We start from the raw sequence: 72089 nt of genomic DNA on the forward strand, positions 1-72089 counted from the left end.
GCGAGATCTAGTTCTTCCCGCTGTTCCTACGAACCAAACAACGTAGAGAGTCAACAACAACACTCCCATAGGCGAAGTTGGCTCCGACGAGGCTGGGGGAGAAAATTTGGACTCAACAGTGACAACCACCCATTCAAGGAAGAACTTTTGCGGTTCATGAAGGAAGTTAATGCCCACATGGATCAGATCCCGGGCGCACCGCCGATATTGAAGGGCCCGAACTCGAAGAAGTATATTCAATTACCGTACAAGCCGAGTGCGGCCCCGAAACTAATCTTTAAGCGGTTTAGAATACCTGAAGTGCCGAAATACGACAGAACTTCAGATCTACAGGAACACATCCCCACCTACACAAACGGTGATGAAAGGAAACGAACTGGCTCCTCACGAAATTGAGTCTGTATTATTAAAGAAATTTGGTGAGACTCTCACGAAGGAAGCCTTGACGTGGTACTCATTACTACCCGAGCACTCCATAGATTCCTTCGAGATGCTCGTAGATTCATTCATCAAGGCACATGCCGGTGCCAGAAATGTACAAGACCGAAAGGCCAACATATTCAGGATCGCGAGGGAGAGTCCGAATTGTTACGAAGGTTCGTTAGCCGGTTTTAGAAGGAAAGGATGTTGTTACCGGTTGTTCCGGACGAATGGGCTACCGAAGCGTTCGCTAAGGGTTTAAACCTGAGGAGTTCGGATGCTTCCCAGAAACTGAAGGAAAGTCTGCTCAAGTTTCAAGCGACAATTTGGGAGGATGTCCACAACCGGTACGAGTCAAAGATAAGGATCGAAGACGATCAGGTTAACTTCCCGCCATCAGCAAAGGGATGGGAAAAGAACAAAGATAAAGTGAAATACGATGCCGACTCATATAGACGAATTTCAAGGGGTCGATTTCTACCCTACGAACGGACGAAAGGTCGTGGCAGGAGCTTCCAGTCGGTTGACAAGTTTATTAATGACAGGAGAACTGATCGCGGGCGGAATAGCAGGCCACTGCTGGATAGGGAGATCCCGGGGCCACGAGGCCCTTCCTATCCAAAGTTATCAGAATATAATTTCAACATCAGTGCGGTGGAATTAGTGTCGGCCATGAGAGATATCAAAGAGGCCCGATTCCCGAGACCGATGAGATCTGATCCCAGATAAATGGACACAAATTTATGGTACGAATACCATGGAACTAATGGATATCAGACTGAGGACTGTCGGCACCTCCGTGAAGAAGTGGAAATGCTATTAAAGAACGGTCACCTCAGAGAATTATTGAGTGACCGGGCCAAGAACAACTATGGCCGGGACAGGGAAGACACGTAAACCTCGAAAGAAGGAGAGAAATCTCAGCGCCAAATGATCAACATGATCTTAGGAGGGAACAAAATTAATGGGATCACTTTCTCGGCCGCAAAAAAGACAAAAGTATCGATGACCTATAGCAAGAGGTTCCGGGAAGATGATATCATGTTCACGGATGAAGACGCGGACGGATTACTACTGCCGCATAATGACGCACTGGTAATTTCTTTAAATGTGTTAAATTTCAAAATTAAACGTGCTTTAGTTGATACAGGAAGTTCCGCCAATATCATACAATGGAGAGCTATGGATCAAGCTAAACTTACCGGGAGCATTGTCCCGACAACAAAGCTCCTTGATGGATTCAACCTCGCAAGCGTGACAACCCGAGGGGAAATTTTACTGCTTACGAATGTCGAGGGCGTAACAAAGACAACTATCTTTGAAGTAGTAGATGGATATATGGGCTATAATATCATCCTGGGGAGGCCATGGCTGCACGAGATAAAAGTTATTCCTTTGACATACCACCAATTGCTGAAATTCCCAACACCCGAGGGGATCAAGCAGATAAGAGGTGATCAATCGGCAGCAAGAGAGATGAATGCGATCTCAGTTTCCCATAGTAAGGGAAAGGAACCTGCGACATAGCAGTTGCCGGAACCGGCTTCCGCCCCCAACCAAAGGGAATTCCCCATGACACATCAGGTACTAAGGTATTTCTAAGTACCGGAAGAAATGGACGTAACATAGTCCACGACAGAAGAAGTGGAGCAAGTTGCACTGTTTGAAAAATTCCCAGAAAGGAAGTTCCATTTGGGAACAGGACTGCACCTAGAGCTCAGGTAAGATTTTATTGAATTCCTTAAAATTAACGTTGATTGTTTTGCATGGTCGCACAAGAATATGACAGGAATCCCAACAGATATAACCATGCACAAGTTAAGCTTGGACCCGAGAATACCTCCGGTAAGGCAAAAGAAGCGCCCTATCGCAGAAGCAAGGAATAAATTCGTCAGAGAGAAGGTAACCCGTCTACAAAAGATTGGTTCAATCTGAGAGGTAAGATACCCGGACTAGCTAGCTAATATGGTAGTAGTTCATAAGAAAAATAATAAATTTTGCATATGCGTAGATTATAAAGATCTAAATAAGTTATGCCTGAAGAACTTGTTCCCATTGCCAAATATCGATCAAATGATCGATGCTACAGTCGGGCACGAGTTAATGAGTTTTCTCGATACCTATTTCGGGTACAATCAGATTAAGATGAACCCAGAAGACCAGAAAAAGTCTTCGTGTATAACAAATTTTGGTACGTATTGTTACAATGTAATGCCCTTCAGACTAAAAAATGCCGGAGCAACTTACCAACGACTCGTAAATAAGATGTTCGAAAAATAAATAGGAAAAACTATGGAAGTATATATAGACGATATGCTCGTTAAGTCTATGGATGAAGGTAACCACCAGAGGCATCTACAAGAAACGTTTAACACATCGAGGGAACATAATATGAAGCTTAACCTCGATAAGTGTGCATTCGGAGTCGGATTAGGTAAATTCTTAGTATTCCTGGTCTCACAGAAAAGAATTGAGGTAAATCCCGATAAAATCAAGGCCATAGAGGACATCTCGGATCAACTATCCAACGTAAAGGAAGTACAGAGACTCACAGATAGATAAGCGGCTTCGAGTAGGTTCATTTCTCGATTATTAGAAAAGTGTCACCGCTTCTTCGCACTGCTCAAAAAGAAAAATAATTTCAAATGGACGGTGTCAACAAGCCTTAAAGGAATACTTGTCAAGCCCTCTATTGCTCTCAAAGCCAAAAGAAAGAGAAATATTGCTGGTCTACCTGGCGGTCTCGGAAGTTGTGGTAAGCACAGTCTTAGTCCGGGGGGATAAAGTTACGCAATCCCCTCACTTATTACGTCAGCAAAATTTTAACGAGAGCAGAAACTCGCTACCCATATTTGGAAAACTTGGCCTTAGATCTCGTGGTTGCCGCTCGAAAGCTGAGGCCCTACTTCTAATGCCACCCGATAGCAGTGGTAATTACATTTCCTTTGAGGAATATACTCCATAAACCTGAGCTCTTGGGTAGATTGGCCAAATGGGCTGTTCAAATGAGCGAATTCGGCATAGAGTATAATCCAAGGAAAACGATTAAATCACAAGTCCTGCCTGACTTCGTGGCCGATTTCAGCTTGGGACTATTACCCCTGGTTGCCAAAGAGGCAATAATGGTGTCGGAACAGACACCGGGAGTCTGGACCTTGTTCACGGATAGAGCTTCAAACGTGAAAGTGTCCGGGCTCGGGATAGTCTTGATCATATCTTCGGGGGAAACCTTAAGGTAAGCTATCGGAACGATTCCTTTAACTAACAATGAAGCAGAGTACGAAGCTTTGATTACAGGGTTCGAATTGGCCTGGGGGCTCGACTCCAAAGCCGTCAAAATCAAATGTGATTCGCAGTTGGTAGTAAATCAGGTCTACAAAATTTTTAACACCAAAGATGAGTGAATGCAACAATACGTGGTGAAGGTTCAAGACTTATTATCACGATTTCGAGAATGGTTAATAACCCACATTCTGAGGGAAGAAAAAGCGGAAGCAGATGCATTAGCAAATCTGGGCTTATCAACAGAATTCCGAGGACCGGAATCAGGTACGGTAATGCAACTGATGAACTCAGCCTTGGACGCAGATGGTTACTATGAGGTGAATTCAGCCAATTTGGTCTGGAACTGGAGAAACGAGATAATTGATTACCTCGAGCACGGAAAGGGCCCAAAGAACCCAAAGCATCAAGAGCGTTGCGCACCAAAGTCGCGCGATACACCTTTGACAAAGGACAATTATACAGAAAATCATTCCAAGGCCCGATGGCCCGATGCTTAGGACCATCAGAATCCAGCTATGTCATGAGAGAAATCCACGAAGGAATATGCGGCAACCACTCTGGTGCAGGTTGTTTGGTGCGGAAATTAGTCCGGGAAGGGTATTATTGGCCCCGTATGGAACTAGACGCCAAGGACTTTGTGTGAAAATGTGATAAGTGCCAACGCCACGCACCATTAGTACATCAACCATTGGAACCAATGCATTCAATTCTATCCCCATGGTCGTTAATGAAATGGGGGATGGACATCGTTGGCCCGCTACCATCGGCTCATGGAAAGGTAAGGTTTCTTTTAATTTTAACTGACTATTTTTCTAAATTGGTGGAAACAGGTCCTTATCAAAAGATCGGAGAATGCGAAGTGGTCCACTTCCTATTGGAAAACATAATTTGTAGGTTCGGAATACCGAAAGAGATTGCATGTGATAACGGGCCACAATTTATCAGTGCAAAAGTCACATAATTCCTCGAAAATTTGAAGATAAAAAGGATTACCTCTTCACCTTACCATCCGAGCGCAAACGGCCAAGCGAAGTTAACAAACAAAACAATTGTGCAAAACCTAAAGAAAAGGTTGGAAGCAGCAAAAGGCGATTGGCCCGAAGAATTACCTGGAGTGTTATGGGCCCACCGAACATATGCCAAGTCAAGCATAGGAGAAACCCCTTTTTCCCTTGTGTACGGCGCAGAAGCTTTGATACCGGTGGAAGTAGGGGAGCCAACCTTAAGGTATTTATAGGTAGACGAAGAGTCAAACAATGAGTCAATGCTAATCAACTTAGAATTGCTTGAGGAACACATGGACTTGGCACATGTCAGAATGACAGCCCAAAAGCAAAGGATCGAGCGGTATTACAATCGAAGAACCAACCTTTGTTATTTCAAAGTGGGAGACTTGGTCTTGAAGAAGGTGACTCAGAACACCGGAGAACTCAACACTGGAAAATTAGCCTCTACATGGGAAGGCCCTTACCGGGTTTCGGCTATCACCGGTAAAGGGTCATACGAGTTGGAAAATTGCAACGGAGACAAGTTGTCCAGCAACTGAAACATGGCTCATCTCAAAAAACACTACTGCTGAAAAACAACAATCAAACTGATAGTATGTGCTGCACTATTTTATCCTTCATTCTGCTTTTTATCCCAATTGAATTTTTTCAGGCAAGGTTTTTAACGAGGCAGCGACCACAAGCATACTACAAAAACAGAAGTAATAAGACCTTTGATGACAAGACAAACAAACAAGTCTACACTCGGAGACGATAAGGTAATCTTTGCTTTGGTAGCAAATTCCCACCGGGAAGTTAAGTTTGCTACCTAACAAAGGTTACGTGATCATTCACGAGCACAAAACACTAGAGGATTGTTAGGTATTCTTTCGTTCGACAGCATGAATTCCTAAGGGGAAAGCAAGATAAGTTACCGAGCAAAAGGTTGACGTAGCAATTCATCGGTGGAACCTTCAAAGATAGAAGACTTCTAGTGTTCCAATTCGCATTCTTCGCATTACAAAACTGGGGGATAATGATTTTATTACAAGGCAACACTGAATGCCATGTCAACCGGGAATGAAAATCCGACAAGGCAACACTGAATGCCACGTCAACCAGGAACGCAAAATTCGGCAAGGCAACATTGAATGCCACACATCATCGGGACCGGGGACTGCACAACCAGTCTCGGAGAAATAAATTATACAAGATAGCCACAAGTCATGGCAACTTCTTTTCTACAAGAAAAATGCCTATGTAAATTATGAAAATGGAATGAATGAAATGAAATCCTTTTGCTTTTATCTTGTTTCTTGTCTGCACGATGAGCTAATTTTGTCATTTTAAAGTGAAACAAGTACTTCAAATGTTAGTGTTGTAATGAACAAGAGACGTGCTCTTCAAGAACACCGTAAACATAAGAGGGCCCTCTATTATAAAAACCCTCATGTTAAAGGGTTAGTTTCGGAAGAATATACCCTTGGAACCAAAAATGCTTTCGGGAAAAAATACACCCGAAGCCACATACGAAAAAGACACAGAAGCCAAACTTGCGCAAACACTTATAAAAACCCTCATGTTAAAGGGTTAGTTACGGAAGAATATATCCTCGAAACTAAAAATGCTATCTGAAAAAAATACACCCAAAGCCACATACGAAAAAAATGCAGAAACTAAAACTTGCGCAAATACTTATTGAAACCCTCATGTAAAAGGGATAATTCTCGGAGACAGAAGTGCATCGAAGAAAATGCATCTGAGACCACATACAGGAAAATATGCACATACATTCAAGAAAAAGTAAGACTCGGTCAAACATTTGAGCAAAATTATGTCTTCATTAACAAAAATGTGCCAAAAGAAATACAAAACAGGGAAAGAAAAAGCTAAGCTACAGCATCATTGGAATCGGGAGGATGAGAAGTATCCATATCCCAAGGAACAATAGCCGGTTCAATCGATGGCTCAATATATTCCCCAACTTGATCATCGGCATCATCGCCTTCCGAATCCTCTTCAGTATCTAAAATCTCGAAACCAAAATCAAAAGAACCTGGAGCATCAGACCGCGCTGGGAGTCCTTTCTTTGCAGCCAACTCAAGCTCGTGTGCCTTAGCAATTTCGACATCAATATAAAAAACACCAGCTTTGGCTCCTTCCAAAGTCTTTCTCCTCATGTTGTATACATGGCATAAGTTTTTTCAACAAAGAGGGAAGCTTCTCGGCGCCTGAGTTCTTCTTTGAGTTGAGTGATCTCGGAAGAAAGATTGTCCCGGGTAGACCTAGCAGATCGGAGACTGACATCGAGATCATGGATAATTGAACTATAGAGCCTATTGTGCTCGATAGTTTTCTTATACTTCTCCTCCAACCGGGCATGGCTCGCCCCCGCGGCAGCAAGCTATTCGGCCTTATAATTCAAGGCTGCTTTTAGATTAGTTATCCTTTTAGCAGCAGCCTCACGATCATTGGCATCAAGAATGGCATTATGGACCTCAACCCATTTAGCCTTGACTTTATCAAAACTAGCTCTCAATGGCCCAACTTCTTGGCTAAGGGTTACCATTTCCTGCTCACTTCGCTGCAAACCGACTTCTAAAATATTGGCCTCAGTTGACCTGGTTTCTAATTCTAAAAGGCGAAGAAAAGTTTGGTCTCGTGCCGCCAAAAGCTGATTCCGTTCATAAGAGAGTTCCTCCTTCTCTCGGATTAACCTTTGTAGACCCTCAAAAGCAAGAAAATTGGCCTGCGAGATAAGAAGAGGTAAAGCTTAAAATACACTCATTCAGAAGCTGGAAAAAATAGCAGAGAAAGAAAGAAACATACCGTTGCAGCATTATGCATGGCATTGTTCAACAAACACTCTCCCGAGAGTGTCTGAATCTTTTCCCTATCTTTCTCTGAAGCCAATGGCTTCAGATAATTTGCAAGCTCCACCGGTCAGGAAAGAAGGTTGCACCCTGTAGAGACAGAAAGGGTAACGTTCCTCCTCCTCTGAGGATCTTCAGAATGGGCAACATAATTTTGCCCCAAATTCCCATGAACAATGGACTGTGGGAAAGGAACACCTTCAGCACGGTCAGGTGTGGCCGATGGAGGTGATATTGTTGGTGGAAGCGTGGATGAAGATGGAATTGATGTAGCAGCTATCGGTGGCGAAGAAGGGGGTGATAAAGCTGGTAAGGGGGAAGAACGGGAAACATCTGTATCAAAGGCAGCACTGGTTGTTGGGTGCTCACCAACCAAGGACGGCAAGGACCCAGTACTCTGCCTCGTAGTACCGGGTACAACAATGGGGGCCCGAGAACGAGAGTTGACATTTTTCACCAAATCAAATTCTCCCCAAAGTGCCGAGACATCGTCCTCGGCGGATATGACTGCATCAACAGGTTGAGCATCCCGTTGTGAGGATAAGGATCGCTGTCTTCTATGTAAAAAAGCTCCCTCATCACTAACTTCTTCATCATCGATCACCACGGTGTTTATGACAGGACCGAAGGCAGGACCGGCCAACGTCGCCACTGGGGATGATTCGGAGGCATCAACCTTTGCCCTCTATTCTTCTCCCTGTCCGTAGAGAAACGCCTTCTCTTTGGTTGCTTGTTCTCTGACCGGGGACTCCGTGAAGAAATATTTATGCCTGGAGCAAACCCGGAAGCACCCGCTCGAGTAAGCGCCTCCTGGAGCAGACTCGCCGCATCGGCAGGATCGGCCAGAACATCCTCTTCGGGGATCTCGACTGAGCCCGATGGTAGACCTAATTTGACAAACAAATCAGGAGATTCAGCCAAATTTCACATATACAAAAACTAAAGCAAAGCAAATTATAGTTACCATGATTTTTGGCCTTCCACCCGTATTTGAGGGACAGTTCTTTCCACAAGCAAATTTCGAGCGTGGTGATGTCCAAGATCTTTTGAACCCACCGGTTTAAGCCTTCTACCACCGGTGGGACCCATCGGGTCTCTATAACATACATGAGTTAAATAATTAATACATGCGTGGAAAAGCATTTAGGATGAGCGTATTGAATGAAACTTACGGGAGCGATTACAACCAACCAGAAAGGATGAAGCCGTTGTCGGAATAATGTTACCAGAGGCAACTGCAATGAACCGTTCCATCCACCCTCGGTCGTTGTCATCATCCATGTTGGATATCAAAGCATGATGACCATGCTTGCAGAGATTTATCATCCCCCTGCGGAAGACTTTGGGGGAGTACAAATTCATCATATGAGCCAATGATAAATCTTCTTTGGTTTCTAGACACAGGCGCCGAAGACAGGCGGCCGTCCTCCACATATAAGGACTTACTTGCGCCAAACACACCTGAACGGAGACAAAATTCCGCTATCATAATATCAAGTTCTCCGTTCAATAAAAATGCACCTAAAGTAAAAGGGTACGTATAAAAATACGTGAAACCCTCTCTGGGAAGAGTCACTCGCTCCGATAGATCAGGAACAATAATGTCCAAATCTTGGCAGCAACAGTCTTCCTTCACAATAGGGATACTGGAAGGACGAATGGAAGATGGGTACCTACTAACCGCCTATGTACGGGGGTTATCAGTGGGAAAATTCTCCTCCAAATCCTTCAAAGTACTAAGCCTTCTAGGGATTATGGAACTTACTGTTGGAGGAACGGAATCCTCGTTCTTAATCTTGCTCTTCGAAGAACCAGCGCGTTTAGATGAAGAAGCCAATGGAGAAGAGAAAGAAAAAGTTCTGTGTTGGGAGAAAATTATAGAAGAGATGTAGAACAGGAATGCAGTTTGAAAGCTCAATCGACTGATGAGACCCAAAGGAAAAGGGAGTTGATACGTATATGTGCAATTTTGGGCGGCTAAAATACTTGGCTCCAATCACCTCGATAACCAGCAAAAGGCATGTTAAATCATAAGACGACGCGTGTTCTAGGCATTAAATGCGAAAGGACAGGCGTCTAATCAACCACCAGTAACCTTCAAAAGGAATTATAGTACTTTCCGCCAAAAGAAGATTCTCACCAACTTTCCGGTAACACAAAGTTATGTCACCGAAAAGTAGGGGGACTATCTGTATTGGGTAAAATATATTACGATATGTGGCCACCAAAGAAGGGGACACGTGTAATCAAAACTGGGAGGATAGAAAACCGGGCACATCTATCTCGTGTGTCACCTAAAAAGGCAAGTCTATAAAGGTATTAAGCATGATGCGCCCGGTAGCATTTAATGAAGAATATTCCACAGCATTAAAGGGTAACGACTCATTACAGGAATTTGAGCATTTATGTTTACCGTTAGGTTTCTATTACCGCACTTCAATAATTGTCATTAGTGGTGAGCCCAACCATTACACCCAGTGAGCTATAAATAATAGGCTCAACGATCATTGTAAGACACGATTTTTTAGACATCAAAGAATTCTTCTAAGATAACATCTTGATAATATTTTTCTGTCTCTAGCTTGTTGTTCTTATCATCATCGTGCCCGAAAACTCTGTCCTCGGGCTCTCCATATCTATCGTTTTATCTACATTTGAGATAAGTATCTTGCATCCAAATTGACCGATTCATTATCTTATGGGATCAAATTGATTCATTTGTCTAGAAACCACGAACAAATTGAACGGTACCATTTTTCAGGTAAACAATTATTTAGTTTGATATAATCATTGAGGTATATTTTACTGTCCAAACAGGTTGCGCGTGTTATATTTTCGTGGGATAATAGTGACACCCATATGATAAACCTTAAAACTACTCATGGTTTTCAGAATGGGCGGTGGTTGAGCATTCTTCCATCAATAAATTCATTTACGTCATAATTAGTGGTGGTAAAATAAATAAAAAATAATAATTATATATCTATATTATCTACTATCAAATAGGTTGAATAATAAATTAAATGCGTTAAATATGGATAAGATTTATATTATCTACTTAAAAATGGATAAACAATGGGTTTTACTTTTATACTCCTAAAGACTCAAAATTGGGGTTCCTAAGTTTGGAGACTAGAAATTCTCCCAAAAGTAATGAAATTCAAGAAATCATGAATAATATATGCCGGTTAACACATTTTCTATTCGTATTAAATATAGGTTGAGTTTAAACACTTTATTTATTTTACGGTCTTAAGATCCCTTTTAAGATCTTATGAGAAAAGTTCAAATCACAGTCAAAAATTTTGTAAGTTATTATAAATATTATACCACAATCTAATATTTTATCTGTAAGGTTAAGTAAACTGAAAATTATATGAGCAAAAGTTAGACCCCACTCTAACGTTATTTTGAAGGGGTAATCTTTGAGGTCTATATTTACGCAATTTTTAAAAATCGAGAAAAAATTAGCCATAAAAGGGCCATTTGCATAAATCAGTCAAGAATAGTTGAATGACTTTTTTTCCGGTGTAATTAGCTCATTAAGTTAATGGGGACAAAATTTGAATAGTAACCTAAAAAATTCATTTGTGCAAATGTCCCGTTTGTCAAAGTCCCACAACTACCCAAGAATATCGTGGAAATAACATCAAATAGTCATTTTTAAGTATAATATTTAAAATATATTCGCAGTTTTACAATATATTTAAAAATTAGACAATTTGCTCAAATTTCAGGACACAACGTCATGAAGTTTAAATCTCAAAATTTAAAATTTCAGGACATCGTGTCCTAAAGTTCGAAAATTGTATCCAGAAATTCGAACGTGTCCTGAATTTTAAATTAACAGCTCAAAAATTTATAAAATAAAAATTCAGAATACTTAGTCCTGAAATATAAATGAATTAACTAACACTTATATACATTATAAATTATGAATATATTTTAAATATAGTAGTTAAAACAACATAAGCTCACTCTCTGCCAATTGCTTTTGTTGGCCCCCAGTTTTCTTATATTAAAGTCTCACACAGATTAAGTCAAGTTGGTCACTTTTCCAATTGTGAGAAACAAATAATCAGTTGGCTGCATCTTTTCTTTTTATTATTCAACCACTTTTTCTTGCTTATAAATTGTTATCTGTCTATACATATCTTCAATCCATTGCCTCAAATTTTCAAAAAGAATATATTCTGAACACAAAAATTCAGCCAGAAAATCCAATATTTAAGCTGAATTTCAATGGCTTCTCTAGTTCTTCTCTTATCTGAGCTTCTTACACATGAAAATACAGATTATCTAACCTCATTCTCAGCTTCTTCTTCTTCAACTTCATCTGTCAATTCTTGCGCTGTTATGGCTTCAAAAGGAGTTCAATCAATTTCCAGCAAAAGGGATTTAAGAAGTTTTGACAATTACTTTGACAAGGAAGAGGAATTTGAAGAACTTCCAAGGATTTGTGTTGATATGGTTTGGCCTTAGAACATTTTTTTTGTGGTAATTTGTGTCATTAAACTATGTAGTACGACAAGTTTCTTGTCAGGAAACCAAACCCGAGTTTTTGTGCTCAGTCTTTCTTTTCCATCTTTGTGATTTTTCTTTGTTTGTATTTTCATCTTCTTATTGAAAAAATAAACTATACAAATTTACAACTAATCCACAACATACGCTTAAAATTGAAAAAAAAAAAAATCAGAAATATCCTAATTTACAACTTTTCAATTCAAAAATAACACAATTTTAAACGTAATCGAAATTTAGATACTTTTTCATGTAAAGATAAAATCTAAACAAAAATACCCTTAAAACTATGGAATATTCCAGCATAATATGTAGGAGTTTCAGTTTTTTTATATATGAGATTCCAACATAATGTGTTGGAATTTCATAATGTGTCGGAGTTCCAACATAATATGCTAGAAGTTTATATGCAGGAGCTCCAAAATCCAACATATTATGCTGCAATTTTTCGTGTTTCAACTAAAATAGTGTCTACTCCATCCGTTTCAATTTAGTTGATGTATTTTGACTTGTCACAAAGTTTAAGGTAAAAAGAAGACTTTTGAAATATGTAGTCCTAAAAACTTAAAGGCAAAAGTTTTATGGAGCCATGACATTTGTGTGACTATAAAAGTTTTTTATTAAGGATAAAGTGGTAAAATAAAAAGTTTCAAGTTAAAATGTTTCCAAATATATAAATGTATCAATATTTTTGGAACATACTAATAAGAAAAATGTATCATCTAAATTGAAACAAATAGAATAGTTTTTAATAATTTTGTAAACATCAGTTTTTTTTTCAATTATCAGTCCTAAAACTGGCTCGTTTATGCTATTTTCGCTGTAAAATTTCTAGCTAGCTATAAGCCAATAACCTCACATATGAGGCCACCCATTTCGTTTATCCTTTTTAGCCCTTTCTTCTTCAATCGTCTCTTTACCCCTTAAAAACATGACCAAGGAAATAAAAGCAAGCGCGCGTGCACACATATAAAGAAGTTGTCTTTGGAGGTAACTTGTTACGCTATATAATGGATAAACAACTAATTAATGTTAGGGAATACCACCAAGACATTCTAGTGGTATGATAAATATTTATTGCACACAAATGTATATTTACATCAAATTAAATAATTTAATTAAAATTATAATACATATCATTTAGTCATGAATATCCAATAAATGCGTGTATGAAAAAAAAGGTCATGCAATTATTTACTTACTGTAAATATGTAAGTGTTTGTTGTCAATAAATATTTATCGATGGAAGTACTCACGAAATAGGTGTGGATTCAATTCTTACTATTTATTTTTCTGTTCCCTTCCTTTTCTATGTCGCCCTTAGTCATTATTTTTTCTTCTACATATAAGAAGGAGAAACACTAGGTATGTTTTTTTGTTGCATATAAGCAAAAAGTGACTTAAAATATACAACAACAATAACAACATATTCCTCCGACTTAAAGTAGGGTATAGAAGGACAGTGTGTATGCAAATTTTATCCCTACTTTTATAGGGACAGAGAGATTGTTTCCAATAAACCATCGGCTCAAGAAAAACGTAAACACAATAATATAGTAATGTGAAAACTTATGAAAGGGACAACAAAAAAAGAAGACTTAAAATATGATAGTGAAAAATAATCGTACATAATAGAGTTTGGCATTGCACATTATAGTTACACTTGAATCAAATACTCTTTTAAAAAAATCTAAAATTACTTAAATCCAGTAACTTAAATAGTGAAGCATTCAAATCTCACCCTAATAATACTTCGTCTCGAGAAGGGCCTAAACTATCCCTATTGTTTGTTAAATGATTTACAAGTATCCCTATCCACCAAAATCCCTACTCTTCCCTTCCAGCTCCCTTTACATCACGAGCTTAGATACTAATCTTCAAATTTTCAGTGAATAATACCAAAATCGCCGTCTCTCCGATTTACGATGACGAGTATGTCGTTGCTTCTGCGATTGAAGATTTCTTCAGCCAAAATTTCATCCACCAAAATACAAATCGAAACTCAAATTTCAAGTCGAGTTCTTAGTGTATCACCATCAATCATTTTTGAGACATTGAGTGCCGCTTGTGTTATACTGGAGTGATTTAAATGAGTTGAATGAGAAAGAATTTGTCACTCCGTACTTCTATTTGATTCCAAGACTTTCTTAAATTAGTCTTCAAACACCTAAATCTAAACAGGTCATTTTTCTACTAACTGAGGAACTTTAATGAAATTCTTTTAGTGTTAAATTTTGTTCATTCGATCTTTATGGTTAAGTTCTTAAGTGTTTGGTGAACCTAAAAGCAGAAGCACTGTATTAATCTTACATTATCTCTAGAAATGCTTGCTAATATACCATTTTCATCTAAGCTCAACAAAATTTGTTAGTAAAGAACTTTATATTGGAACAACTGTTTTTTTAATAACTATTAAAACATTTTATTTTGTTTACTATCATAAAGCCATTTATTATGCCAATTTTAAGAGGCAATCTAGTAATTCAAAAACGAAATCAATGTAGTTATAATCTAAATTCTTTTCTAAATATGATCATTTCAACCAGCTGTAATGACCCGGCCAGTCGTTTCGAGCGTTGTAGCCATGTTCCCCCATTTACTGTTTATTCTATGCTCAATTGTTGTTATGTGACTTGTCGGGGTGGTTGGTTTGGTTCCGGGGATGTTTCTAAATGAATTGAGACACTTAGTCCCAAGGTTGGAAGCCTAAATTGAAAGAGTTGACCGGATATTGACTTGTGTGTAAATGACTCCAGAATAGAATTTTGATGGTTCTGATGGCTCTGTAGGGTAATTTTGGACTTAGGAGAGTGTTCGGATATTGAATTGGAGGTCCGTAGATGATTTTGGCTTGAATTGGCGAAAATTGAAAAAATAAAAGTTTGGAGAGTTGAGAAGTTTGACCGAGAGTTGACTTTGTGGTTACCGGGCTCAGATTTTGGTTATGGAAGTTGAAATAGGTATGTTGTGTCATTTATAACTTGTGTGCAAAATTTGAGATTAATCAGAGTTGATTTGATAGGTTTCGGCATCGAATGTAGAAGTTAGAAGTTCATTAGGCTTGAATCAATTTGCGATTCGTATTTTTGATGTTGTTTGATATGATTTGATGCTTCGAGCGAGTTCATATCGTATTTTAGGACTTGTTGGTATGTTTGGTTGAGGTCTCGGGGGTCTCGGGTGTGATGATCATGTTCAGTGTATTTTGGAACTTAGAAGAACTGCTAATTTATGTTATTTGTTTCCTTATACGCGATCGCGAGTGGGATATCGTGATCACAAAGAGTTGTTTGGGCTGGTAGAAGATTTGTCCTATGGGATCGCGAGAAGAGGTGTGTGATCGCGGAGCTTTGGCAGTTGATGAATCGCGAACACGTGAAAGGAGTCACATTCGTGAAGAAGAATGGAAGAGACTGGGGTTCACGCGAAGTTGTTCTTCACGATCACGTGAAGAGGTTCGTGATCGTGTAGGTCTGGGAGTTTGTGAGTCGTATTCGCGTAGGGTTATTCGCGTTCGCAGAGAGTAATTTTTGGCAGCTTATGGTGTGTGCTTCGCGTTCGCAAAGTATTTCCCACGATCGCGATAAAGGGGCATGTGGGCAGAATATAAGTTTTCAAAAATGAGGGTTTGAGTTATATTTCATAATTTGATTTTGGGAACTCGGATTGAGGCGGTTCTTGGAGGGATTTTCAAAGAATTGATTGGGATAAGTGATTCTAACTCGGATTTGGTTAATACACATGAATATATCATTATTATCATCATTTAATTAGTGTTTTGGGTTGAAAATGAGGAAAGAATTATAGAAACTTCATAAGCTTTAATTTGAGGATTTGAAGGTCGAATTGTGATCGGATTTAAGTAATTTTGGTATGATTGGACTCGTGATTGAATGAGTGTTCGGATTTTATAATTTTGGCGGATTTTGAGGCGTGGGCTCGGAGTTGACTTTTTGAGTTGACTTTTTTTTTACCTTAGTTAAAGATCGTAACTTTATTAATTGGAATCAATTCATATAACCTTTGTTGATAGTATTATATTATTTTTGGCTAGATTCGATCCTTCCAGAGGCCGATACGCGTGGGAAGGGCTTGCTAGCACAGCGATTTGATTTGCTTGAGGTAAGTATCTTATTTAAACTCGGTTGAGGCACTAGTTGCCTGAATTGTTATGATAGCTACTTACAATTGGGTGCGCACATGCATGGGGATGAACCCATGTGCAGGCATCGGGGTCATTTATTCATGTTCAGGTTGTGCTCGGGCTCTTATAAGCCTAGAATTGAATGTTAAGCTTTAAGCTATGATATTTCTCATATTTGTAACAGTTTGTGTGATCTATTTGAGCCATGTTGAGGCTACATATAGGTTTAATCCCTGAACGAACTTGATAAATATTTTTCAGCGATGAAATTTTTTATTTGAGCTATGATAGCATACTTTGCACACGCCTACACGTTAGCATGTTATTTATACCAGTCCAGGAGTACGAGAATTATTATTCATTCATCACATATATGTATACTTGTTTAATTGCTCATGTATGATATGTTTGGACTGGAGGCCTGTGACCATACCGGACGGATTGTGTTATTGGCACGTAAGTTATCCGTACGGGTTCTATTATTAACATGTGAGTTGTCCGTACAGCATGTAGATACAGATCCATCCCTTTAGAGTCATCCTCTCATGTTTCTCCCTTGATGGTGTACACGTGGTTATTGAGAATACTGATCAATGATTTGGAACGGATATGGAAAGTTGAGATAATCCGACCAGTGTTTATTTATGATGTACACGCGGTTATTTATGCTTCTCTTACCTTGCCATGTTTATTTACGATACTTATTGAGTACATTGAGTCAATTGTACTCATACTACACTCTACACTTCGTGTGCAGATCCAGGTACTTCCGGGCATGAAGGTTGCTAGTGTTGGAGCTTATTAAGTTCTAAAACTATCGAGGTAGCTGCCTTGGCGTCCACAGACCTTGACTCTCCTCATTTTTCTTTTAGTTTCGTTTATACTGTTCTACTTTCCTAGACAGTGTTTCGACAGTCGAATCATATTATTGTATAGATGCTCATGTACTTAGTGACTGCACCCCGAATTTTGGAAAATTCTGTATTGAGTTGCGGTATTTTTCTTCCAGTTATTATGAGATTTTATTTACTTAAACCTATTTTAGTATGTTTTAAATTAAAGGTGCCTGTTGTTTGTGAGTTGTCGGCTTGTCTAGTATTCCGATAGGTGCCATCACGACATGTAAGATTTGAGCCGTGACACAAGTTGTATTGATAGGCGCCATCATATAATGCAGTATCATAATGTCGAGCTTAAAGCTCAATTCATGACTTCAGGGAATTGACATAAAAGAGAAAAATTAAATTCATATCTAATTTAGATCATCCATTTATGATTTGTTCTTCGTTGAGTCGTCACAAAATCTCTAATGGTTTAAATTTATCTAATACCCTTATACAGTTATACTTGACTGAAATGTTTGTTAACCCCATTCAAATAAAAATAAAAAGGAGGGTTGTTTTTGGTGAGGAGTTTATAATTTACTCTAAAATATTTATGAAGTGATGACTTGCTGATGTCTTAGCATGGAATTCAGTGCAAAAAATAGATGGTGAAATTTGTCAATCACTGAAAGGGGATCAATACAAAATTAATGGGGTAATTGTCTTGTGCAAAAGTCTCACACTTGGATTACCACATATTTAATAGATTCACTTGCTCTTTTGGTTTGAGCGGGGTCTTTCAATGAAAATTGTTGTCTTTTGTCAACAAAAACTCATATTTGGACAAGAATTCATGCATTGCATTGTTCCCCTTTGCTTGTAAGAATTGGCTTCTCATGTTGTTTGACTTTGCTCTACGACAAAAATTATTACGCCTCAATACTAAGCAAGTTGGAATTAGTAATTGTATATTAATTATCAGTGTCCATGTCGCTCCATTTAAGTTTGTCTCTTTTCAATATTTTAGTTATTAGTTTCTCTAACACTAGATATTCTCCACATTTCGATGAATATATAAGTCTCTGACAATACTAAAGACTCCTAGCAGGCATTGGACCTAGCATTAGCGTAGTAGCATAACCAAAATTTAATCCCAACTAATTGGTATCGCCGACATAGATCTATTTTTTCCCATGCTATGTTTCTCTAGGTTTAAATGGAATTTAAGGGCTTTTAGGTCTTCCGGAACAACTTCTTTACCTTGTCCCTTTTAACACCTTCAATCACCATTATTGTTTTGTGACTTTGCTCTAATTCACTTTCATTATACTCCCTCCATTTCAAAAAATAATGAACCTATTTGATTGAGCACTGAGTTTAAGCAAAAATGAAAAACTTTTGAAACTTGTGGTCTAAACCAATATATAGATATTTTGTGACTATAAATCATCTCATTAAGGGTAAAATGAGAAGTTTAAAGTTACATTATTTTAAAATTTAGAAATGAGTCATTCTTTTTGAATTGGACTAAAACGAAAATAGGTTTATTCTTTTTGAAATAGGGGGAGTATTAAATTTTTCCCTCATGAGTTAAGAAATGAAAGAAATTTCTAGGAATAAATTGAAGTGTGTGGCATGCAAGATCCTCTAATTACCTTTTGAAAATGTTTGTTTGTAAACACATTTAAAAACGTTTTTAAATTGTTGTATTGAGATACTTTTAAACAAATCAATTTGCTGAAAAATAAAATTACCCAAACACCTTAGTTGTCAACACTTTTTTTCTGGAAGCTTTTACAATTGTCCAATGGCTTCAGGAAATTGAAGGCATAAAAGGTAATCCAATTAATTATGCACTGTACAAAAGGTATATAAGGAAAAATCTCAAAGAGAAAAATAAAGAGAAAAAGTGTAATGTGAATTGGCTGAAAAAGAAAGTTCTTTGTTTTTTAAGGAAAATCTTATTTGTGAAGACAAAACAAGAATACTTTTTATCAGTTTGAATGCCCTGTACAAAAGATAGTGCATATGGTGTTTATTTTATTAACATGTCCTATGTTTGTTTAAATAAACTTTATAATGAATTTTTTTCCATTTTAACGATGAAAATGTAGATCTCCCCCCCTTTTATTTTTCATTGTTGTCACCGATATATATACATATGGTCAACTCTTCTCTTTTGTGCCTTTTGTCTCTAACTCTTTTCTCAAGTCAATACAATATTTTGTTTGTTTTTGCCTTCTCTTTCATTTGCTTTTTTGCATGGCATTGTCACATTACTTCTCTACAAACTAATATACCACCTTTTATTTCACCCCTCACTCTCATTTTCTCCTCTTTCTCTCTTTTTTTTGTTCCCTTTTCTGGTCTTTCTTTCTTTTCTTTGTTGAAGTGAGGCTTGTTTTTTGGGATCATGGACTCATGGGATGCTCAGAAGATGTGAGTTTATAAGTTTACATTTTTATGATGTTTATAATATTTAGGCATACTTTATTTCATGTGTTCGATGCAGAGGGGAATCCTTTCTTATCAAAGAATCTGTAAAAATGGCTTTGTCTTGGAAAATAATTTTTTGGAGAATTTTATCATTTTAAAGTATGAAAATTGAAAAAAAAATTTGCATGACTATTGATTGAAGCAAGTGATATGAAATGAGCATAAAATAAAAGAAAATAATTTTTATTTAGTGTTAAAAAGAGCAGGTTGGGCATATATATATGGACAGGTTAAAACGAGTCTAGTAAATAAATGAGTTGGCTTATAACCCGTCCAATTATTGCTTGGATCAGAACTTGGCGAGTCAATTAGGACTAAACAACCGGCCATAACCCAATTCATTTTTTATAATTGTTTAATTACCAAATCAAACTAATACTCCTTCCGTTTCAATTTAGATGAGTTAGTTTGACTCGACACGAAGTTTAAGAAAAAAAAAGACATTTGAAACTTGTGGTATTAAAAACTTAAGGTGTAAAAACTTTGTGTAGCCATGACATTTTTGTGGTTATAAAAGCTTCTCATTAAGGGTAAAATGTGTAAAATGAAGAGTTTAAAGTTGAATTATTTTCAAATTTAAAAATGTGTCGTTTATTTTGGAACAGACTAAAAAGCAAATAACTCGTTTAATTTGAAACGGAATATCTTTTCTTTTATTTTTTTTGACTAATCAAACAAAAAAACTTATATTTCTATGTTTTCTTAAGTTTCTTATGGTCAATTTGCGCTATGCAAAAATTGGCCCAATCTTTAAGATGGCTAACTTGGGTCATGTTCTTTTTAATCCGCCAATGAATATAAATCCAACCCAATCTATGACAGTTTACATCATACCAAACAAATTTATATGACTCAGTTTTCGTGTATTTTCAGGCTTGACATCTACATCCATGATTACTTAGTTAAGAAAGGCATGAATACAACAGCTGAGGCATTGGCCAGGGAAGCTAATGTTAATCCGAGACAAGCTGGTAATTTGATTTTTGATAATGGTCCTCTCTATCTTTCTAGGGTTGAAACTGATTTTTAATTTTGCTTTATTAGCGAGCATAATTCATTAAAGCTTATGCTTAATTGAATAATAGAGTAATTCAATTGTTTATGGTAAGACGCTTTTCATGTTTCTAAAACTGTATTAATTGCTTGTTTATTTTAGAGAAATGTGCACAACAAAGTGACTGATCATTTTATTGTGGGATATGTTTCAGCTGTCAATTCTCCTGTGGGATTTCTAGCTGAGTGGTGGGATGTATTCTATGATATATTCAACTCTAATCAGGCCGAGCACGCCCAAGAACCCAATGCTGAGGTGTTAGCTAAACTTTTCTAAGTTGAAATCATTTTTTCTGTGACAATTATAATCTGAATGCATGATTTTCTTAAATTTTCAGGTTCCACGGACTATGGACAATGTGGTACCTTATACCCCTTCTGTATGCCATCATTTTCTCCTAACTTTGCAATCTTTTGGTCCTAAATTTATGGATTCTAATTTCTCCCTTGTGATGCCACCATTTTATCCTAACTATATGGCACCTAATATATCTCTTGCGATGCAGGGCTTTAATCCTGACTCTAAGATAAAAATGCAAGAGCAAGGCAACAACTTTATGTTGCCTGACAAAGAAGTGACGTCCAAGTTACGAATTCTTGAGGTGGACGAAGCGAGTCACAGGGTGCCATCTGCAACCGCTTCTAGGTAACATGTTATGTTTATTCCTAATTCGGACCAACTTTTCTGCAATTAATTTATTTTACAGTGTTTGCCTTATTCACTTCAATGTGGACGGAAAGAGTTTGGGGCCATGTTGTATCTGTTCTGCTTGTTCGTGACATTTTTGTTTTTTAGTTACTAAGGGAATGGAATGAGAGGAATTGGGCAAAATTACGCCCCCGTTGCGTTTAGCAACGAGGTTATGGCCGTTACATTGGATGTATCCAATTCTCCGTGTTTCTTGCAAGAGGCTGCTGTTGTTACATGCCCTTCAGTCTAGTAACTTGAGATCAATTGCTTAGTAGCGAACATGATATAGCCTTTCTACGATAACTAGTTATTGCTAAGAAGTTGTGTAGCGAAAGCATCACTTTAGTTGTTGAAGTTGGTGAATCAGAAGATTTCTAATTCCTTTGATGTACATTGATCTCATACAGCCCCCCGGTGCAGCAAATGCCAAATATGCCTCAACAGTGGGAGGTCAGAGTATGTTTACATTTCCCAAACAACAGTGAACTTTTTCAATAAAGTTGTGACGTAACTGACAAGATTTCATTTCTGATAGGATGAGACAAGTGGTATTTACTTTGGAAGAACCAAGCAGATGGATCCAAATCCCTGTGGCCCTACAACAGCTTTGCTTCCTACAACTGAATCTTCTGATGCTGGTTTGTCTATATCTGGTTTCAAATATTTCGTATTCAGATATTAAAATATTAAGGAAGTTTTCTGTTTTAGCGGAAACTCATACCAGATCCTCTGCTGCTCTTCCTATCAGGCTCTTCCACCGGCTCCTGCTCCTAGATGCAGCAAGCTTCCTTATCAAATCTCGCGATTTTCTGATCTTCCTCTTGGCATGGCATGAAGAAGGTGATCACTTGAGAAAGCTTATAATTCATTAGCTATTATAGAGTACATGTAGGTTTTATCCATGAGAAGAGACAGATGAATTATGTTACTTCTTTATCATGTTAAGCATTTGACTTTTCTTGTTATCCAAGTTTTACTCTTGAGTGCTCGGTCATGGGTGGAATAAGTTCTGATACAACTATTACATGTTGTTGCTTCCTCCCAACTACTAAATAGCTGTTGCATGTTTGTTAATCAACACAGAGATTTGGGAGAAATAGTTCTTCAAGAAGCATTTTGAAACTTTTTCTACAAATAGGAAAAATGAAACTATATGCAATCTCTTGCATTTTGTTAATCAACACAGAGATTTAAGGTGCAGTGTCTTGATGGTTAACGTTAAGCTGCTAATACATTTAGATGTAGCAAAGCGGGTTTAGGTTTTGACAGTGAAGAAATCATAACATCAATGGCTTCAGGCATGAGTGATTCAGATAAGGTCACTGTCACAGGCAACTTTGTTACATCTAGAACAATGTAATATAGAATGCTGAGTTGGTGATGGTGATAACACAATGTTATATAACACTCTACAGTTGGTCCTAGGTTTGTTGTACCACAAGTTTCCTTGATTTCCTATGTTGACGTAGAAGTGCGAGTATCCTTTGAGAATGGTCCGTATGAGGTGATAATGGTTCTATTAGGGAATTCTTTTACATTGACCAATAGCAAAGAAGTTGATAAAATGCATGGTCAATGACTTAGTTAAGCTTTTGAGGATTAAATTTGGTATTCATATTAGCAGCCTTATCGTTGATGCTTGAAGTAACATTATACTTATGGTAGTTAAGCTTTTGAGGATAAGACTCCAAATAATATTAATGAACTTGATCATCGATGCTTGAAAGAACATTATAGTCATGGTACTTGTATTCAAGTCCATTTTTAGGCTTATATAAAAAGATGGCATTCCTGTAAAGATTCTCTAAAAACAGAAATGTTTTTATTACTGTCAAAATGATAAAAACAGAAAAGCATTCTGTTCTCTTTTCCTGTAAAGATGTGCTATAACAAATATCGCTATGACAAGAAGATCTTGAATAGAGAGTTTTACCCGGGAACATGGTTCTTCTATACAACTCAAGACTAAAGTTGTTCGTGGGCAAACCTAAGTCCAAATGATCCAGATCATTCAAGGTGGTGAATGTCTATCCCTGCGGTGCTATGGAGTTAGGAGTTGATGACGGGAGTAGAACATTTAAAGTCAATGGCCAAAGAGTCATGCATTATTTGAGCCATATGGATGAAGGAAGATTGGTATTGGAGATTGAGTTAGGGGACCACAATTGGTACCTGGAAGGTGCGTTAGTTCGTTCCACGAAGTTAAATATGACGCTTTGGTTTCTGTTTGTTCTGTTGAGACTGTGCCTTAAGAGTAGAGTGCATAGATTCAGGAAAGTTTCTGCATTGCGATATTCAGTGGGAATACATCCTCCCGGTGCATTATGTGGATAGTGGGGATGGTAAAAGAGGAAGGGGATCCCTGAGTTGGTAAAGGGAAAACGAGTGGTAGTTCAATTGCTTTTGAATTCCATAGCACCTACTAGTCTATCCCTTTTTAAGCTCGGAAAACAATGACCAAATACTTAAGTTTTGTATTATCAAGTATTATGAATTTACTTCACTACCTTTTCTCATTGGAAGAAGACCAATAAGTCTTCTCTCAAAGAGAAAAGGAAGAAATCCACTTAAAGAGGAACCTTGAGTGTCATTCAAGAATTATTGCAGATTCGTCGAGGCAGGACTTAGCTCCATGCCCTTTGATCTTGAAGACTTCCATATGAAAACACCAACAAGAGTGGCCCACTTTCATCACTGATCAAGTAGTGATCTCACCATCAAGCAAGCTTAAACCATGAGGCTCTAGTGCTTTTAAAATCGAAAAGCACAAAGAAGCAACAAGTTCGATGAGGTTTGAAGCGAAAAGCGAGAAGTGAAGCACATGCTTCTTTGAAGTAAAGTGCACAAGTTACGGAAAACTAAAAAATACCAAACATGTATAGATTAGTACTATAATAACGTTGATATTATCCAACTCCTCATAGTTGAATCAAAAAATGGACCGCATCTCGTTATAATGATTTCGTGCATCATTATTTGAAGCACACACTTCTCTGAAGCGCATGGCCATGAAGCGATAACTCCTCGCTTTGCATTGTTTCGTCGTTCTAAGTGGCGAAGCGATGACTTTTAATAAAATTATTGAGACTTAGCTGATCTTGCCATCATAACATAACATGTCTGAAAACCGTCTTTCTTTACCTTGATCGACTTCTATATTCTTCAAGTAGCGTCCTAAAGCTAACATATTTTGAACTACTCGTTATTGCAAGTAGTCCAAAACTAAGTTGCTCGGACTCGGGTGCGGGTGTCCGATGCAGGTGCGGATCTAAAGGTCAGATTCTACATGATCTAAATTTTATGAATCGGGGGTACGAATCCAGGCACGGATACGTGTGCGGGGATTCGTCTAAAAATATCTAAAAATAGAGTTATAAAGATATATCTAAATTATGAGACATTATGTGAAAAACTTAAAAGGTATTCTAAGAAGAAAAATATATTGATCAAGAGGAGAATCCGAGGAGATAAAAGGAAAAGGACTGATATAAAAATTTCTATATACAAGGTATTTCGTTTTCTTCAATTTCACCCTAACTTTTGTTTTGATTTCAAAAATCATGTCCCGAATTTCTCCTTCGATTTTGGTCAAAGTACCCAAAATCGGTTGACAGATCCGGTACGGATCACACACCCACACCCACGTAGTGTCGACATGGGTGCAACACTGAAAGTGAAGAGTTCGAGCAACTTAGGTCCTAAACCCTTCTATCTAGGTCATTCCAATTTCAGCAAGTTATGACTAGAGGGCGTCCGACCCGGTACAAATAATATCAGAGGAAGTCATAATTAAATAGATATATTCCATTTGTGACTTCCTTTGTCTTACTCTAATAACCGTTATAAGATAGAGCATTAAAGTAAAGATATATATTGTGAAGTTGAACCTTTTTCATCCCAATTCTTCACGTCGTCATAAATACTAAAACAATAAAGACTCAAATTTCATTCTATTTTCTACTGAATGAGTGTTTAGTGTGCAAGGTTTATGAAGATTTGGTGTTAATAGCTAGTGTGACTTTCCATGACGGTCACAAAGTTTCCAAATCCTGCTTTCTTGATTATATTTGCAAATCCTATAAGAAATAATACATTCACACATTAATGATTTATTAGTTTGGACTAAAAGAAAAGGAAAGTATTCATGACATTAGTTGTGATTAGTGGTATTGAGACTGTAGTGGTAGAAGTTTGGGACCAAAAGAATTTTCTCATATGTCAAATGCTCTTGCTAAGCATGTCTCTCATAAAAAGATAATTTATGACATCTAGATGAACTAAAGCTTCTACCGCTCCTTAAGGTTAAAAAGCATGAATTTCCGAGTTACTACATTATAATATTTCCTAGAAGTAAATATATTAAATGTTTTTTATAATCGTGGTGTCCGGAGTAGCTTGCGCGCATCCCGACTAAATCCACGAGGTACCTGCTACCTCCCACCAACACTGGTATCGAGTAACTCTGTTCATCAAGACTTGGAGATGGAAAGAAATCACCTAGTATTTTTTCCTCTACTAGAATTTGAACCTGAGACCTCATGGTTCTCAACCCACTTAGTTGACCACCAGGCCCATACCCTTGGATGCTAATGATATTAAATATTTAGATCTATAATATTAAAAAGCAAGCAACATTATGCTTTTGTAATTTCTGCACCTAAGGGTATGGCCAACGGTCAATATAGTGTGGTGAAAATCATTGAAGACCAGAATTCAAATTCCAACAACGAAAAAAAAATGCTTGGTGATTTTTCTCGTTTACTAAAGTCTTAGTGATGCTGGTGGTAGATAGTTGGTTCCCAGTGGATTAGGCAAGGTGTCGCAACCTGACCAATCTTCTCATAATAGTTATGACGTATCATGTTGTCGTGTTTATGTGATAAACTTGTTAGCCATTCCACCGTGATAAATGTATTTGGGTATGGTAAAAACTTAGTCTTTTATCATTGGTTCTAGGACCTCCCTAAGTTGCATAATTGAGTTTCTTAAACAGTGGTTAACATAGTTGCTAGAGACTATAGGCCCTTAACAGCTAGCATGATGTTGACTTCGGTTCTCTGAGGAAGTATTCCCGGGAAGCGGCTTGTCATTTGTCACTATTTAGGATCACATGATAAGCAATTAGGATTTTAGGTTCACACGGGCGCGCTGTGGCTCCCATTGCATACTTGTAAATGTATCACTTAGCCTCATAAAACTTAGCTGCTGCATTATGAATGGCTCCTGTGTTATAATTTGTGATGTTCATAAGTCATGAAATCAAGTTGTAAAATCTTAGACCAACATATTAGGGCTAAGAGACCACCTGCGCAAAATGGCTATCCTGTTTGTTGACTTTATGGAAATTTGTACAAATTATATACCAGATCATCTATTTTCTTAGTAAGTGCTATTCATTTATTAGGAAGAGAGAAAGTCAACAAGAATTAGCAAATAAAAAAGAGATGTGTTCTGCCCTTTGCTCTTCTAGTCAAGTGAGATAGTCCTCTCCAGGAGCTTAACCTTGCGTGGCCTGAAATGGATCGATGACAGCCGGGATCCCGTTATGCACAAATTCCAGTTTGACTTAAGAAGCAGAAGTAGAAACTGAAACTAATCTTCTTTCTGATAGATTTGCACAGGAAGGACAAGAATTTGTTGTAGAGTTAAGTATGAGCTTAGCATGGAGAAGAGTTTACTCTTTAAGTCCATGAATCATCAGTGACTTAAAACTTTCTCGTTGACATGACTTAATCAAACTTGTGCAATTGAAACCTCTTGGAGTTGTGTGGTAATGTTTTCATGCGTATTTTGTGGTCTGCCTCACCCCTCGCCAACAAAGGGTGGATTTTTGTTTAAAAAAATATTACTACTGCATCCTACTACGGAAAAAAATTAATTCTTCCATATTTGTAATTAAATTTATATCACGTATAAAATCTTAAATGAACTGGAAATGACCTGTTTCCGTGCTGGCTGTGTAATTCTTCATAAAAATCCTTTAGTTATACTGAGAATTCTAATATGCTTCTTTTCATATTTGATAGGTGCTAGCAAATGTTATATAATTCACTGCTCTCAAATCATTACACGAGTGCCATCCTGGGAAAAAAGAACTATACAATATGAAATCCACAAAATCTATACAACTGTTCAGGTAAATTCCCTTGCACCAGAAGAAGAAAAAAGAGAGAGTGAGCAATCCATGTGTATATATGCCTTTTTGTATGTTTAAATTGTCAAATGCTTCAACTTTGAGACAAGATCTGGTCTAATAATAGAATACCACTTATTTTATTATCTTATGAGTGAAGAACTGTGGTTATTAGGAGCCCTCTGTCCCCTCTGCATCTCTTTATCCTTTGATTCTGAAGCTGATACTTAGAATATGCACATATTTTCCACTGGCTTGCTCATGGAGCTGCGAATCACCTTCCATTTCTGTATATTATCTACAGTTTCTTTTTGAAGATTTTTCTCATCAATTAGCTTCACAAGAGCTGCCATTAAATTTCCTTGCAATGATCACACATATGATATCTTAAATATCTTAAGGTCTAGATCATACAACTGATGAATTTGAACCAGCAGTTCAGTAGATTTATGCTACTTTATTTAGTTAAATATTGGTGGAGGCATTTATGTGTTCTTTATGATTTCTTATTTATTTCTTGCTGTACTTCCTATTGATTTGTCCTTCCGTTGTGCCTCCAGGGAAAAACAAAGCTGCCCAACAAGTATCTAATCAAGTTTGGCTGTCAGCTGTAAGTGCTCTGAATTTTTCACATCAAAGGAAAAAGTTAACATTATGTGCATGTTTACTTTCTTGGTGAGTGAAGGTGTTAAAACTTAAAACGGGACGAGAATCACATGGAAGGAAATTGTCTCGAAAACCTACTAAGTTTTGGAATAAATTCCGACTTAGTTAAAGATAGGACACAATGGAATAAAATAACACGTTGATTTTGAATCTTTCGGTATTTCCTAGGAGTATTTTGACCTTATCATAGATGTATATGCCAGTAAAAATATAGAGAACTTTCAATATTAATATTATTATCACTATTATTGAACCTATTGGTTTTTCCTAGGAGTATTTTGACCTTATCATAGATGTATATGCCAGTAAAAATATAGAGAACTTTCAATCTTAATATTATTTATATGTATTTAAGTTAATTTTCACTTCTATTTTTATTTGATATGATGATGAAATGAGTTGACAAATTGGAGAAATTCAGTGAGGAATCATATAGCCGACCCCAAATTGTGTGTGATTGAGTTATAGTAGTTATTGTATATGTATATTTAGTTTCAATTTTTCGGTATCATTCTGTTCATTTCTTCTTGGAAAGTTGGTTCTGTTTCTGATGTTATTGACTGTCAATTGTCTAGCCTAGTTTAATAGTACCAAATGAATAGAACAACTGTCAAGTACTGAATCCTACAGGATATTTTACCTAAAATGGAAGCTCAAATATTGGATATGCTTACTCATTCCGATTTAAGCGGAAAAGATGCAGGAGTAACTTGAATGCTTATTAGCAATCAGTTTGTTCCTGGTGATCGACTGATCGTACCAAAAAAGCTCTTATTTTAGTTTTGACATGGAGCATGAATTCATTTTCAGAAAATTCTGGTCTTTGAGATTTTCTGCAACTTTGTGCATGAATCGTCGCTATTTAAGCAAGAAATTAAGTTTAAAACTTTAATTAAAAAATGTGAGAGAGCCTTATGCAGGAAAAAGTAAAATTCATCAAAGTAAAGATTTGCATAAGATTTCAGCATAAACAACTTTAAAACCCTAGGGATTTGGCGGACTAAAAATAATGATTTCCGCCTTCAGATACTAATCCGAATATATGTATCGAGATTTTCAATCACATCTGACAATATCCTATTTTTGATTCTATACATGCCAGCTCAAGAATTAGTATCTGGTTTTAATTTCCAAAAAAATCCCAAATGTGTCAGAACTTCCCATTTTGAAAAAGTTACGGAATCTACATCAATAGGATCGTTTCTTATTCCATGTCTTTAGATGAGATTTCCTCGTCCTTCTTTCTTCTTTCTAATTATAAAGAATGGAGAAAAAGGGAGAAGCAAATGGAATTTTGATAATTTTATTGATGAAGCGGCAAGCAGCCCATTGTATAGGGTTCCAAACCTATATGGCTAATAAGAGGGAAGGGGCAAGCCAAAGTTGACTCCTAGAAAGTCTAAAGTAATGAACAACTATGATCCATCATTGGCGAACGTCACACATGACAAAACCAATGCAACTCAAGGTCATGCACTAATAGAAATTCCTTACTTTCCTAGTAGCAAAGGAGAAAGGAAAATAAGTAATTTTATTGATTGCATGGGGAACATCCTGCCTACAGATTTATACATTGAAGGGAAACATCTCACAATCTCTTCTTCTATTTTTTCTTCCTCAGGGATTGAGCAGCTGCGTGGTGATACTTAAACTTCTGAATTCTCGAAGCTCTAATTTTTGTGTCTAGTCTCCTATGATTCAAGAGCTTTGTTATAGCGTATTTAAAAGAATTATTAAAAGGAGATCCTGTTCTATCTTTATTAAAACCATTAAGAAAGTATCACATATTGCTTTATTAAGAATTAGAATCGTATATCATATGCTGGTCTCAAGCATGATATTCCATTAGATGATTTGCTTCATATCAGAAAAAATTATGCTTCAGTTCTTATTCCTTTTGCAGGCATCTCTTTGATTGGTTATCCACATTCTACTAAAAGCAAGCTCCTCTGTTTCTTCTTTCATCACAACAGAAATGTGTTGGTTGATGTTGCATGAGAGGAAGTTCCTCTGTGTTGTCTAATGGCATCATGTGACTCGTCTTGTCCATTTTAAAAAAAATTGTAAATTGGATGTCACTTCTTACGCAGTTGTGATAAGGTTGCCTTGCTCTTGCATTCACTTAGATAATTTGATTCAGCTGAATTAAATTTTTTGGTAGAGAGAATTCGAGAGCAAGGCTACCTCATGATACGTGCAGAAGAAGTAACATCCAATTCAATTTTTCTAGGGATGGATGAGTCATATGGTACCATCAGCCAATACACTTCCTTTCCATCCAAAGCATATTTAATTCATAGGAGGAATGAGTTTAGGGCTTCGAAAATAATGCAAAGTACTTTGGACCTGTATGACAGTGGAGGCCTGTCGGAAGAAAAGGCTTTGGGTAGGACTTAAAGTGAAAATTATGATTACCAGAGAGGTTTCAAATTTGGAGATCTCGGGTTTTTCTTGCAATGTTGTAGTCGAGCCAGGAACAATAGAGACTAGGTCATGGACGTTTCTGGTGCTAGGTATCCTCAAGACAAGAAGTACATGCAAGCCACTACAGCTGCTGGCTCAGGTTAGTGGTCTGAATTTTACTTTAATTTTTGCTTTTTGTTGGTTTGCTTGGTTGGCCTTGGCTATTGCTATCTTTACTAAAACCATTAAAAAAGTATCACATATTGCTTTATTAAGAATTAGAATCGTATATGAGATGCTTGTCTGAAGCATGATTCCATCAGATGATTTGCTTTATACCAGAAAAGAAGACTAGCTGATGGACGTTTGTGGTGCTAGGTATCTTCAAGACAAGAAGTACAGGCAAGCCACTACAGCTGCTGGCTCAGGTTAGTGATCTGAATTTTACTTTAATTTTTGCTTTTTATTGGTTTGCTTGGTTGGCCATGGCTATTGCTATCTTTACTAAAACCATTAAAAAAGTATCACATATTGCTTTATTAAGAATTAGAATCGTATATCATATGCTGATCTCAAGCATGATATTCCATTAGATGATTTGCTTCATATCAGAAAAAATTATGCTTCAGTGCTTATTCCTTTTGCAGGCATCTCTTTGATTGGTTATCCACATTCTACTAAAAGCAAGCTCCTCTGTTTCTTCTTTCATCACAACAAAAGTGTGTTGGTTGATGTTGCATGAGGGGAAGTTCCTCTGTATTGTCTAATGGCATAATGTGACTCGTCTTGTCCATTTTAAAAAAAATGTAAATTGGATGTCACTTCTTACGCAGGTGTGATAAGGTTGCCTTGCTCTTGCATTCTCTTAGATAATTTGATTCAGCTTGCTACCTGAATTAAATTTTTTGGTAGAGAGAATTCGAGAGTAAGGCTACCTCATGATACGTGCAGAAGAAGTAACATCCAATTCACTTTTTCTAGAGATGGATGAGTCATATGGTACCATCAACCAATACACTTCCTTTCCATCCAAAGCAAATATAATTCATAGGAGGAATGCAAGGTACTTTGGAACTGTATGACAGTGGACGCTTGTCGGAAGAACAGGCTTTTGGTAGGACTTAAAGTGAAAATTATAATTACCGGAGAGGTTTCAAATTTGGAGATCTCGGGTTTTTCTTGCAATTGGATTTTGACGGGTATGTTGTAGCCGAGCCAGGAACAATAGAGACTAGCTCTTGGACGTTTGTGGTGCTAGGTATATTCAAGACAAGAAGTACATGCAAGCCGCTACAGTTGCTGGCTCAGGTTAGCGATCTGAATTTTACTTTAATTTTTGCTTTTTGTTGGTTTTCTTGGTTGGTCTTGGCTATTCCTATCTTTACTAAAACCATTAAAAGAGTATCACATATTGCTTTATTAAGAATTAGAATCGTATATCATATGCTGGTCTTAAGCATGATATTCCATCAGATGATTTGTTCTTATTCATTTTGCAGGCATCTCTTTGAATGGTTATCCACATTCTACTAAAAGCAAGCTCCTCTGTTTCTTCTTTCATCACAGCAGAAGTGTGTTGGTTGATGTTGTATGAGAGGAAGTTCCTCTGTGTTGTCTAATGGCATCATGTGGCTCGTCTTGTCCATTTTAAAAAAAATGTAAATTGGATGTCATTTCTTACGCAGGTGTGATAAGGTTGCCTTGCTCTTGCATTCTCTTAGATAATTTGATTCGTCTTGCTACCTGAATTAAATTTTTTGGTAGACAGAATTCGAGAGCAAGGCTAGCTCATGATACGTGCAGAAGAAGTAACATCCAATTCACTTTTTCTAGAGATGGATGAGTCATATGGTACCATCAGCCAATACACTTCCTTTCCATCCAAAGCAAATATAATTCATAGGAGGAATGCAAGGTACTTTGGAACTGTATGACAGTGGACGCCTATCGGAAGAACAGGCTTTTGGTAGGACTTAAAGTGTAAATTATGATTACTGGAGAGGTTTCACATTAGGAGATCTCGGGTTTTTCTTGCAATTGGATTTTGACGGGTATGTTTTAGCCGAGCCAGGAACAATAGAGACTGGCTCATGGACGTTTGTGGTGCAAGGTATCTTCAAGACAAGAAGTACATGCAAGCCACTACAGCTGCTGGCTCAGGTTAGTGAACTGAATTTTATTTTAATTTTTGCTTTTTGTTGGTTTGCTTGGTTGGCCATGGCTATTGCTATCTTTACTAAAACTATTAAAAAGGTATCACATATTGCTTGATTAAGAATTATAATCGTATATCATATGGTGGTCTTAAGCATGATATTCTATCAGATGATTTGCTTTATATCAGAAAAAATTATGCTTAAGTGCTTATTCTTTTTGCAGGTATCTCTTTGAATGGATATCCACATTCTACTAAAAGCAAGCTCCTCTGTTTCTTCTTTCATCACAGCAGAAGTGTGTTGGTTGATGTTGTATGAGAGGAAGTTCCTCTGTGTTGTCTAATGGCATCATGTGGCCCGTCTTGTCCATTTTTAAAAAATTGTAAATTGGATGTCATTTCTTACGCAGGTGTGATAAGGTTGCCTTGCTCTTGCATTCTCTTAGATAATTTGATTCATCTTGCTGCCTGAATTAAATTTATGTAGACAGAATTCGAGAGTAAGGCTAGCTCATGATACGTGCAGAAGAAGTAACATCCAATTCACTTTTTCTAGAGATGGATGAGTCATATGGTACCATCAGCCAATACACTTCCTTTCCATCCAAAGCAAATATTATTCATAGGAGGCATGCAAGGTACTTTGGAACTGTATGACAGTGGACGCCTGTCGGAAGAACAGGCTTTTGGTATGACTTAAAGTGAAAATTATGATTACCGGAGAGGTTTCAAATTTGGAGATCTCGGGTTTTTCTTGCAATTGGATTTTGGCGGGTATGTTTTAGCCGAGCGGGAACAATAGAGACTGGCTCATGGATGTTTGTGGTGCAAGGTATCTTCAAGACAAGAAGTATAGGCAAGCCACTACAGCTGCTGGCTCAGGTTAGTGAACTGAATTTTATTTTAATTTTTGCTTTTTGTTGGTTTGCTTGGTTGGCCATGGCTATTGCTATCTATACTAAAACTATTAAAAAAGTATCACACATTGCTTTGTTAAGAATTAGAATCGTATATCATATGGTGGTCTTAAGCATGATATTCCATCAGATGATTTGCTTTATATCAGAAAAGAAGACTAGCTGATGGACGTTTGTGATGCTAGGTATCTTCAAGACCAGAAGTACAGGCAAGCCACTACAGCTGCTGGCTCAGGTTAGTGATCTGAATTTTACTTTAATTTTTGCTTTTTGTTGGTTTGCTTGGTTGGCCGTGGCTATTGTTATCTTTACTAAAACCATTAAAATAGTATCACATATTGCTTTATTAATAATTAGAATCGTATATCATATGCTGGTCTCAAGCATGATATTCCATCAGATGATTTGCTTCATATCAGAATATATTATGCTTCAGTGCTTATTCCTTTTGCAGGCATCTCTTTGATTGGTTATCCACATTCTACTAAAAGCAAGCTCCTCTGTTTCTTCTTTCATCACAACAGAAGTGTGTTGGTTGATGTTGCATGAGGGGAAGTTCCTCTATGTTGTCTAATGGCATAATGTGACTCGTCTTGTCCATTTAAAAAAAAATGTAAATTGGATGTCACTTCTTTCGCAGGTGTGATAAGGTTGCCTTGCTCTTGTATTCTCTTAGATAATTTGATTCAGCTTGCTGCTAGAATTAAATTTTTTGGTTGAGAGAATTCGAGAGTAAGGCTACCTCATGATACGTGCAGAAGAAGTAACATCCAATTCACTTTTTCTAGGGATGGATGAGTCATATGGTACCGTCAACCAATACACTTCCTTTCCCTCCAAAGCATATATAATTCATACGAGAAATGTGTTTAGGGCTTCAAAAATAATGCAAAGTACTTTGGAACTGTATGACAGTGGAGGCCTGTCGGAAGAAGAGGCTTTTGGTAGGATTTAAAGTGAAAATTATGATTACCGGAGAGGTTTCAAATTTGGAGATCTCGAGTTTTTCTTGCAATTGGATTTTGACGGGTATGTTGTAGCCGAGCCAGGAACAATAGAGACTAGCTCATGGACGTTTGTGCTGCTAGGTATATTAAAAACAAGAAGTACATGCAAGCCACTACAGTTGCTGGCTTAGGTTAGCGATCTGAATTTTACTTTAATTTTTGCTTTTTGTTGGTTTGCTTGGTTAGCAAAGGCTATTCCTATCTTTACTAAAACCATTAAAAGAGTATCACATATTGCTTTATTAAGAATTAGAATCGTATATCATATGCTGGTCTTAAGCATGATATTCCATTAGACGATTTGTTCTTATTCATTTTGCAGGCATCTCTTTGAATGGTTATCCACATTCTACTAAAAGCGAGCTCCTCTGTTTCTTCTTCCATCGCAACAGAAGTGTGTTGGTTGATGTTGTATGAGAGGAAGTTCCTCTGTGTTGTCTAATGGCATCATGTGACTCGTCTTGTCCATTTTAAAAAAATTGCAAATTGGATGTCATTTCTTACGCAGGTGTGATAAGGTTGCCTTGCTCTTGCATTCTCTTAGATAATTTGATTCAGCTTGCTGCCTGAATTAAATTTTTTGGTAGAGAGAATTCGAGAGTAAGGCTACCTTATGATACGTGCAGAAGAAGTAACATCCAATTCACTTTTTCTAGAGATGGATGAGTCATATGGTTTCATCAGCCAATACACTTCCTTTCCATCCAAAGAAAATATAATTCATAGGAGGAATGCAAGGTACTTTGGAACTGTATGACAGTGGACGCCTGTCGGAAGAACAGGGTTTTGGTATGACTTAAAGTGAAAATTATGATTACCGGAGAGGTTTCAAATTTGGAGATCTCGGGTTTTTCTTGCAATTGGATTTTGACGGGTATGTTGTAGCCGAGCCAGGAACAATAGAGACTAGCTCATGCACGTTTGTGTTGCTAGGTATATTCAAGACAAGAAGTACATGCAAAGCCACTACAACTGCTGGCTCAGGTTAGCGATCTGAATTTTACTTTAATTTTTGCTTTTTGTTGGTTTGCTTGGTTGGCCATGGCTATTCCTATCTTTACTAAAACCATTAAAAGAGTATCACATATTGCGTTATTAAGAATTAGAATCGTATATCATATGCTGGTCTTAAGCATGATATTCCATTAGATGATTTGTTCTTATTCATTTTGCAGGCATCTCTTTGAATGGTTATCCACATTCTACTAAAAGCGAGCTCCTCTGTTTCTTCTTTCATCACAGCAGAAGTGTGTTGGTTGATGTTGCATGAGAGGAAGTTCCTCTGTGTATTCTAATGGCATCATGTGACTCGTCTTGTCTATTTTAAAAAAATTGTAAATTGGATGTCACTTCTTACGTAGGTGTGATAAGGTTGCCTTGCTCTTGCATTCTCTTAGATAATTTGATTCAGCTTGCTACTTGAATTAAATTTTTGGTAGAGAGAATTCGAGAGTAAGGCTACCTCATGATACGTGCAGAAGAAGTAACATCCAATTCACTTTTTCTAGGGATGGATGAGTCATATGGTACCGTCAGCCAATACACTTCCTTTCTATCCAAAGCATATACAATTCATAGGAGAAATGAGTTTAGGGCTTCGAAAATAATGCATAGTACTTTGGAACTGTATGACAGTGGAGGCCTGTCGGAAGAAGAGGCTTTTGGCAGGACTTAAAGTGAAAATTATGATTACCGGAGAGGTTTCAAATTTGAGATCTCGGGTTTTTCTTGCAATTGGATTTTGACGGGTATGTTGTAGCCGAGCAAGGAACAATAGAGTCCAGCTCATGGACGTTTGTGCTGCTAGGTATCTTCAAGACAAGAAGTATAGGCAAGCCACTACAGCTGCTGGCTCAGGTTAGCAATCTGAATTTTACTTTAATTTTTGCTTTTTGTTTGTTTGCTTGGTTGGCCATGGCTATTGCTATCTTTACTAAAACCATTAAAAAAGTATCACATCTTGCGCTATTAAGAATTAGAATCGTATATCATATGGTGGTCTTAAGCATGATATTCCATCAGATGATTTGCTTTATACCAGAAAAGAAGACTAGCTGATGGACGTTTGTGGTGCTAGGTATCTTCAAGACAAGAAGTACAGGCAAGCCACTACAGCTGCTGGCTCAGGTTAGTGATCTGAATTTTACTTTAATTTTTGCTTTTTATTGGTTTGCTTGGTTGGCCATGGCTATTGCTATCTTTACTAAAACCATTAAAAAAGTATCACATATTGCTTTATTAAGAATTAGAATCGTATATCATATGCTAGTCTCAAGCATGATATTCCATCAGATGATTTGCTTCATATCAGAAAAAATTATGCTTCAGTGCTTATTTCCTTTGCACGTATCTCTTTGATTAGTTATCCACATTCTACTAATAGCAAGTTCCTCTGTTTCTTCTTTCATCACAACAGAAGTGTGTTGGTTGATGTTGCATGAGGTAGGGGTGTTCAAAATCAAACCGAAATCGAAAACCGAACCGAAATCGAAGCTTAATGGCTTATTGGTATCAGGTTAACGGTTTAACGGATGGGGAACGGATTGAAATTTTTTTATTAACGGCTTATCGGTTTGGGGGCGGATTATTCAATTTTCTTAACGGATAATCCGTTAACCCGTTAAGAATATATATATATATATATATATTAAAGATCAAAAACCCTTCCAGTACTTTATCTCTAAGTTCTAACGCCTAATTCCTAAATAATCAGAACCCTTACGTACTATGCATCAGAAGATCCCAGGCTTGACTTAGCTTAGCTTATTCTCCCACCCTACAACAAGATTGTTTAAGTTGATGTCTATCGTTCACCTCTGCTTTTATTTTTTAAAACTAATGCATGTTGTCTATGTTTAATAGAAGAACATCAGTGTTGTACCACATCTTTTTTCACTCTACAACACATGACACACTACATCATTCTTATGTAGGCGTTAACAGACATGTATGTCTGGACTCAGTGTATAATTTCCTATTCTGAATTTGTATGCTAGGCGGTTAGCAAACAACTAATACACGCAATATAGATTGAATTAGGCCGATAACCCGCCCAATAACCGCCCTATAAGAACTAAACCGATATCAATCCGCCCGATATCTTATCGGGTGGCTAGCGGATTAATACATTTAAAAGCCGATAACCGTTAAGCCAAACCGTTAAGAGTAATTAACCGCCCAATCCGCCCGATAAGCAGCCCTAGCATGAGGGGAAGTTCCTTTGTGTTGTCTAATGGCATCATGTGACTCGTCTTGTCTATTTTTAAAAAATTGTAAATTGGATGTCACTTCTTACGCAGGTGTGATAAGGTTGCCTTGCTCTTGCATTCTCTTAGATAATTTGATTCAGCTTGCTACCTGAATTAAAGTTTTGGTAGAGAGAATTCGAGAGTAAGGCTATCTTATGATACGTGCAGAAGAAGTAACATCCAATTAACTTTTTCTAGGGATGGATGAGTCATATAGTACCGTCAGCCAATACACTTCCTTTCCATCCAAAGCATATATAATTCATAAGAGGAATGAGTTTAGGGCTTCGAAAATAATGCAAAGTACTTTGGAACTGTATGATAGTGGAGGCCTGTCGGAAGAAGAGGCTTTTGGTAGGACTTAAAGTGAAAATTTTGATTACCGGAGAGGTTTCAAATTTGGAGATCTCGGGTTTTTCTTGCAATTGGATTTTGACGGGTATGTTGTAGCCGAGCCAGGAGCAATAGAGACTAGCTCATGGACGTTTGTGCTGCTAGGTATATTCAAGACGAGAAGTACATGCAAGCCACTACAGTTGCTGGCTCAGGTAGCGATCTGAATTTTACTTTAATTTTTGCTTTTTGTTGGTTTGCTTGGTTGGCCATGGCTATTGCTTCTCTTTTAGTTGTATTTCACAAGCTTCTATTCTGACAATTCCTGTGCTGGTGAGATTAAAACATGGTCTGTAACGATGGTTTCTACACTTCTAATATAACTTATATATCTAGATTATGTATGTGCATATGCATATGGACCATACTTTATAGAATTGTCTGGTGATTTTCTGATTGGTGTTGCATACGATAGACCCTTGTGGTCCGGCCCTTCCCCGGACTCCGCGCATAGCGGGAGCTTAGTCCACCGGGCTGCCCTTTTTGTTGTAATATAAATTTCCTCTTAATGATGATCTTGGTGCATTTGCAAAGAGTCAAAGCCCTTTTGAAAAAATTTCCTATTAATTTAGATGTGGTGGTAAATCATTATAAACAGAATTAATAGCTAAAAGAAATTCTGTCAAGTTCAACGCAAGATCTTGAACTATGTGTGGGTTTAATCTCTTTGCTGTTTGGAAAGCTTTCTGGTGTACTGCATCTATGTGCAAATTCAATTTTCATATTTGGTGCGTCCTTGAAAAGGAAACACTTGCGGAAGAATGACCAAATTGGGAAGGGTTCACGATCAAATCAATCAATTAACTATGCTCCAAAGTCCAATCCCAAGTTAGTTGAAGCTTGGATTTTCACTCTTCTCTCAGGATAACTAATAGCCTAATTTTGCCAAAACAGAACTATGATTCTAAGATGCTTCTTCTTTTCAACTTCATATTTGTGTAAGGTGATTTTGCATTACTTGCAAGAGCTTGACAATGAAGCAGGTAAGAGTAATTAATCGCATGGGTTATGTTGAATTTGAACGAATTTTTGTTGCAATAAGAACATGGCTTTTTAAGGTTCTTCATCATTTGTTCAACGAAATTGTTGTGACCATGAATATTTGCTGTCGAGAGAACGTTTAAAGATTGCTGCAAGGCTTAGTCCCCTTGTAGATGAAATTGATGGATGCAATGGCTAGTATCAGCTTTATTGCAGTTCTATATTTTGGCCATAGTCTTCATGCTGTTGCAATTCTTTTAATTTGTAAGTAATGTGTGCATGGAATTTGATTGATTTTGAATGACTTAGACTTTAAGAACAAATAAATAAAGAATAGAGTTTATGATTTCCTGAGGCAAAGCCTCCCTTTCTTAGTGTTGACTCTGTAAAAAGAAGGAATATCTATTTTGGTCCTACAAATGTTTTTAAAATAATATTTTGGTCCTACAAAAATAAGCAGTATATGGAAAGGGCGAAATGGCTTCTGGGCCACCTAAACTTGAACCGGATTTTAAAGCCGATATATGAACTTTCGATTTTCCTATTTTAGCACCTCAACTCAATCGATTACTTATAAGTGAACACCTCTGACCTTTGACTATGCTTATGTGGCAATAGCATAGCTGACGTGGTCAAAGTACGTGCTAATCACGCAGAAAAAGTGTCGTTCGTATTACTGTATTTAAAAATATTAAATCTGAATGAAAAAATACTCCCTATGTTTCAAATTATATGATGTATTTTCCTTTTTAGTCTGTTCCAAAATAAATGACACATTTCTAAATTTGGAAATAATTCAACTTTAAACTCTTCATTTTACCTATTTTACCCTTAATGAGAAGTTTTTATAACCACATAAATGTCATGACCCACAAAGCTTTTACCCCTTAAGCTTTTAAGACCACAAGTTTCAAAAGTCTTTTTTTTTCTCAAACTTCGTGCCGAGTCAACTTACCTCATCTTCTTCCTTATAACCCCCCCCCCCCCATCACACACACACACACACAAACACACAATTTTCTTTTTTCCCGCGGTTTCTTCCTGTTCCCCCACCCCCGCCTCTTTTCTCTTCATTGCAACTTTGAACAATTCCTTGGTCAGTCTTCATTTCTCCACAAACTAATCATTTTGGCGTTGGTTGGTCTATCTCATTTTTTCAGTTGACGACAAAGGTATGGTGGTGACAACATTTCCAATGATCTTCTTTGGTCGGTTGAGACGAAGAAATTACTGGAAACTTCCAGGCATGGGAAGTAATAGGTGCATAAGAAGGTCTGTTAGTTTTGATTTTAACGAGTGTCGCCGAGATGTCATTTTTTTCAAGGGAAACCTTGTCGGAATGGTTTTGATATTTTTTTAGAGGATCTGATGGCTTGTTTGGACTAATTTCTAGACTGAGGTTTGGTTAAGATATGTACTAGAATTTGAATTGATCAAATTTGAATTTTTACTATTGGAAATGGTGGTTGGGCAATGGAAGGTGTTGGCGAAGCTACGGTGAAGAAGAAAGAAAAGAGAACAAAAATTAAAAATTTGGTAAATTGGTTTTGAAAAGGATGGGACCCAGATATTACAAATATCAAACATTAAATGGTCTTAGTATCTGACGTGGTATTTATGTCCGGCAATTGAGATACACGCTCCGAGGGAGGGGTTTATTATAATTATTTTTATCGAGTTGAATGCTAAAATGGGAAAACCGAATGTTCATATATCGACTTTAAAATCCGGTGCAAGTTTAAGTAGACCAGAGGCCATTACGCCTGTGGAAAGAATTAGTAGTAACACCTTCTGTTTGAGCTTGCTCACATTGCCGGTCCCAAGCCTCGGTAAAGGAGGAGGGTTAGGGTAGACTGTATGAATGATGAATTTGAGCCATTGGCTTAGTAGATCCGTTATTTGGTCTCATATCACACAACCCGTACCAAGTAATTCATATTTTTGAACATCTTGAAATCTCAATTTCTTTTTCCTCTGCAGTGAGAATTGAAGGTGGATGGTCTTTTTTCCTTATCCTCTGGTACTGTTTTCTGATTATCTACTTCTTATGGTTATATTCCCTACAGTTACATCTAGTTTTGCTTCTAACATGTCATTCCTCTTGGAGATTGAATATCTGTTCTTAGTTTAGTCTTGTACTCTCGCCTTTACAATCACTTTAAAAGATGAGTATGAAAAAGGTATATAGTGTTTTTTCACAACATTTTTGCTCTGCTTAAAACGTTTATGAGCTGTAGGTTGTAAAGATGCTGATTTGCAGAAGGTGCAAGCGACTTCTAAGCTTTGAAGCAAACTTCTCCTAAGATTGGTCATTAAAAGTTTTATAAACCCATAAAAGTAAAAAGAAACTATAGAGCAAGCTTATAACTTGAAAACTAATGATCAGTAATATGGCATGCTTGTCATACTCTATCTAATCAGTTCTTTCTTCTCCTTTCTCTTGCACTTCAAGGGGATTAGTTAATGAACCGTAATATCACAATGGAAGAGGGAGCGTATGAATATGGACTTTGTGATAGGTTTACCATGTGCCATTCGGAAGCCAGACTCCTCTTGGGTGATCGCGATCATCTCACTATGTTGGCGCCACTTCCTACTAATCAAGACGGCACACTTGATGGTTCAATACACTCAGTTTTATCCGGAGGAGATTGTTCTTTTATATAGGGTGCAATTGTCTATCATTTTAGATCGAGGCATTCAGTTCACCTCACAATTTTGGGAAGCTCCAAGATGCAATTGGCACACTAGAGGATTTGAGTACATCCTTCCATTCACAAATTGGTGGCCGATCAAAAAGGACCGGTTTTAGGTCACTACGGACATGTTTTGGGCATGCCCTATTGATTTGGCCGATAGTTAGGATAATCACTTGCGCTAGACCACTAACGAGTCTTCTACTTAAGGGTATTCGTAAATAATAGTTAGAAGTCGAGAGGTATTTGGATATTTTTTTCTCGAAGAATTTGGACACATGGGAGTTCACACATTTCACGTTAGAATTGTGATAATAGCAAGGGAGAATGCGAAACGATTTGCTAAAGACAATTGAAAATTGAATTACTTGTTAAAATCGAGGGATATAAGGAGGAAGAGATTGTTAAAATTGAAAATCAAATCACCAATTTATTTGCTGGTATGCAATTTAGTGAGCCATGGCTTATTAGCTTTTGATGCCTTTTATTTCTTTCACGGATTAAATCACTTGGGCTCCAAATTTTTGGGTTGAATTGTGTGTGCTGATTTTTCTGGTGGTCCATGGAGGACGAGATGGATGGGAAAGAGATGGGGTTGAAGAAGACGAGGGTATGTGTGTAAATTAAGATATTTTTGTATACTAATGACACGTGTCATGGCCTTATTGGTGCGTGATATTACTCATATTTTGGTAAAGTGGTCAAGAAAAAAGTGGTATATATTAGACACACTTTTAAAAGGTTAAGTGTGTAATATTATTTTCGCCCACAGAAAGTGTGTAACAGGGATTTGGCCCATAGTTCAAGTGCCAACTTATATATTTTGCCTAATTAAAACTAATAGCAGTAGATGATGTAGTATGATTCAGTGATTCCAGCATTTTTTATCTGGAGTATGGGTATATATGTTAAAAATCGCAAAATTTGCAAGATTTTTTTTATTTTTATTTTAACCTATAATTTTCTGAATAGTAATAGATTGATGATAAGAACCTAAAGGTTGAACTCGTCAAATATAAATTTACTTCTTTGTAATAGTGCACCCATCTTCTTAGAATCCTAGATCCGCCTCTGAATATGTGCAACATTCTCCCAAGGTTGGTAAGTAGATGTTTTATGAACCCATCAACAATTATGCCTCGTTCATAAAAAATTGGAGTTGACTATATGAATCATCCTTCTCCATTTAATTAAACTCAATTCTTTTCATTATCATATCAAATATAATTTATATGATAAAGAATTCGTCTTCTAGATTCATATCCGGTTCAAATGCCGAGTCTGAGCAACATAGGTCGCATATCACACAATCCGCACCAAGTAATTCATATTATTGAACATCTTCAAACCTCAATTGTTGCCCCCTCTGCTGTATAGTAGAATTGAAGATGAATGCTCTTTTTTCCTTATCCTTTGGCAACTGTTTTTCTGATTATCCACTTCTTATGGTTATTTTATATTCTCAACATTTATGTCTAGTTTTGCTTCTAACATAGCATTCCTTTTGGAGATTGGATACATGTACTCTCACCTGTTTAATCACTTTGAAAATGAGTATGGAAAAGGTATGTAATGTTTTTTTTAAAATGAAAAAGGGCAGCCGGGTGCACTAAACTCCCGCTATGCGCGAGGTTTGAGAAAGGGCCGGACCATAAGGGTCTATTGTAAGCAGTTTTACCTTACATTTCTGCAAGAGGTTGTTTTCACGGCTCGAACCCGTGACCTCCTGGTCACATGACAACAACTTTACCAGTTATGCATACTTGGCCAAATCACATACTCACTAGTTTTTTTAAAATGGTAAATAAAATGTTTTTACTTACCAAAAAAAAGGTATGTAATGTTTTTTGGCACCGTTGTTTTTTCTCCACTAAAAACATTTATAAGCTGCAGGTTTTGAAAGATGTTGACCTGCAGAAGGTGCAAGCAATTTGTAAGCGTCGAAGGAAACTTCTCCGGTCAGTAGAAGTTTTATAAAATCATTTCATTTCTTAATAATCATCCAAAATAAGCATTTTGGTATTGTCCAAGAATTGTAAAGCTGAAGCAACAAAGAATTGAACATTCAAAAAACAAAACAAAAGAAAAGAAATACAAAGCAAAGAGCCTTTGTCGAAAGAGTTATCACTGAGGCCACATATTTTTTTCTCCTCTTTGATAAATCTCCAGAACCATTGAGTAAAGAATTTATGATTTGCGATAGAATAATTTTCCATCCTTTACTCATTGATCCACATTTTTTCAAACTTCCTCCACAAAATTTGGCGAAACAAGACTTTCAATGTACAGATTAAACTGAACTCCAGAATCGTCATGGATTTGAATCTCAGAATGCTTTAAAGCATTCTGTGTTGAATATTGCATCAAAATATCATCATTTTGGGAGATGAAAATCGGCCGAATTGCATACTCACTAGTTGCAAAATATGGGACCGAAACCACCTTAGTCCAATGAAGTTTTCCATTTACAAATTTAGCAGGATCTCTGCAAAAGAAAACACCTGGGAATTTCTCAAGAATACTTTTCCAAGAATTAGTTCTTAAACTGTAAATACTAACATTATTTACATGTTCAAACCCTCGAAATCCATACGCTCTACGTGACTCGTCAACTTTTACAACTTTATAATCATCTTGGGACTCATTATAACCAAAACCATAAGTAGTATAATGCAGATTATTTTTTCCTGACCAGGCGGATTAAGGGGGCGGAAGGGGTCTGAACCCCTTTCGCCTGAAAATTGCATTGTACATACAAGGTAAAATTCGATTTGTACCGTTACATATTATATTTTTAATCCCTTAGGTTCCATCATTTGGTTAGAGAAATTGTTGTAAACTTGAATATTTGAAAATTCTGCAAGGCATAGGTCCCTCGTAGATGAATTTGATGTATGCAATGTCTGTGTGGAATTTAATTTATTTTGAATGACCTAGAATTGAAGAACAACCTTGAGTCGAGGGTCTTTAGGAAATAGCCTCTTTATCTCCACAGGATAGGGGTAAAGTCTGCATACACATTACCCTCCATAGACCTCACACTGTGAAAATACACTAATGAACCTAAAAGTCATCGAAAAGCAATGCATAGTGGTCACTAGGCCGTTTTCTATGGACCAATAAAATTTCAAGCCAATCGGAGTCCGTATTTTTTTCTCCCCACAAAATCAACATGTACTAATACACATGAAAAACTATATATAATCAAAAATTCGTGTTCATGACTCTGAAGCACCTTAAAATAAACTCGAATGCCATGCGTATTAATCACTAGGCCGTTTTCAATAAACCTACGAAATTTCAGACCAAGCGGAGTCTGTCAAAAAAGTCTACAAAATCAACATGTATTAATTCACATGAAAAATCGGATATAATCATAAATTCGTATTGCATGATCCAACACGAAAGTCATGGCGAAATAATGAGTATTGATCACTAAGCCGTTTTCTCTGGATCTATGAAATTTCAGGTCAACAGAGTTCGTCAAAAAAATTCTACAAAATCAGCATGCAATGATACACACGAAAAAGTGAATACAATCATAAATTTGTGTTGTATGAACCGGAAATATCATAAAATGAATCTGAAAGTCATTGTGAAGCAATATGTATTGGTCACTATGTCGTTTCCTACGGAATTTCAGGCAAGTGGAGTTCGTAAAAAAAATCTACAAAATCAGCATGTACTAATACACAAAAAACTATATATAATCACAAATTCGTATTGCATGACCCCTAAAAGCTATAAAATAAACTTGAAAGTCATAGTAAAGCAATGAGAATTAGTCATTAGGCCGTTTTTTATGGACCTACGAAATTTCAAATCTTTCGGAGTCCGTCAAAAAAGAAATCTACAAAATCAGCATGTTCTACACACGAAAAAGTGGATATAATCACAAATTTATATTGCAGGATCCCAAAACACCAAAAAATAAACTCAAAAATCATGGCAAAGCGATGAGTATTGGTCACTAGGCCGTTTCCTATGGACCTACAAAATTTCAAGCCAATTGGAGTCCATATTATTTTTTTTTAAAAAGTAACATATACTAATACCCACAAAAAATGGATACAATCATAAATTCATGTTGCAGCCCCAAACACCATAAGATGAACCCGAAAATTATTGTGAAGAAATACGTATTGGTCACTAGGACCTTTCATATGGACCTACGAAATTTCAGGTAAATTGGAGTCCATAAAATAATCTACAAAATCAACAAGTACTAACACACACAAAAAATTGTATATAATCATAAATTTATGTTGGATAACTCTGAAACTCCATAAAATAAACTCAAAAATTATGGAAAAGTAATGAGTATTGCTCACTAGGCCGTTTTCTATAGATCTAAGAAATTTAAGACCAATCGGAGTCCGTCAAACAAATTTTACAAAATTAGCATGTTGTAATACATACGAAAAAGTGGATATAATTATAAATTTGTGTTGTAGGATCCGAAAACACCAATAAATAAACTTGAAAATCATGGTGAAGCGATGTGTATTGGTCATTAGGACATTTACTATGGACATAAAATTTCAGGCCAATCGGAGTCCGTCAAATTTTTTTAAAAAAATTAACATGTACTAATATACACTAAAAAACTAGAGAAAATCATAAATTTGTGTTGCATGACCCTGAAACGCCGAAAAATAAACTCGAAAGTTATTGTGAAGCAATGTGGTCACTAGGTTGTTTAATATGAACCTACTAAATTTTAGGCTAATGGACTCCGTCAACAGAAATATAGATGGTCGGGCTATAGCATACAAAAATTTAAAAATTAGGCGAAATTTCAGTTTTATGGCTCGAAAATGCCAAAACATGAGGAACGGTCATGGCGAGGCGATGACTATTATTCCTTAGGTCTTTTTTTATGGAAAATTTAAATGTTAGGCGATTCGGGTCCAGTCGCTCTGACCCATGCAGATGGCATGGGCTATAGAACAGGAAAATCTAGGAATCGGCCGGAATTCCAGTTTTATGGCCCTAAAACGCTAAAAATGAGGAACGGTCATGGCGAGGCGATGACTATTGTTCCTTAATTTATTTTTGATAGTCCGGCAAAATTTTAGGCGATTCAAGTCCGGTCGCTCGGACCCATGCAGATGGCGTGAGCTATAGCACACGAAAATTTGGAAATCGGGCGGAATTCTAGTTTTATGGCCCTAAAACGCCAAAAAATGAGGAACAGTCATGGCGAGGCGATAACTATTGTTCCTTAGGTTATTTTTATGGGCCGACAAAATTTTAGGTGATTCGGGTTCGATCGCCCGGACCAAAGAAGATGGTGTGGCTATAATACAAGAAAATCTGAGAATCGGGTGGAATTCCAGCTTTATGGCCTTAAAATGCCAAAAAATGAGGAACGAACATCGCAAGGTAATGACTATTATTCCTTAGGTCCTTTTTAATGGGCGGGTGAAATTTAAGGTGATTCGGATCCAGTTGCGCCGCACCCATGCAGATGGCATGGGCAATAGCACACGAAAATATAAAAATTGGACGAAATTCCAGTTTTATGGCCCTAAACGCCAAAAAATAAGGAGCGGTCATGGCTAGGTGATGACTATTGTTCCTTAGATCGTTTTTGATTGAACAGTAAAACTTTAGGCGATTCCGGTCTGGTCGGTCATACTCATGCAAATGGCGCGGGCTATAGTATACAAAAATCTAGGAATCGGGTGGAATTCCAATTTTATGGCCTTAAAATACCAAACAATGAGGAACGATCATGGCGAGGCGATGACTATTATTCCATAGGTCATGTTTTATGGGCCGACAGAATTTTTGACGATACGTGTCCGGTCGTGGGGACCCATGCAGATGACATGGGCTGTAGCACCTGAAAATCTGGAAATCGGGTGGAATTCCAGTTTGATGGCCCTAAAAAGCCGAAAAATAAGGAACGGTTATCGCTAGGCGATGACTATTACTTCTTAGGTCATTTTTTATGGGGCGACAAAATTTTATGCGATACGGGTCCGGTCGCCGCACCCATGCATATGGCGTGGCCTATAACACATGAAAATATGGAATAGGGCGAAATTCCAGTTTTATGGTCCTAAAATACAAAAAACGAGGAAGGATCATGGCGAAGCGATGACTATTGTTCCTTAGGTCCTTTTTGAAGGGTTGGTAAAATTTTAGGCGATTCGGGCCCGGTCGCCCAGACCCATGTAGAAGGGTCATGTCGAGTCGATGACTATTGTTACTTAGCTCGTTTTAATGGGTCGGCAAAATTTTAGGCGATTCGGGTCCGGTCCCCCAGACCCATGCAGATGGCGCGGGCTATAACACACGAAAATTTAGGAATCGGGCAGATTTCTAGTTTTATGGCCCTAAAATGCAAAGGAAATGACGAACGATCATGGTGAGGTGATGACTATTGTTCCTTAGGTCATTTTTATGGGCCGACAAAATATTAGGCGATTCGGGTCCGATCGCCTGGACCCATGTAGATGGCGTGGGCTATAGCACACAAAAATCTAAAAATCGGGTAAAATTTTAGTTTTATGGCTGGGTCGAAAATATTTTATGCTATTTAGGTCCGGTCGCCTGGACCCATGTAGATGGCGTGAGCTATAGCACATAAAAATTTGGGAATCGGGCAGAATTCTAATTTTATACCTCTAAAACGCCAAAAAATGAGGAGCGGTCATGGGGAGGAGGTGACTATTGTTCCTTAGACCATTTTTGATGGGCCGACAAAATATTGGGCGATTCAGGTACGGTCGTCCGGACCCATGCAAATGTCGTAGTCTATCGAACACGAAAATTTAAGAATCAGGCGGAATTCAAGTTTTATAGCCCTAACATGCCAAAAACGAGGAACAGTCATGGCAAGACGATGACTATTGTTCCTTAGGTCATTTTCTAAAGGATGAAAAAATATTAGGCGATCCTGGTGTGAGCTCCCGTACCCATGAAGATAGCATGGGCTATAGCACACGAAAATCTAAAAAGCGGGCAAAATTTCAGTTTTATGGCCCTAAAACGCCAAAAAATGAGGAACGATCATGACGAGGCGATAACTATTGTTCCTTAAAGTAATTTGTAATGGGCCGACAAAATTTTAGGTGATTTAGGTCTAGTCGCTCGGACCCATACAACTGACATGGGCTATAGCACACAAACATTTGAGAATCGGGTGGAATTCAAGTTTTATAGCCCTAAAACGCCAAAAACGGGGAACGTCCATGGCGAGGTGATGACTATTGTTCCTTAGGTCATTTATAGGCGATTCGGGTCCGGTTGCCTGGACCCATGCAGATAGCGTGGGCTATACACATAAAAATATGGGAATTTGGCGGAATTCTAGTTTTATGGCTCTAAAAAGCAAAAAAGAAAAAGACGAACGGTCATGGAGTGGCGATGACTATTTTTACTTAGGTTTATTTTGATGGGCCGATAAAATTTTAGACGATTCGACCGGACCCATGCAGACGTCGTGGGGTATAGCACACGAAAATCTAATAATCAGGCAGAATTTTAGTTTTATGACCCTAAAACGCCAAAAAATGAGGAACGATCATGGTGAGTCGATGAGTATTCTGTTTAGGTCATTTTTGATGGGCTAGCAAAATTTTAGGCAATTCAGGTCCAATTGCTTGGACCCATGCAGATGGCGCGGGCCATAACATATGCAAATCTAGGAGTTGGACGAAATTCTAGTTTTATGACCCTAAAAGGCCAAAAACGTCAAACGTTCATGGCAAGGTGATGATTATTGGTCCTTAGGCAATTTTTTATGGGACGGCAAAATTTTCGGGTCCGGTCGCCCTGGACCCATGTAGATGGCGCGGGCTATAGAACATGAAAATCTGGGAATCGGGTGGAATTATAGTTTTATGGCCCTAAAACGCCAAAAATAAGGAACAGTCATGGAGAAGCAATATCTATTTCTTCTTAGGTCATTTTGGATGGGTCAATAAAATTTTAGCCGATTTCGGTCCGGTCGTCTGGACCTATGCAGATGGCGTGGACTATATAGCTCACAAAAATTTAGGAACTGGACGAAATTACAGTTTATGACTTTTTAATGCCAAAAACTGAGAAACAACCAAGGTGAGGCGATAACTATTGTTCCCTAGGTCATTGTTTATGGGCCGAAATATTTTTAGGCAATTCAGGATTAGTCGCCCGAACCCATGTAGATGGCGTGGGCTATAACACAAGAAAATTTGGGAATCAGGCGGAATTTCAGTTTTATAGCCCTAAAATGCTAAAAAAAATGAGGAACAGCCATGGCGAGAGGATGCCTATTGTTCCTTAAGTCGATTTTAATGGGCCGATAAATGCAGACGGCATGGGCCATAGCACACGAAAATCTGAGAATCGGGCGAAATTCAAGGTTTTTGGCCCTAAGAATCCAACGAATGAGGAGTCATGGCGAAGTGATGACTTTTGTGTTTCGGTCATTTTTGATGGGCCGACAAAAGTTTATGCGATTCAGGTCCGGTCGCTCGGACCCATATAGATGGCGTGGGCCATAACATACAAAAATTAGGAATCGAGCAAAATATTAGTTATATGGCCCTAAAACGCAAAAAAGAGGAACGATTATGACAAAATGATGACTATTGTTCCTTAGGTAATTTTTGATGGGCTAGCAAAATTTTAGGTGATTCGGGTGTGGTCGCCCTGGACCCATACAGATGGCATGGCCTATAACGAGGAACGATCATGGCGGAATTTCAGTTTTATGGCCCTAAAACTCATAAAATCGAGGAACGATCATGGCAGGGAGATGACTATTGTGTTTAGGTCATTTTTGATGGGCTCACAAAATTTTAGGCAATCGGACCCATGCAGATGGTGTGGGCCATATCACACGAAAATATAGAAATCGGGCAGAATTTCAGTTTTATGGCCTTAACACGCCAAAAAGCGAGGAATTGTCATGGCGAGGCGATGACTATTGTTCCTTAGGTCATTTTTATGGGGTGGAAAACAATTAGGCGATTCGGATCCGGTCGCCCGGACCCATGCAAATGACGTGGGTTATAGCACACGAAAATAAGGGAATCAGGTGAAATTCCAATTTATAGCCCTAAAACGCCAAAAACCGAGGAACGACCAAGGTGAGGCGATAATTATAGTTCGTTAGGTCATTTTTGATGGGCCAACAAAAATTAGGCGATTCGTGTCCGGTATCCCGGACACATGCAGATGGCGTGGGCCATAGAATACGAAAATCTGGGAATTGAACGTAATTGGATTTTTATCGTCCTAAAATGCCATAAAATGAGGAACGGTCATGGAGCGACGATGGCTATTGTTACTTAGGTCGTTTTTGATAGGACGGCAAAATTTTAGGCGATTCGGGTCTGATCGCCTGGACCCATGCAGATGGCGTGGGTTATAGAATACGAAAATCTGGAAATTAGACCGAATTCCAGTTTTATGGCCCTAAAGTACCAAAAAAGGAGGAACAGTTATGGAAAGACGATGACTATTGTTCCTGAGGTAATTTTAGATGGGCTGGCAAAACTTTAGGCGATTCGATTCCGGTCGCCCTGGACCCGTGCAGGTGGCGTGGTCTATAGCACACGATAATCTGAAAATGGGGCGAAATTCGAAATTTTTGGCCCTAAAACACCTAAAACGAGGAACGGTCATGGCAATGCGATGACTATTGTGTTTAGGTCGTTTTTGATGGGTGGGCAAAAATTTAGGCGATTCAGGTCCGGTCGCTCGGACCCATGCAGATGGCTTGGTCCATAGCATACAAAATTCTAGGAATCTACGGAATTCTACTTTTATGGACCTAAAATGCCAAAACACGAGAAACGGTCATGTCAAGACGATGACTATTGTTCCTTAGGTAATTTTTTATGGGCCGAAAAATTTTTAGGCGATTCGGGTCCGGTTGTCTTGGACCCATGTAGGTGGCATGGACTATAGCGCACGAAAATCTGAGAATGGGGCGGAATTCCAGATTTATGGTCCTAAAACGCTAAAAAAGAGGAACGGTCATGGTGACGAGATGGCTATTGTGTTTAGGACGTTTTTTATGGTCCGGCAAAATATTAGGAGATCGGACTCATGCAGATGACGTGGGCTATATCATACGAAAATATGGAAATCGGGCGGAATTCTAATTTTATGGCCCTAATATGCCAAACAATGAGGAACAGTCATGGCGAGGCGATGAATATTATTCCTTAGGTTGATTTTTATGGGCCGACAAAATTTTAAGCGATTCAGATCTGGTTGCCCGAACCCATGCATATGGCGTGGGTTATAACATACGAAAATATGGAAATCGGGCAAAATTGTAATTTTATAGCCCTAAAACGCCAAACAATGAGAAGCGGTCATGGCAAGGCGATGGCTATAGTTTGTTATGTCATTTTTTATGGACCTTGCTCATTTTTTGATATTTAGGGCCATAAAACTGGAATTCTATCCAATTCCTACCGGACCGGTGGATTCTTCTACCCCGATAAAATAACCACAGAAAGGATCCTCCCCTCCATGGGCTCCTTCCCCGTGACAAATCTTCACAGCTTGAGCATCATGTATCATCGATTGGGAGAAAGAAGGAAAAGAGGGAGAATCCCCGATCTCTAATGCCCCGAGTAGGTCCTTTTGAGCGCCGCCTCCGTCTTGGGGAGCCTCAAGCTCAGTTTGCACACCGGCATCCGCAGCTTCTTCGATGGTCTCTTTGCCCTGAGGCAAAACATCCTCAATCTCCCTTGGCTCGGGAACTTGGGTTGAAGTCCCCTCCTTGACCTCATCAAGCCTGGTCGGAGCAGTATCAACTCCTACCGATACCGAAGAATTCTAAGTATCGGTGCTAGCCCGAGCACGAGCCAACTGCCCGAAATCACTTTGTTCTTCTTCTTCATCATCCCTTAGACTCAGGACCGACTCTATAGTCAAAGGGATTGTATTCACCTTGGGTTTACGAACCGCTCGTTTTTTGGGTTTTTGACCCTCGGAGTCCGATGATCTTTTTCTCTTAATTACCTTCTTTGGTTTTGAGATAGGCGGTAAAACTTCTTCATAACTTGATGGGGGTCTCGTAACTGCATCTTTTTCGAGACCTACAAAGAAATAAAGGTAAGTAAAAGTTACGCCTGAAAAAAGGCTTGAACAGACCGGTGAGCCAAGAGGAAGGTTTACCATGAGTATGAGCCTCCCACCGGCCCTTTGACAAATCACGCCATGTGCGCTCGACATATGTTGACATCGAAACCAGGCTCTTGACCCAGTTCTCGAGATGGGGAACTGCACCCGGCATCAAACTTCCGCAAGGTCCACGGTAACCCAACTACAAAGTCCATAGTGATGCGTTCCTATTTCCACTCTGGTAAAGTCATCTGCTGAAGTAGGCCACCTGGCCTCTGATGCTCATATTTAACTTTCTGGCAATTTAGACACCTATCTACATACTCAACTATGTCCTTTTTCATTCGTCGCCACCAATAATGCTGCCTTAGGTCACGATACATCTTCGTAGCACCTGGATGAATAGAATACCGAGAACTGTGTGCTTCCTCTAGGATCTTTTTCCTCAGTCCATCTACATTAGGAACATATAGACAATCCTGGAGTCGCAGAACACCATCCGCTCCAATAGTAACTTCCTTGGCACCACCCCGTAGTATCGTTTCTCGAAGAACCATTAAGTGTGGATTATCATAGTGAAGAGCATTGATATGCTCATATAGTGAAGACTGAGCTACAACACATGCAAGAACTCGTCTAGGCTCTCAAATATCCAGTCGCACAAGTCTGTTGGCCAATGACTGAATATCTAAAGCTAATGGCCTATCCTCTGCTAAAATGAAAGCCAAACTACCCATACACTCCGCCTTTCTACTCAAGGCATCTGCAACCACATTTGCTTTGCCCGGATGATACAGGATAGTAATATCATAATCTTTTAGTAACTCAAGTCATTTGCGCTGTCTCAGATTTAGGTCCCTCTGCTTGAACAGATGCTGCAAATTGCGATGATCAGTGTAAACTTCACAAGACACCCCATAAAGATAATGCCTCCAAATATTTAGAGCGTGAACAATCGCAGCTAACTCCAAAACATGTACCGGATAATTCTTCTCGTGGGTGCTTCAGCTGACCTGAAGCATATGCAATAACTCGCCCTTCCTACATTAATACACAACCCAAGCCAACGCGTGAAGCGTCACAATACACTGTATACATCCCCGAATCGGAAGGCAACACTAACACTGGTGCTATAGTCAATGTTGTCTTGAGCTTCTGAAAGCTCACCTCACAATCATCGGACCATCGGAACGGAGCACCCTTCTAGGTTAATTTGGTCAAAGGTGCTACAATAGATGAAAAACCTTCTACGAATCGACGATAATAACCTGCTAAACCCAGAAAACTCCTGATCTCGGTCGCCGAAGTGGGACGATGCCAGTTTTGAACTGCCTCAATCTTTTTGGGATCAGCCTTAATACCTTCGCTCGATACAATATGCCCCAAAAATGCTACAGATTCTAGCCAGAGCTCACATTTGGAGAACTTAGCATATAGCTTTTGTTCCCGCAACGTCTGAAGCACTACTCTCATATGCTGCTCATGATCCTCCTTACTGCATGAGTAGATCAAAATGTCATCAATGAAGACAATGACAAACGAATCAATATATGGCCTGAATACCCTGTTCATCAGATCCATAAACGTTGTGGGGGCGTTAGTCAAACTGAAGGACATCACCATAAACTCATAATGACCATATCTAGTCCGGAAAGTAGTCTTCGGAACATTCGTATCCCGAATCTTCAATTGATGGTACCCCGACCTCAAGTCGATCTTAGAGAACACCCTAGCACCCTGCAACTGGTCAAATAGATCATCAATACATGAGAACGAGTACTTGTTCTTAATAATGACTTTGTTCAATTGTCGATAATCAATACACATCTGCATTGTTCCATCCTTCTTCTTCACAAATAATACCGGTGCACCCCAAGGAGATACACTCGGTCTGACAAACCCTTTGGCTAGTAACTCCTTAAGCTATTCTTTGAATTCTTTCGGAGCCATGCGATACGGTGGGATAGATATAGGCTAGGTATCTGGAGCCAAGTCAATGCAGAAATCAATATCACGATCAAGTGCCATACCTGAAAGATCTGAAGAAAATACATAAGAGAACTCCCGAACTACAGGCATTGAATTAATAGCCGGAGTCTCTGCAGTAGTATCCTGCACATAGGCTAGATAAGCTAAACAATCCTTCTCAACCATGTGTTGAGCTTTCATAAAAGAAATAACCCGTTTAAATGCACTAACAGGTGAACCCTTCCACTCCAGCCTAGGCAATGTTGGAATAACCAAGGTAACTGTCTTGGCATGACAATCTAGAATAACATGATATGGAGATAACCAGTCCATGCCCAGAATAATTTTTAAATCGGTCATCTCAAGCAATAGGAGATCTGCTCTAGTTTCATAACCACAGAATGTAATAATATAGGACCGGTAGATCTGATTCACAACAACAGAATCTCCCACAAGAGTGGATACATAAACATGAGTACTCAAGGACTCACGAGAAATACCCAAAAATTGAGCAAATAGAGAGGACACATATGAATATGTAGATCCTGGATCAAATAATACGGAGGCATCTTTTCCACAAACAGAAATAATATGTGTAATCACGGCATCTGAGGCCTCTGCATCTGGTCTGGCCGGAAAAGCATAGAACTGAGCTGGAACGTCAATTGGCTGGCCTCCGCCTGGCTGACCTCCACCTCTAGGACGACCCCTAACCACCTATCCTCCACCTCTTGGTGGTCGGACTATTAGTGGAGCAATTGGTACGATAATCATAGGCTGCTGACCCTGCTGCACTGGCCTACCCCGAAGTCTGGGGCAGAATCTCCGTATATGACTGGGGTCCCCACACTCATAACAACTCTTCGGTGTGATGGGCTGCTGACTAAGAGCCTGGCCTTGGGGAACTGAATACCCACTGGGAGGACCCTGAATAGCTGGTGGGCGATAAGAACTCTCTGGTATACCATTGAGATATGGTCGCACTGGAGCACCTCAAGGAGGCGGTGGTGCTGGATATGGGGGCCTACTGGACTTCCCTCTCACAAACTGACCTCTGCCCCCAGACGAAGCACCTCTGAATTCTCCAGAATACCTGAACCGCTTATCTCTCATAACCTTCTCTCTGCTCCGCTAACGTACACCATAAATCATGCGGGCTATATCTACGACCAGCTCATAAGAAGTACCCATCTCAACCTCTCGAGCCATATTGGCCTGAATGCCAGTTTGTAAACCCGCAACAAACCTCCACACTCTCTCCGCCTCAGTAGGGAGTATCATAAGTGCATGGCGAGATAACTCAGAGAACCTCGCCTCATAATCTGTCACTGACATCTAACCCTGCTAGAGCTGCTCAAACTGAAACCACAACTCTTCCCTCTGAGAGGGTGGAATATACCTGTCCAGGAAAATACGGGTGAATCTGTTCCAAGTCATGGGAGGAGAATCTGATGGTCTGCCAAGAACGTAAGACTGCCACCATCTACGTGCTCTGCCCTCTAACTGAAAAGTAGCAAAGTCTACCCCATAAGAATCCAATATCCTCATGTTGTACAATGTATCCTTGCACCCATCAATTAAATCCTGGGGATCCTCATGTCGCTTACCCCCAAAGACAGAAGGATGTAGTCTAGTCCATCTATCCAATAGTTTCTGAGTATCAGCGGTTGCAGCTGGCCTGGGCTCAGGTGTAGCTGCTGCCACTGGCTGGGCTCCACCCATGGGTAGTGCACCCTGGGTCTGATATACAGCAGCTGCCTGCCCATGAGCCTGCGAGGTAGGGGTCAGTGCTCCCCCGTCCGCCTGGGATGTGGCTGGGTCTGCCAGAAATAAACTGGCCTGAGTCATATTGTCCATGAACCGCAGCATATGACCCATAACATCCTGTAATCCCGGTGCAGATGTGAAATCCACCGGAGCTGGCTATGCCACAGGCACCTCACCCTGTTTCTCAACAATGGGGTTCTCTACTGGACTCACTGGCGGCATAACTGCAATAGTCCTTGGACGTCCTCGCCCTCTACCATGAGCTGGAGCCCTCCCTCGGCCTCTAGCAACTGGGGGAGTAGCTCTTCCCTGGTCTGGAACCTCATTAGAGCGCGTTCTCACCATCTGTGAGAGAATAAGAGAAGGATATTTAGTACTACATTAATTGCACGATGGAATATAAAGAAAGGTAGTTTTCTAACACCCTATAGCCTCTCGAAGATAAGTACAGACGTCTCCGCACCGTTCCGCAAGACTCTATTAGGTTTGCTCATAACTTGTGAGACCTACGTGAACCTAGTGCTCTGATACCATGTTGTCACGACCCAATTTCACCCATAGGTCGTGATGGCGCCCAACACTACAGCTAGGCAAGCCAACTAGTATTTTAAACATGCATCAATTACTTTCAGAATAATTTTCTAAGTAATTTTATTATTTTTCTAGAAATATTAAAGAAATTTGAAAAGATACTGATTAACTTAAATCTAAGAAAATAATACAATTCCAAATTCTACCAATGTGTGTGCCAAGACCCGGTGTCACAAGTGTATGAGCATCTAGTAAATTATACAAAACTCCAAATACTGTCTGAAATAAAAATAGACAGATTAAAATGCAAGAAGAGGCATTGGTAGCTGTAGAACAGCTCAGAAAGGCAGCTCACCACTATGCCTCTGGATAACGTGGATGTGCGATGATAGGTCCTCCACTAGTGCCTGTCTCAGATCCTGCACAAAAAGTGCAGCAAGTGTAGCATGAGTACGTAAACAACGTGTACCCAGTAAGTATCAAGCATAATCTCAAAATAGTAGAGACGAGATGGTCGACTTTGACACTCACTAAGAGTCAATAATAATAAATAAAATAAAAATAGCAATATCTAGATCAACATGATTTATAGAATTTACAATGATTTTCTTTAACCAACAAAAATAATCAAATTCCTTCAAATGCAACAATTCTCAATATATTAATTAAATTCCTTCAATTCCAATAAATTTTTAATTTATCAATTAGCCTCATTTACATGAATAACAATAATTCCTTAACAACAGAGATAATTAATTCTTTAAATTTCAAAGATTTTTCATTTATCAATTGGCTTCACAAGTTGCAATAAACTATCAAAGTATCTTGTAATTATTATTATTAGGCACGATTTCTGTCGAGGTCATACAGCCCAATCCAGAGTGTCGTGTACACTGCCGAGGGACGTGCAGCGCGATCCATAAACGCATCTATACTGCCGAGGTATTCGGCCCACTCCACAAGAAAGGATGAAATTTTCTTATGTACCTCCGGAAGAAGAGTATATTTATTATAAGATAAATTCGGGAGAATATATAATTTTTTTTTTAATAATTAATTAATTTAAACAGAAAAGTAAGCATATGATCTCTCTATATATATATATATATATATATATATATATATATATATATATATATATATATATATATATATATATATCAAATAATTTTATTAAGTAAAGTATACAATTTACACAAGTAATTCATTCTTTTGAGTCCTAAACTACACGAACTTTAGCATTAATAGTAGTTACGCACGGACTCTCGTCACCTCGTGCGTACGTAGCTCCCACAATTAACAACAATTATTAATTTAATCACCTATGAGGTAATTTTCCCTCACAAGATTAGACAAGAGGTTTACCTCAACTTGCTCCGATTTAATCTACTAGTAGGTCTTTTCATCGATTATCCAACTTTGTTTGGCTCGAATCTAACTAAAAATAATTCGATACAGTCACCAAAAATTATAGAATCAATTTCATAAGAAAATACTACATTTTCAATAATAATTCCGAAATTAATTAAAAATTCATCCGTGGGGACCATATCTCGGAATCCGGCGAAACTTATAAAATCCAACAACCCATTCAATTATGAGTCCAACCATACTAGTTTCACTGAAATCCGACTCCGAATCGACACCGAAATCTCAAAAATTTATTTCTATGAGATTTCTAAAATTTTCCAAATTTCAATCTCAAAATACTAATTAAATGGTGAAAACAATGATATATTCGTGTATATTGACCAAATCCGAGTTAGAATCACTTACCCCAATGTCTTTCCTTGAAAATCTATCGAAAATCGCCTCTGCTCAAGCTCCAGTGTGTTAAAAATGGAGAATGGGACGAAGTTCCCTCATTTATAGTTCTGCCCAGGCAGCCATCGGAACTGGCCCTCGATCGTCGCTTCGATCATGGCCCTCGAGTCTGGGCCTCGATCGTGGCTTAGATCATGGCCCTCGAGCCTAGGCCTTGAGCCTAGGCCTTGATCATGGCATCGAGCCTGGGCCTCGGTCATGGCCTCGATCATGGCATCGAGCCTAGGCCTTCGATTATGTCCCTCGAGCCGTGCCTTCGATCATGACCCTCAATCGTAGCCTCGATCTTGGGTCTCGATCCTGTGCCTCGATCTTGGGATTGATCGTGGGCTCGATCTTGGACTTGATCACAACCCAGAATATCCAGCAGAAGAGAAAAATTGCACCAACTGTTTTAAATCCAACTTTTAAATCGTTAACCATCCGAAACTCACACGAGGCCCTCGGGACCTCAACCAAATATACCAACAAGTCCTTAAACATCATACAAAATTATTTGAAACCTCAAATCACATAAAACGACACTAAAACCACGAATCACACCCCAATTCAAGCTTAATGAACTTTGAAACTTTTAATTTCTACAAACGACGCCGGAACCTATCAGATCAAGTCCGATTGACCTCAAATTTAGCACACAAGTCATAAATGACATAACAGAGCTGTGAAAATTTTCAGAACTGGATTCCGACCCCGATATCAAAAAGTCAACTCCCAGGTCAAACTTCCAAGCTTAAATTCTTGTTCTACCCATTTCAAGTCTAATTTAACTACGGACTTCCAAATAAAATTTCGAATATGCTCATAAGTCCAAAATTACCATACGTAACTATTGGAATCGTCAAATCCTGATTCAGGAGTCATTTTCTCAAAATGTTGACCGAAGTCAAACTTGGCCCTTTTAAGGCTAACTTAAGGAACCAAGTGTTCCGATTTCAACCGAAACACTTCCAATTCCTGAACTAACTATCCCCGCCAGTCATAAATCATTAAAAACACATACGAAAAGTTTAATTTTAGGGAACGGGGTTCTAAAAGTCAAAATGACCGGTTGGGTCATTACAATATTAAGTGTGATCATGCAATGTAAATGCATAAAAAATGCATCTACCAATTTCTTTCTAAAAGGGGGCTTCAAATGTTCACACTGGTTCACATTAATCTTGTCAAATTCAACAATTTATGTATACGAGATTTTTGTTTTTTAAATTACTAAATTATAAATTAATAAAAAGGACAACTTGGTACACGAAGCTTCTCGCATTCACGCATCGTTTGGGGAAGGGTCGCAGGCGAAGGGGGAGATGTAGGCAACCTACCCTGATGTAAGCATCAATGACTGATATCACGGTTCGAATTCGTGACATATAAGTCACACAGAGATAACTTTATCATTGCTCTAAGGCTCCCCTTCAAGATTCTAAATTAATAATTTATATATAGTACTATCTTCGGTTCACTTTAAGTAATATTTTTGGCTTTTTTCACACATATTAAAAAATTTATCTTTTGGCATTAATTTATAATAAGATTGACCATATTAACCTTAATTTGCTTATTGAAAATATAACAAACTATTTCTAGACTCTTTACTCGCATGACAACTTAATTTGGAAAGAAGAAGTTAATTCTTTCTTGATATCTGAAAAAATAAATATTGTGGACTATCAAAAAAAATTAAAAAATCACTTAAAGTGGACCAAAGAGAGTAAATAAATTACTTAACATAAAAACAATTTGAGCCAAAACTACCGATTTCCACATAATCAATCTCTTAAACTTTACCTCCGCACATGGGTAAAAGCACTTTAACAGTCTCGAAAATCAGTATCAGTCCTTGATGATATGACCTAGCAGTTAAATTCGATTCCACCTTACCCAAAATGTTTCTTGTTATCGAGAAATGCAGTAATTTGCTTTAATGTACTGCTCCTCAACGAAGAAAAGATATATACTCTCCTTCAAGAAGACGGCAACAACAACAATCCAATAAAAATTTACAGGTGAGGAGCACAAATTTTATCTTTATCCCGATAGAATAGAGAGGTTGTTTATGATAAATCATTCGCTCAAGAACGAATTAAAAAATGGACCAGTAAATTAAATTTTGATGAATCTAATACGTGTTGAGTTTAAACTTGACATAGAAATATTTATATTTCTTTCAAAGTACAGCTAAAAGCCGATAGATTAAAGAAACTATAGCAAAATCTACTTTACCCCTTAACCTTTAAGGGTTGAGAAACAATACCTTCTTCACGTCTTGAATGGGAAAGAAAACCCCTTATGCAATTATTTTCCCATAAGAATTTCGTTTTTTTAAAGTATAATATTTTTCATCCAATAAAAGTTAAGAGGGTAAAGAAACTTTACTCAAGAAACTAATAGCGAATGGTGTTCAATCATTTCTTTGCATGATAAACTCTAATTTGTGACCTAAGCAATAGAAGAAAGATGTCATACCCTATTCAAGTTTAAGTTTACGAAACTGACTAATTAAAAAATATTTATACAATAATGCTACTTACTTACAAATTACTTTATTGTTGATGGTATTGATTGTAACATAAAATAAATTGTAAATAATCTTTTATATACACAGATAACGTAAAGGTTTCGTTATGTTATCAATTTATATAACTTGAATCATAGTATTTGATAATTAAGCTAAGGAACGAAAGCACTACCAATCTAACATGAGATGAAAGCTTAAGATGTCCAAAGAGTACAAAATTTTGGCATGACTCGTTACATAATGTAAATACATTATTAATTGAGATGTTTACCTTTAGCTATGCATGAATCTAATTTCTTCGTCAAAATTGTCATACATTGGTGGCTCAATGGGAAGAATAGAGCCTTTGCTTTAGGTACCCAAACTTTTAGGGCTCCAAACGTTTTTAATAGATTTTATGTTATTTTGGCTTAGATAATATTAAAACTCGTAGAAAAAAATATAAAATATTTATTAAGAAATATAGAAATATTGTCTACTTTTCAACAGTAAAAATATTTTAAAATTTGAATTAAGCTACTCATATCGTCAAATTAGTAATATTTTATATAATAAGATCCAAGGTAATATATTACAAACATATGACTAACATCTTATTAATTTGAATTAGTCCTTCACAATATAAATTTAACATTACTATTACACGTTTAATTTGTTGTGAACTTAAAGGCTTTATATCTTATAAAAAAAACTACTGTAGACAATAAATTGCGACAAGAAAATAAAATCAAGACCGAAAAATATCGCAACAATCGTATTATTTGATTTCGAGTAATTTGAGCGTAAAATCTCTATGAATCCTCTGATTCTTCTCTTCAATAGTAAATAAATTCAAGGGCCTTTGAGCTTGAGCTTGATCTTGAATATGTAGTTATTGCCACGAACGATGATCTTGTTCTTGAGCTTGAACTTGATTGCTTGAACTTGACCTTGATTTGTTCTTCGTTCTTGAGCTTGAACTTGATTTCTTGAACTTGAACTTGATTGCTTGAAGCTTGAAACTTATAGAGAATTTGCGGCATTTGATCCACGAGTTCTCTCTTGCTTCTTATAACTTCTGGTATCTTTTCTAAGTTATGAAAATCCCTATTTATAGTTGTGGAAGGAGGAGTTGTGATAAGAACAAACTCTTTCCGATCAATCAAATTGAAGTGTGACATGACCGCATTTGATTGGCTAGAACATGTTACTTTCACATGTGGCGCGGTTTCATTGGCTTTCTAATGTGACTTGACAAGCCTTGTCATTTTAACACGTGGCATGATCCTATCGGCTCTTCCGTTTGACTTAGCGCGCCACGTCATTTGACACGTGGCACCGAACTGACCCTCTAGGAAGATGACATCTTGGGCCTAATGAAGTGGGCTCATCACTTTAGCCCAATTAAATGGACTAACCCAATGGATTAAAATTTATTTATATTGGACTTATATAATTAATTCAATTATATTAGCCCATATATTTATTTGGATCAATATATATTGAATTTAAAATATAGTCGAAATTATATCATTGATTTAATTTTAATAAAATTTATATGCCTACAAATATCCCTACTTCAAGACTTGTCTTGTGGACTTCAAAGACTAGACTTGAAGAAAAAAAAAAGATCACGTGCGTGTGTTCCTCGAAGACGTTCCGTGCAACGTCCATTTGCAATTGGCAACCCAGCACTTATATCCTATAATTATCCAAGCAGTTAAATATTCATATAGGTTTTCATCCAACTTTGGTCAATTCCAACGAATTGGAAATTAAAGTTATTTGCCCTAAGGATATGCCACACTTGGGGTTTATGGTGTTTTGGACAATGCCACGTAGAGGAATTTGACCAAAAAGTTTTATAATTGTTTCTCCTTAGTGTACTACAATTAGGATTGCCTTTGTCTTTTCCCGATTTGCATGTAGACTTCACTGCCTATAGCCTTTCTTTACTCCAATTGAATTAGGATAACAAGTCCTTATTGGACTCTAATAACCACTGTTCCCACATCGAAATTAATACTTTAGTTAACGGCTTTTAGAGCTCTATAAATAGGACATGCCTTCCCTTCAATTGGCATCAATCGTAGCTCACAAGGCTCTTCAAGTTCATTGACAGGTACGATTTCTTTTTCCTGGGCTTTTGTCCTTTTTTTATTTCTTTAGGTCAACCAGGAGGATATGTTCTTGTTTAACAAGATAATTCAAGCATGAAGAAGACAATCTTGGGGTGTGAGGGGATGAGTACTCATTTTTGTCTGAATATTGGAGAGATTACTCTCAAGGTGACCCGACTATCGGAGAGATTACTCTCAATGTGGCTCGATTATCGGAGAGATTACTTTCAATGTGGCTCGATTATCGGAGAGATTACTCTCAATGTGGCCCGACTACCGGAGAGATTACTCTAAAAATGATACGATTGTCAGAGAGATTGCTTTCAATGTGGCTCGAAAAAAGGGAGATAGACTGCAATAGACAAGTTCTCCAAGGGTCATTGAGATTTCATTGTGCTTGTTTTTTCTAACTCATTTCAGTCCCTCCATCCATCATTCCCATTTTTATAGCAAAAATATCTGTATTGTAATTTTGTATCAAAGGGATTCGCATACCCTTAAAATCACATCTAAATTTAATGCTATCCAATTTTTCGGGTAAACACTAATACACATCCTAAAGGAAACATCATAACTTCAATGACATAAGGTTCTATATACAGCAAAATAAGATCGGAAAGTTTAATTGAAATTGCAAAATGTACCAGAGTTCTCCTTCAAAGCAGTTCCATATATAACTTGAGATGACTGGAAGAAGAAGATCCAAGGTTTGTCTCCTTCAAAGCCGCGTTAATATAAACTTCATTTCGAATATGAGAACCCAACAGAACTACAGACTCAATAAACTTAACAAAAAATAGTTATCTAGGAAAGATCACTAGCGTCACCATCTGATCTAAAAGTTTAAGCGATTAGAAAAAATACATTATTATTTACTTAATCATGTCTTCAACACGTCTCTCTTTATATGCAAATCAAATTTTTTTTCACCGGCAAAACACATAAAAATTCTTTTTGATAACTGCAGTACTGAGACTCAAGCCTAGGACCCTCTTGAACAAGCAACTTGTGTCTACTTGGATACCATAGTACAATCGCGGGCCCATTATCCAAAAGAATTTCACATACTTAATCCATTAAAGAAAATCAAACACGCTCGTGTAAAGAGACATGTTGAACATTAATAAAAATAAAAAGGAAGGAGATAGTATAGGAAAGAAAGAAAGACAGATGCTTTAACATGACTTAGACCAGAGAAGCGACTGATGACTATATTTGAAGGATCAACATAAGTACCAGGCCAAGAAAGAGAAGGATCAGCAGAATTGATCTGATGGTTAGAAATGTTCCAATCCAACTTCTTTTGGTTCTCACCTTCCATTTTCACCCCCTTCAACATTATCCCATTTCCACCTTCACATTATAAGGAGACAAATCGTGGAACTTGTTATTGTTTAAATAAAATAACATAAATATGAGATGAGTCATGGTATTGTACTAAAATATTCAACAATAAAGATAATAAAATTGCATAAAATAAATAAGCCATAATGAAAATAAACATAATTTAAAATTACACTAATAAGTACCATTATTTACATGACTAATCACTAAAAGAAAAATAAGCTATACATTTTATCTAAACTATGAAAAAACTAAAAAAATAGATATCCAACACTATTTTAATTCATAGTACAATTGAATTGAATGTTTTATTAGCATTAGTATTGATTTGATTTTGGTTTAGGATTTATTTGAGTTACTAGAGGGATTTGCAGTCATACCCTATATTTGTGTCAACTTTTAACTTGTACCCTATTTTTAAAAATTATTAATTTGGTAGCCATCTGACAAAAAATCCGTAATAATATGATAAATACACCCCTGATAAAAGATATAAAACGATCTTCTCCTCTCCTTACAGCAACTTTACAAAAAAAAAACAGAAACTTGTATAGATTCATTTTCAGAATCATACTTGTATGAAGTTGTTTCACCTTGAAGCTAAAACTTCATGCTAATGTAGCATGAAGTTGTTTTATGTTGAAGCTAAAACTTTATGCTAATATAGCATGAAGTTGTTTCACATTGAAGCTAAAATAACTTCATGCTAATGCATGCTGAAGTTATTTATCCTGCAGTCTACAGTTTTGTCATGAATTTTATCCGAAATTTCAGTCTAAACATGCTCAAGTTATTTAGTTCATTTGCTAAAACTTCAGACTAAACATGCTTAAGTTATTTAGTTCATTTGCTAAAATTTCAGACTAAACATGCTTAAGTTATTTAGTTCATTTGCTAAAACTTCAGACTAAACATGCTTAAGTTATTTAGTTCATTTGCTAAAACTTCAGAGTAAACATGCTTAAGTTTTTTAGTTCATTTGTTAAAACTTCAGACTAAACATGCTTAAGTTTTTTAGTTCATTTGCTAAAACTTCAGACTAAACATGCTTCAGTTTTTGTCTTGTAGTATGTAATTTTCTAATGAGTTTTTGCTAATGCATGCTGAAGTTATTTAGTTCATTTGCTAAAATTTCAGACAAAACATGCTGAAATTATTTAGTTCATTTTCTAAAATTTCAGACTAAACATGCTGAAGTTTTTTAGTTCATTTGCTAAAACTTGAGATTAAACATGCTTAAGTTTTTGTCTTGCAGTATGTAATTTTCTAAAGAGTTTTTGCTAATGCATGCAGAAGTTATTTAGTTTATTTGCTAAAACTTCATACCAAAATATGCTGAAGTTTTGTAATGCAATCTACAGTTTTGTCCTGAGTTTTATCCGAAATTTCAGTCTAAACAAGCTAAATATTTTTAGTTTATTTGCTAAAACTTCAGCCTAAACATGCGTAAGTTTTTGTCGTGCAGTTTGTCAATAGTCGTTTATTAAAGAAGGGTAAAATCATCTTCTTAAAATGCTTTAAACAAAAAAATGGGTACGGATGCAAATGAAAAAATAAAACGGGTATAAGTTAAAAAGGGGCGACCAAATAGGGCGCCCCATGCAATTTTTACGAGTTACTAACATTTATGGACTATAAAACTTATTGGAGCATCCAAAAATTATAAGGCCAAGCTTGAAATAATACGTTAAAATATAAAACTATGAAAATGTTTAAGAAATATTTATAAACTACACTACAATAAATATTTTTATGTTTTAAATATATTTAAAACTTCTATACATATAATGTCGGATTGGTTTTGGCTTCGGTTTGACTTTATTTTAGTTAAAACCAAACCAAACAAAATATGGTCGGGTTTTTTTTTTCCAACATCAAACCAAATCATAGTCGGTTTTTTTTTTCTCGGTTTGACTCGGATTATCGGGTTGGTGCGGTTTGTCGATTTCATTTGTACATCCCTAATTTGGTGGCTATAAAACTTATTATTCCCTCCGTTTCAATTTAGATGTAGTAGTTTGACTCGGCACGGAGTTTAAGAAACAAAAGAAGACTTTTGAAACTTGTGGTCTTAAAAGCTTAAAGGGTAAAAGTTTTGTGGGGTCATGACATTTGTATGGTTATAAAAGGTTCTCATTAAGGATAAAATGGGAAAAATGAAGAGTTGAAAGTTGAATTATTTTCAAATTTAGAAGTGTGTCATTTATTTTGGTTACAAACTAAAAAGAAAATAACCTCATCTAATTTGAAACGGAGGGAGTATTATGGTAAATCAGGTCATTCTACATATTATTGTAACAACTAACTTTTAAATTTCTTAAAAATTACAGCTCATATTTTTTAGAAATAATGATATTGTATAGCCGCTTTTAAGATAGCAAAAAAATTACTATAAATTTTATGATATTTTGTGACTATCGAATGTAAGTAATTTTGTTCGCGCGCTAAAAATGATCTTTGTCTAGTTTGTTACGAAGAGTAAATTTTATGGTTCTCTATACGTGGTGTTACTAACGAACGTGACATATTTACACGACGCCACCATTCCCCTTTCCTTGCAACTTCCAACTATGAAACGGCTGCCACTCTTAGAACCAAAGCGGCAATACACAATTACACACACTCTTCAAAACTCGGCCAATTGGTATACTTCAAGAAATACAAAGCAGTAAAATTACCAATTATTTCCAGTGGCAGCAACAAATATGGTAGCTATATGACTAACTTTTGAAATTTGTGATTTGAAATATACTATAATATTTGTGAGTATAAAAGTTTATAATTAAAATGAAATAAAAAATTTAAGTTAAAATACTTTTAAACTTAGAAAGTTGTAATTATTATTTTTTGGGAGCGAACTAGAAAGAAAATGTTGGCTTTTAGTGTTCCGGTGTCAAGTGATTTAAATCAATTATTTTCAAGCTATACATAGATAATTAAATATATAAGATTTCTTGTGAAATTTACGGGTCCGATGGCCTCTCAGTCCCGGGATTACACAGAGGTCTGCCTCTGTCTAGAACGGAGAGTAATTATTTTTAGTTGTTTTTTCTAGTAATTGCATCTTTCTCTAAGGTTTATTCTTGTCCATTTATTTTGAAGGGGTATCATGCGTCAGATGATTATAAAAGAAAATCAGACTATAATAAAGGTTATAACGACGATAAGACCGTGGCAGATGCAGGGGATAGGATTGCTGAGATGACTGAGAAAACTAAGAAAAGCATGAAAGAATCCATGGAAAAAACTGAAAAGAAAATCAAAGAAGCGAAGAACAAATCAAAGAGTACAAGTGCAGATAGCATGAGAGACAAGACAAATGAATTGGCACAAGAGACAAAAGGTAAAGCGAAGAAGAAAGCACATGATATGAAGCAAAAGATTAAAGACACGACGGAGCCTATAGAGGTTATATCATATTCCTATCTCAGTTGTTTCTTATACTTCGATTATCTTGTTGTTGTTACTATTTTTTGTTACTGTTTCTTTTTTATTACTATAGCCATTATTGTATTTCTTTTCAACAATGATGTGATTATACTTTTACTGAGCTAAGAGTCTATCGAAAATCATCACTCTACCTTCACAAGATAGGGGTAAGGCTGCGTACACACCACCCTCCATAGATTCCACTTGTGAGATTACACCGAGTTTGTTGTTATTGTTGTTCAATTTATGTCAATTTATTTGATTGATCACCGAGTTTAAAAAAGAAAAACATGAAAACATTTAGGATTTTCCGTCGTAAACATGTTGTAAAATGTTTGAAACTTAGTGTTAAAAGCTAGGATAACATGAGAAAGTTCAACTAAACTAAAGTTTTTCAAATTTATGAAAAGGTCATATAAATTTGGTATCGAAAACAACTTCTCTACCTTCACAAGGTTGGGATAAGGCTGCGTACACACTACCCTCCTCATACTTCAGTTGTGATTACACTGGGTTTGTTCTTATTGTTGTTGAAAAGTAAAATCATTTCCATTTGAAATGGCACAGGAGACTAAAGAAAGAGCAAAGAAGAAAGCCCAAGAAGTGAAGCAAAAGACTGAAGACACGACGGGGACTATAGCAGATAAAGCTCAAGATATGAAGAAGAAGACTAAGCAGAAAATGCAGGACGTATGGGGCGCAGCAAAGGAGACAACACAAAAAATTAAAGAAACGATGGTTGGTAAATCGGAGGATAATGATAAAAAATCTATTGATGATTATATTGAAGATCATACTGGAAAAACAAAGGAAAAGGATGTAGTGAAGTTGAAGAGGAGTACAGGTGAGTTTGATGACAAGAAATATTGAAATAAGAAGTGGAAAATGTTTAGCTAAGGTGTTTCTTCTTCTCCTTCATGTAATAATTTGAACACACACTAAATATTGAAAAAACAAATATGTACCGTAGAAAATTGAAGTGACTTGCTTTATTTGTAATTGAAATTGACTGGGGTTAATGTTTTATTGAGCTTATAGTATCTACTATCTTTTAATGTTTTGGATAATGATTTGAATGAAGAAAATTGAAGAACAATATCATTGTTGGTTTTTATTGAGCAAATTTCGGATATTACTAGGACTATAAGGATATAATTCTGTTAAGTTTTTCATCGAAGTCTATCCGATTGTCATATTTGCTCCTGAGGAATTTATCTACAGGGTTGGTAGATTTTATGCTATATTTACTCTACCAATCTGTTAAGTTGTTCATCGAAGTCTATCCGAATATTGTCATACTTTTACTGGGTTATTTTAATAAAGTGTTATTCGAATTTGCAATTTCAATTTCGATCAAACCATCCAAAATCTGCTCTAGATGATCTCAAATATAAAATGAAGTTTTCAAATAACAACAAATAACTTCCAATAACCAATTCAGTTAAATAACACTTGTAAGCACCTAATTTTTGACTATATTTGAATTTTTATCACCTTCTACTATGTAAATATTTTCAGAAATTTAATATACATATATTTTTTAATTTTGTTACATTTTTTTATATAGGGTAAAAATTAATAATAATTTATCTGATTTTTTTTAAAAAAAAGTAAAAGTAAGTGAAAATTTAAAAAAAGAAAAGTAAAATAAGTGGGAAATAAAAAAAAAGTAAAAAAAGTGAGATTTTAAATATATTAAAAGTAAAAAAAAGTGAGAAATTAAAAAAGAAAAGTAAAGGAAAGTGGGGAATTATTTTTTTTTAAAAAAATAAGAAAAATGGGAAGTGAAAATTATTTTTAATTAAAAAATAAAAATAAATAAAAAATAAAAATCTGAAAATTCCGAATTTTTTTTCTATAAATAGAAGAGAAATGTGAGGAAAAAATGAGGGGGGAGGAGAAAAAAAAAAAGGGAGGAGGGAATTGAGAGAAATTTATTTTTCTTCTTCTAGGATAAGTGAATTTTTACTTGTGTCATTCTTTCTTCGGCTTTCTTTCGAAAAATCCAGCAATTCATCACCTAAACTCCAGCCCCTAACCAACTGGAAACCAAGCTAAAAAGCACCACAAAAACGAGCCAAAAACCCAGCGAAACAGTCCCCTTTTGTATAGAAAACAACAGCTCCAAAGTTGAGTCGTCGAATTCGAGCTCCATTTGTCGATTTTGGTCGAGACTCCATTTACATCCTTGTCTATTCTCCGAGCTTCAAAACAATCTTGTAAAGGTCCATTTCTCTCATCATTATTTTATTAAGATATTATGCTTAAATATATAATTTGATCTTATTTAGATTCATGAAGATTGAATTTTTTTTCTGTATTAATTGTTAGGTCTCGTTAGCTATGTTAAATTTTGCTACTTTCTTGATGATTAACATGAAGATTGATAAAAAAAAATAATTTTTGAGCACGTAGTGAATGTTTGAACTTTGGGGATAAAATTTATGTCTGCTAGTTAAAATTGGAAAATGAGGTTTGGACTTATAAAACAATAATAATTGGGCCCGGTGGTTGGGGTTTGCTTAATGAAACATGTACTACTGCAATTGACTAATTGATAGGGGAGTAGCTTGATGAACTACTAACTGGGCATACTCATTAATTGGCTTTTAAGGGCCAATTATACTACGATCCAATTTAATTTATCTGGTCCAAAATAGTTTCTGTCATGCCCAATTTAGTAAGAGCAAAAGCTGACCCATTTTCCACAATTGATTTGCATAGCTCTTGACCTTACATAAATTTCAAACCCGTAAGGAAAAATAAATCATGAACACGTGCTAGTTGCTTTAGGCGCGATTAATAAATCATCGTGGCTATGAGTATGGTTCCCGTGGCATGTTCACGATACGTAAACCCCAACTCAAGTGTGCGTTTCACGCGACTTGACTTCAACTTCGAATAATAATAAAAATAAACATGTTGTAAATCTCGGGTGTGTTTCACGTGACGCGATTCACAATATGTACAAAAATAAATGAGTTTGCTATATCTCGACTTGTTCTAATAAGTTCCATAAATAATTAAAAGCGGTTAAAAGGAATAAAAATGCACATATAGGTTTAAAACATATATTAAATCAGATAACTAGGCCAATTATTAATAGTTGAGCGACCGTGCTAAAAGTACGGAACTCGGGAGTGCCTCACACCTTCTATCGGGTTAACAGAATTTCTTACCCGGTCTTTTGTGTTCGCAGACCATAAATAAGAGTCAAATTTCCTCGATTTGAGATTCTAAAATAAATCGGTGACTTGGGATACCATAAATTATTCCAAGTGGCAACTCTAAATAAATAAATAATCCCATTTCGAATAATGTCACTTAAATTGGAAAAACTCCCTATCACCTACCCCCTCAGAAAAAAGGAGGCGTGACAGCTCTGGCGACTCTGCTGGGGAAACGAACCCAGAACTTCTGGTTCAGGGTTCAGAATTCGAGCTTAGATGACTTTTATACTTGGTTTTTGTTTATTATCTGATTTTTTACGTATTTGAGCCTAATGTGCTAATTGCTGCTCTTTACCGCTTTGATATTGCTGTGAACTGTATATAAACTGTTACGAAAACCCTTATTCTCAGTGAGTCTTCTAACTCTTATGGGAAGCGTGCGCTTCGCGTGGCTTCTTTTCTGTTAGAGTT

General features: G+C 37.2%; 2 protein-coding genes and 1 long non-coding RNA gene across 3 annotated transcripts; all 3 read left to right on the plus strand.

Moving 5' to 3' along the window:
* The first annotated feature begins 19395 nt into the window (after positions 1–19395).
* LOC107773972 (uncharacterized) lies at positions 19396–30655 on the plus strand. Its single transcript, XM_075229834.1, has 11 exons — positions 19396–19492; positions 20423–20520; positions 20758–20858; positions 20941–20982; positions 21109–21248; positions 21701–21749; positions 21829–21931; positions 22042–22133; positions 27320–27429; positions 27987–28036; positions 29996–30655. Exons 1-8 carry the CDS (start codon positions 19467–19469, stop codon positions 22065–22067), a joined length of 585 nt encoding a protein of 194 aa, XP_075085935.1. The 5' UTR covers positions 19396–19466; the 3' UTR covers positions 22068–22133; positions 27320–27429; positions 27987–28036; positions 29996–30655.
* Positions 30656–30834: 179 nt separating this feature from the next.
* On the plus strand, positions 30835–42765 carry LOC107824499 (uncharacterized). Its single transcript, XR_012698828.1, has 9 exons — positions 30835–30923; positions 31143–31803; positions 31995–32655; positions 32875–33532; positions 33753–33802; positions 34022–34705; positions 34897–35558; positions 35750–36431; positions 36652–42765. It is a non-coding gene; the product is annotated as an uncharacterized LOC107824499 (long non-coding RNA).
* A 25349-nt stretch (positions 42766–68114) lies between these two features.
* LOC107773490 (uncharacterized) lies at positions 68115–69441 on the plus strand. Its single transcript, XM_016592900.2, has 2 exons — positions 68115–68427; positions 69016–69441. Exons 1-2 carry the CDS (start codon positions 68221–68223, stop codon positions 69316–69318), a joined length of 510 nt encoding a protein of 169 aa, XP_016448386.1. The 5' UTR covers positions 68115–68220; the 3' UTR covers positions 69319–69441.
* Positions 69442–72089: the final 2648 nt, after the last annotated feature.

The sequence above is a fragment of the Nicotiana tabacum genome, chromosome 14, assembly GCF_000715075.1.
Source record: "Nicotiana tabacum cultivar K326 chromosome 14, ASM71507v2, whole genome shotgun sequence".
NCBI classification, from domain to species: domain Eukaryota; kingdom Viridiplantae; phylum Streptophyta; class Magnoliopsida; order Solanales; family Solanaceae; genus Nicotiana; species Nicotiana tabacum.

What these genes read in the sequence shown, in the direction of transcription:
- LOC107773490 (XM_016592900.2), top strand. Translation starts at nt 68,221, where the DNA reads ATGACTGAGAAAACTAAGAAAAGCATGAAAGAATCCATGGAAAAAACT. An exon ending in ACACGACGGAGCCTATAGAG is followed by an intron (nt 68,428 to 69,015) that starts GTTATATCATAT and finishes GAAATGGCACAG; the next exon opens with GAGACTAAAGAAAGAGCAAA.
- LOC107773972 (XM_075229834.1), top strand. Translation starts at nt 19,467, where the DNA reads ATGGACTCATGGGATGCTCAGAAGAT. An exon ending in TCATGGGATGCTCAGAAGAT is followed by an intron (nt 19,493 to 20,422) that starts GTGAGTTTATAA and finishes GTGTATTTTCAG; the next exon opens with GCTTGACATCTACATCCATG. An exon ending in AACTGAATCTTCTGATGCTG is followed by an intron (nt 21,932 to 22,041) that starts GTTTGTCTATAT and finishes TCTTCCTATCAG; the next exon opens with GCTCTTCCACCGGCTCCTGC.